Source organism: Streptopelia decaocto (assembly GCF_964273445.1).
Source record: "Streptopelia decaocto genome assembly, chromosome: 8".
Taxonomy (NCBI): domain Eukaryota; kingdom Metazoa; phylum Chordata; class Aves; order Columbiformes; family Columbidae; genus Streptopelia; species Streptopelia decaocto.
This window is the reverse complement of record NC_138662.1, coordinates 5,488,316-5,551,709: the sequence shown is the minus strand read 5'-3', so window position 1 is coordinate 5,551,709 and position 63,394 is coordinate 5,488,316. Positions and strand designations below refer to the sequence as shown.

The 63,394-nt window shown below is 49.8% G+C and overlaps 2 protein-coding genes and 1 long non-coding RNA gene across 3 annotated transcripts; 1 reads left to right on the top strand and 2 right to left on the bottom strand.

The window, feature by feature from the left end:
• The first annotated feature begins 4,422 nt into the window (after window positions 1-4,422).
• TNNC1 (troponin C1, slow skeletal and cardiac type) lies at window positions 4,423-10,818 on the top strand. The gene is made up of 6 exons (XM_082060360.1): window positions 4,423-4,550; window positions 8,334-8,364; window positions 8,607-8,753; window positions 9,664-9,778; window positions 9,887-10,023; window positions 10,641-10,818. The coding sequence occupies exons 1-6, from the start codon at window positions 4,527-4,529 to the stop codon at window positions 10,670-10,672; spliced, it is 486 nt and encodes a 161-aa protein (XP_081916486.1). The 5' UTR covers window positions 4,423-4,526; the 3' UTR covers window positions 10,673-10,818.
• Window positions 10,819-17,252: 6,434 nt separating this feature from the next.
• Window positions 17,253-19,975, bottom strand: RPL29 (ribosomal protein L29). The gene is made up of 4 exons (XM_082060014.1): window positions 19,868-19,975; window positions 19,544-19,588; window positions 18,742-18,806; window positions 17,253-17,452 (listed from the first exon to the last, which is right to left on the bottom strand). Exons 2-4 carry the CDS (start codon window positions 19,578-19,580, stop codon window positions 17,339-17,341), a joined length of 216 nt encoding a protein of 71 aa, XP_081916140.1. The 5' UTR covers window positions 19,581-19,588; window positions 19,868-19,975; the 3' UTR covers window positions 17,253-17,338.
• Window positions 19,976-37,101: 17,126 nt separating this feature from the next.
• Window positions 37,102-44,090, bottom strand: LOC309443492. The gene is made up of 4 exons (XR_014184800.1): window positions 43,832-44,090; window positions 41,647-41,845; window positions 37,725-37,944; window positions 37,102-37,131 (listed from the first exon to the last, which is right to left on the bottom strand). It is a non-coding gene; the product is annotated as an uncharacterized lncRNA (long non-coding RNA).
• Between the last annotated feature and the right edge of the window lie 19,304 nt (window positions 44,091-63,394).

Here is a 63,394-nt window from a genome sequence, read left to right as displayed (position 1 = left end):
CATACCTGCTTTATAACTTTGCGAGTTGTAAAGTTTTATGACTTGATAGGTTGTAAAGTTGTTTCTGCGCGTCAGTGCGGCGCTCTGCAGAGCTGTGCGATGCTGCACGGTGCATTGTAGTGCTGCGCTCTGCAGGCTGTGCAGTGCTGCATGGTGCAAGGTAGTGCGGCACTGCAGGGCTGTGCAATGCTGCACGGTGCAACACAACACTGTGCAATGCAGTGCAGTGCTCTGCAGGGCTGTGCAATGCCGTGCTGTTCAATGTAATGCAGTGCTCTGCAGGGCTGTGCAATGCTGCACGGTGCAGCACCACACTGCAACGTAGTGCAATGCTCTGCAGGCCTGTGTGATGCGGCAGTGTGCAATGCAATGCAGTGCAATGCTTTGCATGGCTGCACCATGCAACACGGTGCTCTGCCCTGCAGTACTGTGCAATGCAATGCAGTGTATGTGCGATGTGCTGTACACTAGTAGGCTGTGCAGTGCACTGCAATGCAGGCACCTCAAGGAGATTTGGGTTTGTCCAAGCTGCCTGAAAGTGTGGTATGTGCAACATGCACAGCACAGATCTGGCAACGCTGGAAGGTGCAATACAGGTGGATACTAGCACGGAATCTGAGATTGAACTGGCAAAGCCAGTCCCTGTCTGCAGAGGGCTGATCTTCCAAATAGCAGTGAAGCTGTGCTGCTGTGCTCATAAGCATCTGCATCTGGAAGCAGTGCTGGAAGCAGTCCAAAGCAGTGCCTCCCCCAGCTGCAAGCAGCTGTTGGTAGAAATCAGTGGCCACTGATCACAGCAGAAATGCCAAATGCTGTGGGTGCACATGTGGGTTTCAAAGTCATCAGGACAGAAAGTATTTCCTCAGGACAGAAAGTATTACCTGAGGAAATACTCCAGTCAGGGAGCTGGGGGGCAGGAGAAGTAACAGCTACAAGGGGCCATGCTGGTGTCTGGCAGATGCAACCAGGCCCTGAGCAGCAGATTAGCAAACAAACCTCTGCAAATGCAGCTGGATAAACCCATTTTGATTCGTTGTTTGTGCTTTTTTCTGGTTTTTTGTTTTTTTTTTTTTTTAATTGCAAAATGCTTTCCCTTGGTCAGGACTTACCCAAAGAATAATATTGTCTAAGGACAAAACACTTATAGTAAAGGCAGCCCAAGAGGGATTTGCTAGCACTGTCCCAGTACCGGCAAGAGCTGCTGCTGAGCTCAGCGTCTTGATGAGATAATAAGTGGTTTCAGAGAGCAACTTTAATTAAGCTTCCTCTGAATATCCTGTCTCCTTAATTAAATAACCATTTGCAGTGCTCCCGTGTCTGTTGGTTTTGATAGGTACCCTTCTCCTCTTCCTAAAGCAATTTCTACTTGCAGATACCGAGGAGGCACGTGGTGTGACAGCCCTGTCCTGGCTCCCAGAGGAGATGCATCGATGGGCATAATGCAGCTGGGGAAGAAGGTAAACGGGAGCTCATTCAGCTAAAACCCTCTGAGGAGGATTTACGTAGTAGTAAAGTTCCAGATGTTTTTCCCCGTGGATTGTCAGCATGCTTCTCTTGAAGGAATTTTGTTTTAACTGAGGAAATGGGGCTCCAGGTGACCATTTAGCCTGTGACCCGTGTTTGTTGGGGAAGCTGCAGCACTTAAAGGGCTTTGAGTTTGGTGGGTATGGCCCCGCTTTGGGCTGGGTGCCCTGTGCAGGGAAGGGGGACGCTGGAGCCTTTTGCTGGGGTTTGGAGCCACAACAGACTGCCCAAGGAGCACTGCAACCACCCCTGACCTCAAATGAAGTTGCAACTTAGTTGGGCTTCTGCTTTTTATTTCCTTATATTTGACCTGAAGGATGCCTCTGCTTGTTTTGTAGTGAGTTACAGATGCTTGGAAAGGAAAACCTGAACTGACGTTTTGGAGGAAAAAATGAAGTAAACCCTTCTGCCTGTCGTGGTACCTTGGACTGACTGACAAGCGCAATGGCATGTCGGGATGCAGCTGAAGCCTGAGCTAACATGCTGTACCTAACCGCAGTGACAGCCGGTGTGCTGCCTGGATTAAGGGCACTTGTGCTGGCAGCCCGCCTCAGGCTATAGATAGCGGTGCTCTGTCTCTGCTGTGGGTCTCACATGGGGAGGCAAGAGAAGCAGCAGAAACGGATGGTTTACCCAGGACAACCCCACACCTGCCACAGCAGCCTCCCCCTGCGCTTTGCACAGCAGAGGCTCTGGGTTTCTCTACAAAACTCAAGTCCCAATTCTTTTATAAGCAAAGTGCTCTAGAGAGCCAGGGGATGCTGGAAGCTTTGGCTCAGAGCAGCAAGTGGGCAGGCAGGGGTTGGCATGATGCCCCTCACCTGTGCCTGCCTCCCCCGGTGGGAACATCACCTCTCACTGCCCATGGATCCTACCCGTCCCCTCTAGGCACGACTGTGTCATGCAGGTCTCTGTTCAAGTTGGGCATTTGCAGAAGCACAGCTTTCCCGTGTTGGCGTGCATGGTGGCAGTGGCCCAGATTTTCCGTCTCTAAGCAGACAGAGACCCTTCTTCTGCATCCCGACCTGGATTCCATCCCAGCAGCTCCAGGAATGTGGCCGTGACCCTCTGAAGGCAATGTTAGAGCTCCTGCTCCCGCCGTGTGTCAGCCCTAGATATAATATATTCTGATTAATCCGAGGGGCTGTTTTCAGGGGGATGACTCAGAGCTGTCACCTCCTGCGACAGAGGGACAGGGCCAGGCACAATTCTTGCCCCCTGTTGCGGTGCCTGGCAGCGCCCGGGACCAGTGCCCACCTTCCTGCCGGCTCTGCTGGGAATCCCGCAGGGGAAAGCAGCCTGGACTGGGGTTCACCTTGGCGAAGCAATTCACTGGGAGTCCCTGTGGGGGTGTCCAGGAGGGTTTAAGTGGTGGTTTGGTCACCCATCCCAGCCTTCAACTTCACCTAAGGACAGGCTCCAATGCCCTTTAACAAAATAATTACTAGCCTTCACAGCCTTTTCTGGCTTTTCTCTGTTCAAGGTAACCAAAATATTAATATGTTCCCGTTCCGAAGCCTAACATACTTCAACACTTAATTCCTTAAATGTAACTGTTTTCGTTTTTATTACATCTGCCATGCTCATGCTGAGAAGAGGCAGAGCCCGGCCGAAGCCTGGGTAAATCAAAGCCAGCAGGCACCCACAGGGCCGCAGTTCCCAGCAGACTCTGTAGCAAGTTAATCTTTCAAGGTTGCAAAACCTGGGAGGACGCGGTGTGGGGACGTGGTGCTGCACTCACCTGAGCCCTCACTTCGTGCTGACACCACCATGGGTCTCTGGTGAACTCGCCTTCAGCGAGGCATCACATAGGAACAGCAGGTTTTTGCATGCAACGTGATTTCTCTTAAAGGTAGAAGGGTTTTTTAGAAGAGATGGGAAACTAACAGCTGCATTAATATTTTCCATTTTGCTAGCTAACACCGATATGAGTGAGCTGGAGATGAGACTTCACACCCTGAGATGCCGGACACATCCTTTGGACACAAGAGGGAGTCCTGAATCACCAAAAGGAGAGGTTTTTGCTTTGGTTGCTGTGGATTAAAACGCTTTTCCCTGCACTGAGAAAACACTGGTCATCACTTGCAGGCCTTTGGTGTGTTTTACTCTCCAGCGTGGTGGGCTAAATCCACGGTAAAACCACGAGCATAGATTTTCCCCATTTGCAGGGGGCACTCAGCTCACTGGTTGGGTGAAGTGTCCTGGTTTCCTAAAGGACTGGGAATTATCCCTGAAATCAAGCACAACTGACAGCCAGCCTCCCCCCGTGCCCCCCCCCCCCCCCATTTTGCAGCCTCAGCTAAATGTAGAAAATGGAGGCAAAGCTCCATCTGTCTCCACATTTCTCCCTGCTGCAGCATTGGGACCACACGTTCTGCCGGCCTCAGTGCCTGCACACATGCGGCATCAGCCCCTACGAGACCATCGGCTCTGGCCGCATGTCCCCTGGCAGCACATGCCCCCATGGATGCGGGGATAGGGAGCCCCCGACACCTCCTTGGGCCATTTGCTGCTGGACGGGGATATTTTGGGAGGCATGCCTTTCCCATATTACCCAGTTTAATTAGGCACAGTATAATCTTTCTAATGCAACTTCCGGGGGGGAACACGCGGCAGGTGGAGGGGACACGGTGGCACGTATCCAGTCAGGACAGCCAAATATTGCAATATATCCGCAAGGGTCTTGCCGAAATCCAGCTGAAAGGGCTCTCTTGTTCTGTTATCAAAGTCACGAGGAAAGCTCCAGCTGCCCCGGAGCAGGGCTGGGGCTGTCCCCGGACGTGCCAGCCTCAGGCTCGGCAGTGTCCCCGTCCCAAGGCACGCAGGCGAAGCATTCCTGTGGGGACAGGGATGGATGGGATGGGGACGGGCGTGCGGGGCTGTCGGTGGGCTGGTCACATCCCTGGGGGCGGGCAGCCCCCTATATCAGCCGGACTGGCGGGGGCAGCGCTGGCAGAGCGTGGCTGTGACGTCCCCAGGCTCCTTGTCCACTCTCTCCAGCCATGGATGACATCTACAAGGCAGCGGTAAGTGCCTCCCTTGGGGGCTGTGCTTTTGTGGGGGGAATTAAATGGTTTCCAGGGATTTTATAGTAAATTTCCCACAGCTGTGAGTTAATTCAATGGAGAAACACAAATAAGAAATAATTATAGAGTGATATGTTTTAGTCAACATCATCATCCAGGACAGAGACCTTTCCCACTGATGGCTTTGAGGGTTTTCTCATAAGTGTGAAACCCTCAACTGTGCTGCTAAATTATTTACAATTACCCCTCTGGCTCCCCGTGGTGAGGCAGGGAGATGGCCTGTAGGTGAAGTTATAAATCTCAACAAAATGTTGAAAGTATGAGAGTTGGCTGTCAGTTTTAGCGCAGACAAAGCGGAGCAGCATTTCCCATGAAATGAAGACTATTTGTACAGGTTAAACATCACCCTCTTCTTTCTGGTGCTTTGTAATTCTGCCAATGCTATGTTTCCCCCTTCCTCAGCTGCAGAGACTTTTAGAATAACCCTTGGCTTTTGTAAGTTATTTCCAAATATCCTCCTCTGCTTTGCGGCTCCTGGTGTCTGCTCTGCAGAAATCCAGAATGTGAGGTATGCTCTTGGGGAACGCAGAGCATCCTACTGGCTATTTTAACTTACACAGCTGCATGCTGTGCTCACTGTGTAAACCCAAACTAATTCGTCTGTAATGAGGACATTGCATTGTTTTGTTACTTAGACGGACAGTGATATGCAGATGCAATAAGGATGAAAATAGATTCTGGATTGCGTGGATTGCTACTGTGTCCCTTCAATAACTGGAGTTAAGAGCTTTTTGGTGATTTAAAAAAACAACATAGTTGATCAGATTTTATTTTAACCAAGAGCATAGAAAATACATCATACAAGTCCTATTTTATAAAGGGGAGAAAGACATTGCTTGATGCATAATTGAGGAAAACAACTAAATGCTTGCACCTCTCCTGTCCTTTGGTCTGCCCTGAACCTTGTGAAATGGAAACCCCGAGTGATCCCAACAGTGTGAAAAGGCTCAGGAAAGGCTGTACAATTTGAGTCCCCCAACCAACACCCCAAAAAGGGAGAAAAATGTGACCTGTAAAGTCAAAGGAAGTCCAGGCCTCTCTAATTAAGCTTTTTAACTAAATATGTTCTCTGCGACTCAAGGCACAGGTCCTCTCCACATTGTTTATGGACCTCATGCCTATAATTAGGGAGGAAGGCTGAAGTGTTTTGCAGCCGGCAATACCAAAAGGGTCTGTCCATCAGCTGGGGCAGCGCGGGCAGAGAGCCCCAAAAATAAAGTGTTCCCCACCCGCAGGCTCCAGCCTCTCTCTAAATCTCTGCCTCAGAAATGGGCAAAATCCACAGGGGAAGCTCATCCCCACCTGAAGCCTGTGGGCTTTAGCAGAGTTGGACCGCAGAGGAATTTAGCTCAGAAAAAGGAACTGTAGTGATAGAGAACAACTGAAAAATTCCTACCTCAGATACTGAAAACTTACCCCAAACAGGGATGGATGGGATGCCCTTGACCAGGAAAATGGGCCAGGAAAAGACCTTATGGATTTCAGTAAGGATTTTGCTGCTGGTTTGAAGCTGGGGCACGCTGGTAAATGTAGAGCTCAAGTTCTGGGCATTAACTGCCAGCACCTCTACAAGGCAAAATAAGTCCAAGCGGGGCACAGATGAGATAAACAGCTTTTTATGGATCTGTTCCCCAAGACTTTAACTGTAATAAAACATTTACCTGGAAAAAAAAAAGAACTTCAGCTTCCCTGTTTGACTTCAAATGGAAACATGGGATAAAGAGGAGAGCCGAAAAAAGCAGAATACAGCTGATTTGGCATTACCACGGCTGCCATGGTGCTGAGAGCTCAGTGCTCGCCTTCCCACAGCACAACTGGAGAAACCCGTCCCCGCAATGATGTGGAGGGAAAAAAGGAATAAAGCTGCAAACAGCACCCATGTCCAGAGGACACTATAAACAGCCCAAGACATCTCTGTGATAGAAGTGTCACTCTATAGTTACAATGCATTTAATTTACATAGAGCATAGATCTACAGCTATCATTTCAGTAGTCAAGGAAGCTTCAAAAGTGAAGCCTTTTTGCTGCGTGCTGATGGCATATATTAGTGTTGTATTTATGCCAAATTCCCTATGGGCAGCCAGAGAAACCAATGGATTTTCATCTTGCCCACTCATGCCTAGATAAGGGTGTACAAAGACAAGGCTATTTTGGGAACATTTTGGGGCTCTGTTAAGGGGCACTAAGAACAGTGCCAGGGACAAGTGTCCAGATAAAGGGCTGCAAGGATAAATACCAAAGCCTGGGAACAATCGGGGAGCTCATCGTTATCTCCAGCACCTCTCTCACCCGGACTTATAAATAGAGAATGCACCAAGAGGGTCAGGTTACCCAAGTGGCCGTGGACATCGGCCGAGGGAGCCCTCGCTCCGTCCAAACAATAGCACAAAGGGCTGGCAGCTGCCTGCAGCGCCAGGGCCACCGTGGGCTTGGCTTTCCTCCTGCAAAGGCAATCCTGCCGCCGTCCTTTGAGCCCTCTGGCTCCAAAGTCTTCACCTCCTGATGCGTGGGGGTGGGATGAGGCTCTCTGCCCACTTACTTGAGGCTCTGTCCTGCTAAAAAAAAGCATTTTCCCTGCCTCTTGCTGCAAGCAGGAGGGATTTCCAGCTGTTTTTTTGCAAAACCACTCCTCTTTGGGGCAAAAGCATCTGCCTTCCCTCAAAGACAGGGTGCCACAAGTGCTGGGTTGAGGGGTTCTGCCCTGACCAAAACCCAGCAGAGATGGGCATAGAGGGCTGCTCACATGGGGCATGGAGAAGGTAGTAAGGGGACATGAGTGGGGTCAGGCACACTCTGCACAGGCAGAGGTAAGTCCTGGCCTGGGTCACGTCAGTGTTTTAGCAGGTGCTGCTGAAAGGACAGTTGGACATGGCGGTAGGGTCAGCAATTTCAGATAAGCGGTACCTGCAGGCAGGAATGAAGCCAAGGAGAGAAACACCCTTAAAGAGGCATGACACAGAGCTGATTGATTCCTCTTTGCTCTGCTCATTGATTATTTTAATTTCTTGATGCTAACTAATAAGCTCCCACTGATCACCTGCCAGGAAAGATGGATGGTAGGGTTTGGGAACAACCTGCCAGCCTGTTTTGGCTAACGCCTAATGGCTCTGTGGGCCATTTCTTTGGGGAGATACCCAAAACAGGCTAAAGGGAATAGCAGCTTCCTGCAGAGACAGAAACCTTTGTAAGGAACACTGACTTGGCTGGAAGTAAACCAGTGCCTAATGGATAGTGCAGAGAGTTTCCTAAATGTAGGGCTGAAAAACAATTACTGGGGATGGTCTTGTCCACCTCTCCCTCCCCAGGGACCTCTCCAGCATGTCCCACATCCAACCTGGCCTCAGTCCTCAGCTGCACAGCCATCCCTCTGTGAAGCCTGACAGCAAATAGAAATGATCCCTAAATGGTTGATAGAGGCAAAAGGTTTTCCCAGTGGGTCTCCCCTGCTTGTGCAAAGGCTACAGATGCTGCCAGCCCAGAGCAATAATGTTTGTTTCAAAGGAGTTGGGAAACACTTTTTTTTTTTTTTAAGAGGAAGAATCTCTTAGACTGCAAGAAGTTGTGATATGAAAACCCCACTGGCTGTATATCCCATAGTCACAAGAGTGATTCTTGTGAGGCTTGGTTGCCCTTTGCAAAGGCCGTTGAACAAATAATCTTACCTTTTAACCATTAGCAATGCTGAGTAAGAAAAATGAGTTGGTTTTTCTGTTTTCCTTACAGGTTGAGCAGCTGACAGAAGAGCAAAAAAATGGTAGGTCCATCTTCAGCCTGACACTTCAGCCTAAAGACGAGCTCCCCAGCCGGTAGCCCAGCCTGCCTCTGCAGCTACACCCCAGAAAATGCTTTGGCCAGTCGGTGCCCAGCCTGAGCAGTTCTGGGGTGTATGCACCGGGGAGGCTGTGCCTGGGATAAAGCCTCTGCCCCAGGGCTGCCCACCCGTGGGCTCAAGATGTGGGGCAAGACCCCCACATCGCCTCTTCCCTCTCTCCCCAGAGTTCAAGGCTGCCTTTGACATCTTCGTGCTGGGGGCAGAGGATGGCTGCATCAGCACCAAGGAGCTGGGGAAGGTGATGCGGATGCTGGGGCAGAACCCCACCCCAGAGGAGCTGCAGGAGATGATAGACGAGGTGGATGAGGATGGTGAGAGATGTGGATTTATTCTACTCTCCCAAGGACTGTCCCCATGTCCAAAGGTGTGGGGGGCACAGTGCGGGTTGGGAGCACTCAGTGTTGTACCCTGCAGGCAGGATATGTGCTGGGGACAACCACAGCCTGTGGGGAGCAACCTGCAGTGCTGCAATTTTGAAGGACACCAGACACCAAACTTCAGCACACTTTCTTCAGGAAACATCCAGGCAAAGAGAAACCATAAAAAATATTATTCCTATAATGACCAGGTTGCTCGAGCTGATTTTGAGGGATTACAGACACTCTGAAATTGCGTGCATCCCTTTAAAAGCAGAAAATACAGGCTGAATGTGGCAACTGCCATTTCAGAAATGCCACAGTTACAGGTTTCTATCAGCAGTAAAGCCTGTCACTGCTCAAAGTGTACACATACGTATTAAGTCAATCTTGGTTAAATCAGTGTACCAGTGATCACACACAACAAAATGCACTGTGTGCCAGTTAGGCAAAAACACCATGCCAAGCAATCACAAAACAAAAAGAGAAAGTTAAAAATTAGGCAAAAAACCCCCACAAAACTGTACTGCTGGTGCACACGTACACTGCATCAATACCTGCCTTCCAGAGCTTTTATTATGCACAGGTGTCTCTATAGCAGGAATTTCCATTTGTCAGTGCTCTTTCCAGTAGGACTTTTGGTTCCTTTTGCCTTGGTAAAATGATCACAAAAGCTAAAAATTCCATGATTAATTCAGTCCATGGCCTCAGTCACTTAATGGCAGTGTCCTGAAAGCTGTCTCTTGGTGTAGGGCTGCTCTCCTCAGTTTAGCTCCTTGGTTACTAAAGGTCAGTGTGATCTCTCGCTGGGTGTTGCCCATCCACCCACCCTAGCACCGGCTGATGGTGTTTGTTCTGCCTGCAGGCAGCGGCACTGTAGACTTTGATGAGTTCCTCGTTATGATGGTCCGGTGTATGAAAGATGACAGCAAAGGAAAAACAGAAGAGGAACTCTCAGATCTTTTCAGGATGTTTGATAAGTAAGAGCCATGACTGCAGCATGGTGGGGTAGTGGGAGAGGTGCACCTGCCCTGGCTCCCCCTCCCCAGCATGTCAGTCCATTGCTGAGCTCTTCTGTCCCCACACAGAAACGCTGATGGCTACATTGACCTCGAGGAGCTAAAGATCATGCTGCAAGCGACAGGAGAAACCATCACTGAGGACGACATAGAAGAACTGATGAGAGATGGGGATAAAAACAATGATGGCAGGATTGACTATGATGGTAGGGGTCTTGTGTGCAGTTTGCTCATGAGCCCTTGAGCATCCCCCAGGCAGCTCCTGCGATCTCGGTTGCCTTCAGGGATGGGCATGAGTTTGTGCAGGCAGTGCTGGGCAATGCACCTGACTGCAGCCCCTATTTGCACAGGGATGGGAGTTCCTTAGGCTTGTGAAATGCCAGCAAGAGCCTGGGGCTCCCTTAACTCTTCCCATGCTCCGAAAGCCAGCCTGCACTGAGGAGCCCTGCCCATCCCCTCCTGCCCCCTAAACACAAGCACCAGGGCTGAAGGGCTGTATCTTCAAATGAGATGCTGCTGAAATGAGCCCCAGACCATTTCCAAGCTGAGCCGATGGCTGTGTTGCTGCTGACGTGCTCACCTCCGGCATTTTGGTGGCAGCTGAGGGGTGATGCTGGGCTTCGGTGACATTTCCAGTGGGAGTCACGAGGAGTGCTTGCCACGGCCAGAGGAGTGGTAGCCATTCCCCCTCAGCCTCTCGCACATTGGGGGGGATGGAAGAGGAGATGGGGCTGGGGAAAGCTGCCAAGAGCACACTTGGCAGCTGAGAGGGCACTCTGGTCCCACCTCACACTGCTTGTCTCCGATGTCTTCCCCTTGGCAGAGTTCCTGGAGTTTATGAAGGGAGTTGAATAAATCTGAGGCCAGATCGACAGCTCTAATCTCCTAACCCCTCCAGCTCTCCTTCTCATCTCCTTGGCTAAGCCCCCCGGCTACCGGCATGAAGACTGAGCGCTGAAAAGGGTGGCCATCAGGAAAATAAAATGCATTATTACCAAGTGCCTCGGATGGTCATTCCTTGAAGGTTTAGGGAGAGCTTCACCCTGGTTGTGTGCTCATGACTAATGGGAGCCATGTCAAGCACCCTTGAATCACATCTGGGAAGATGACTCCACAGCTGGACCTTAAAGCCTCCAAAGAGGTATTTTGCCACCAGCCTAGGGGCAACCCCTGGCCAACAGGGCCATGGGTGCTTGGTGGGGAGCTGCAACGTTGCACCTCTTTGCCCCCACCATGGTGAGGGCAGCAGGAGCTGGTGCTGGACTCAGGAGCTGGCAGCGGTGCCTGCTGGTTTAACTGGAGCATCAGCAGCATTTTAGTGACAAAATGAGAATTAACTATCACTTATGCCATCACCCACCAAAATCCCTGGGCAAGGGACACCTAATCTACACCCTGTTCCTGTCCCAGTTGTCCTGAAGGGACACCGCTCCCTCCTCCCCGCCACCCTTATGGCCTCCCTGTGACACATGCAAAAAGAAATATCTCTATTTTCTTTGGAAATGTGAATAAAAGCCATTCCTATGCTGGACTGGATACCGCTTTCCCACCTCACCCGGCCCGGGCGGAGGCAGGCACTGGCAGCTGTGTGGCACCTCATGGTCCTCCAGCAGCCCTGGGTGGGAGCTTCACTGCAATAACTGAAACACCCAGTTTCCTCTCAGAAATCCCATCCATTGGGGCCACAGGGGCTCTGAGCAAGGCACGACCCTACTTTGGGCCCTTTGGGCCCCAGGCACAGGGCGACAGCAGGGCCAAGGAGGACAAGCCATGGTGTCTCTGAGGGCCCTGGGTGCCATCTTCTCCTGTCCCAAGGAAGCGTGGCATTCCTATGGCATTAGCAGCTCCCCTTGCACATAGCTGCCTCCTCCCATTGAATTACAGCCCCAGCACAGCTCACACATTGCAGTCATGTTGCTAAAATCAAACGTTTACCCAAGCAAAACAAACATTGGCAGGGCAAGGCAAAAGACGGAGCTGGTGCGAGCCCCAGCGATGCTGCCCTCAGCCCTGGGCAAATGTGCCGCCAAGTCCATGCCCTCGGGCCTGCTGCACCATCCCTCTGCCTTTTCTCCCCAAACCAACTTTTTTTTTGTTTTGCCTCAGGAAAATAACACCCTGAGCAGCTGTATTTTATGTGACACACGCTCTCATTTATAGCAATAATGAAATACTGTAATTCAGGGCTTGAGGTGAAAACAGCCATCAGTTGTTTGGAAGGACCCAGCTGTGTCTTTCCTCTGGACAACCAGCACCAAATGTTTTGCCCAACCAGGGCTTATAACATCAGAGAAAATTATAAAAAGAATGCGCCAGCTCAAGCAGCTGATTTTCCTTAAAACCCAGGGTATTTTGGGAACACCCCTAAAGCAAACATCTGCAAGTCCTGCTGAGAGGGGTCTCCCTGAGGGTTCCAAGCCCTTGATGTCATAACTCCTGCTGATTCAGCAGAACTACAGGCACACCAGAAGCCAACAAACACAGAAATGTGTTGGGTCAGACAACCCCATGACAGGAAATGTTCCTGAGTGTTCCTGTCTTTGTTTCCAATGAATCCATAGCCTAGAGATAAAAAAATAATCATTTTCCACCTCCCCAGTGTAGCAGCAGAAGTCATTTCCCACTGAGATCTGCTTCTGAGGACACAGTTTAAATGTTTTACCCCAGGCCTGGACACCTTCACAGAGGCGCAAATACCTGGGCTTTGAACATGAGCCAGGGTGACGACAGCTCTCCCCATGGCCATGGCCATCCAACCCACGGGCAACACACACACTCACATCACATCTCAGCAGGCATCACCACCAGTCCCATCACCTTCCTCTGTCCTGACCAGATCCCAACACCCAACAAGAACATCTCCAAGACATTCACCACTGCTTACTCATAGGCCTTGGCTCCCTAAAGACTGAACAAGTGAAAAAAAAAAATAAATCAGGAACTTTCCAAGCTTAACCCCCTTCCTTCAGCCACCTTGGTAGCCTGGGGACAGGCCTGGACCCTTGCTGTGATCCCAGGGAAAAGGACGGCTGCAAAGAGCCACCTGGCCACGTGTGCCAGCTCTCCCCGCTTGGCTCAAAGGCACAGGCAGCAGCACCACTTGGCCTTGCTGCCTACCCGCTCTTTTCTGAAAGCAAAACAGGGAAAGTGGTGGTTGGAAAGGAAGAGGACCGAGGCCTTGTAGCAGCTGAAATTTGGCCCTAGAAGAGCTGACACACTGGGGCCTATTTGGGCTTTTAAAATCCTTCGACCAGAGGTGGCAGCAGGTCAGCACATTCTGAGTGAAGTCAGAAAAACTGCTGCAAGACCTGTTTGTGTTAACACACCAACTCTCCTCCAGGAGGAAGGCAGCAAATGCCAGGGGGTGGGGTGCTGCGGGTGCATTTCACTGTTGGCTAAAACACAGCAACAACTGCATTAGGAATCTAACATGACAGGTCAGCCAGTGGGTTAGATGGCCGAAAAACTAGTAACTAGTAAAGGATCAGCCTGGCTGAAGCCTCCACAGAGGGGATGTGCCTGAAGATGTGCAGATAATGAATGAAAACCACCCAGAGGAGTCTCGGTACCTACGCAACTCCAAACAGACCTGCAGTTTTCCCTGCACATGTAGTGAAGCTTTGGTGCCAGAAGCCTTTAAGGAACGTGACATATATCCACAAGTACTACTTAAATAAAGCAAAGATCTTTTGAATCATGCATCCATTTTCTTTTTCCCAATCAGGTGATAACCCATTTACTACCAGTCCTCAGATCTGTGTGCTCATAGCCCCCAACAGGAGCTGTGCTGGCAGGTGACAGCAGCCTGTGCCACCGGACACAGCCACAGCTCTCAGGCCATTCGCTCTGCACACTTTAAATGGATTTAAAGTGGTTTTAATTCCTACCCAGGTTTGCAGCTTTTCCAACACATTCAAGGCCTCTCTTCAGCCCTTAGTAAAACGTTGCTGTGTGAACCAACTGCAGGAAGATGCGAGGACATTTTGTACTCATCCCCTTAACAAAACCTCCACAGCTCACCCAGTTACACATCTGCCACCAGGGCAGCAGCAACATAACGCGAGCTAAGGCACATCACATAAACATTTCACCCTGTTGTGTGGCCACACCTGCAACAGCCTTGAAACTTGGGCAAAGCAGAACTCATGTTCCATTCACTGCTTTTTGCCTGAACACACTACGGAAAGATGGTGACGGGGGAAGGAGCAACACACAGCCAGCCCTACTTTCAGTTTTCACTGTGAACACCAACATCCCCAGTGAATACTCTGCCCCATCCGAACTTTTTGCAGTGCTTCAGTTTCTCCTCAGTTCCTTGCTCTTGGCTTTCAGCATGACAGCTCACCTTTGCCAGATGAGCTGATTCAGTATTTGGTTACATGCCCTTTGCTTCCCTTTTTTTTTTTTTAATCGAAGAAGGGAAAAAGGGAGCCAAGCTAAAACCTGATACCGAGTCCTCTTAACTGCAAAGAGGATAAATCATCTGCAGCAAGCACAACGTATGGCAGCAGCAAGCACAAAATGTATAACGTGATGTACAGCAGTAGTAGAGACACACCCTCAAGCTCATCAGCTTCCTACAGGATACCAAGGACTTAATCATCAGAGTTTTGAAGTTTTTAAATGTCAAAGATGACAGAGCTCAACACGATGGGAATAGTTTCAAGCGGGCCCCAGCTGCCAGTTCCGTCTCCCGGGCTCTGAATACGTAATCCTCCTGAAAAAGATCTTCAGCCTCACTTGACCAACAGAAATCAAGACAGAGAACTGAGATGATTTCACAAGACAAGCAAAAGAGGATGAAGACACACCAGAAGGCCATGTCAGCACAGACTCCCCTCCACAGCTTCTCCATCTGGGCTGGGGCAACCTCTACCACAAGGAGGGAAGTTGTTGACTGAGCTGTCACAGGGTTAGAAAACACAACAGATGATCAACCAATGTCCAGGCAGTGTCCTGTGGGACCACCATGTGTGCAGGGAGCAGACAACAACAAACCTGACACCGAGCTGCTGTGGAAGCTCACAAAATTCCTGTCTCTTGCTACACAATGATGCCTGGATTAAGGTTACGTTCCTCCGTGCTGCATTTTGTCACGCAGCCGCTATTTTGGTCGGAAAGTCAGCAAGCCCATATTTGGGAAGCCGTCCCACTGAAGGGCAGCGTGAAGGGCAGCGAGATGAAGAGGCTGCTCTGCAGGCAGGCCTGGGGGAACTGCCTGGAGCCACAGGGAGCCCAAATCCTGCTCTGTTTCCCCTTAACACCCCAACATCCTTTTCTCAGCCTGACCCTTGCCTCTCTTCCCTCAAACTGCAGCCTGCGGGTGAGCTGCTCTCACAGCACAAGCACTCTGGGGAAGGCGTCAAGAGGGTTTCAAGATGAAATCCCTTCCTAGATAAGAAAGCCTTAGGGCTAGAGCTTTCATATGCAGAACTTAAACCAGTCTGGATATCTGCAAACACACAGGTGAAGGTACAGCAAGACAAACACAAAGTCCTCTGTTCAGAAGCTTTTTCTTTCACTCTTCTTGTTACAATGCACATCTGCAGCAGACTGACCTTCACCTACACAGCTGGACCAGCCAGTCTCCTCCAACACCAGCAGCAACCCCAGGGGACACCTCCCCATGTGAGGTGTCTCTGCCAGCCCTGACAAGGGTTGCAATGGGCTGCCCAGCAGCTCTGGGCCAGGGGTAGAGGCTGCCAGAGGTGTATCACCTGAACCACGCTGTCCTATCTTGCCTTTATAGACAAACTCACTCAAGCAAGGACAGCACGAGCCGCACAGCTCAAGACCTCCAATACCAACACACACGCAGATACCACTGAGGCTGCTGGGATTTAAGCATTGTGGACTTATCTCTGGATGACCTACTACGTGGCAAAAAAACCTCTCTGGGGAAGATTAACATCACTAGGAACCTCTCGCTTCTTGGCCTCCTGCCTGTCCTGAGGGCAGGAGTGACCAGACAACCTTTTTGTCTTGACTATTTAGCAGACTCCAGCAGGTGGTATCAACCCTGTGACTGCACATCCCTCCAGCACAGCACCCCTCCCAGCCAGCACGCTGCTCCTGCACAGCATTAAAGTTCTTTTGGCTGACAACTGTCAGTATCCACAATTGGCCAAGAGATACACACAGCAGGAGTCAGACAGTTGGGGGTTGCTGACTTCCCTCAGACTTCAAGAGCCCTTGACACCTGATTTTTGAGTTAGCAAAGAGGGGAAACTGGGAAAAGACTTGTGAATTCAAGAATTTAAAATATTTAACTCATTTCAAAATAACATGGCATTTTGGATGTTGGCTAAGCTATTAAAGCAATTACATTAACTAAATGTTTTCGTTGACTATTATTTTTAAAATCCAGGACATGATCTGCTGCCATACTGCAAAGTCAGAAGATACTTGCAAACTTCCAGGCCTTCTGTAGATTCATGAATTTACACCACCGGGTGGACAAGTACTGGAATTGCAATTTCAGGAACAGTTTGTTGTATTTCAACAGGTGGCTCATTTCACTAATTACAAAAAAGAATCAGCTCCTGAACCAGCTTTGCTGGCTGGTGGGACCTGGAGAGTGAGGTCCCCTCCTGATCTACAGGACAACGGTAACAAAACCCTGTCAACAGAACTCTCAGGCTTTTGAATGTTACTCCCCTGATCTCACCAGTCAGGACATTCCATCAGGTAAGTACTTCTTGCTACTAGAATGAAATATCTCCACTAAGATACAGTAGCTATGAAAAATATAGATATTTTATATTATCCTATAACCTTGCATATTCCCATGGTAGCTCCAGTAGCACTTCAGCACTTTCAAGCATTTCAGAATACAACACACACCACTTCTAACACCAATTGCTCTGATCTCAAACACCACAGCTAGCACTCCAAATCATCCCATTTTTCAGGATTTCTGTAGCTGTAACTACCATATCCAGACAGTACACCAGCAGACATGTAACAGCCCTTGGAAATCACACCTTGCTGTAACAACATGAGGGACGATCATAAACACAGTGGTGAGAACTCTGAACATCCACTCCAGTATCACAAATAATTTTACCTGTACCGAATACTGTCACCTAAGAGTCCAGGCAGCACTTGCTTCAGTTGGTATGAAAAGAAACAAGTTGTTTCTTGTTTAAATTGTAGAACTTCACTCAATAATCATTTCACAACTTGAAAACAGGCTTGGAACTACTGAATGCTCATGGCCTGTACCAACCATCACGGCAGAACAGCACTGAGGAAGGAGCAGCTGTACTTTGTGCACATGGAAGCTGACAACACCACCATAAAACCTCCATCTGGCTTCATTTGCCAGGGAACATAAACACACTGGTCACTATACACAGGCCTGATGCACAACTGGCATCTAAAATACAACTCAAACAAGACTTCTGGAGGGCTCTCTTCAAATTCGGGAGGTGAAGACTTTTGTTACATCAAATTTTATTTTTAAAAAAATGCTGTAACACACATGCCAATAGGAAAACTGATTCTTTGTCTTAAACCACGTCAGTCCTTTTTCTGCTGAGCAGCCTGCTTGGCGTTGTTGGCCTGCATCTTCTTCAGCCCCTTTTTGTTGTGTTTCTTCGCAAATCTCATGTTCCTCAGAAACTTGGGATCAACCTACAAAAATCAGGAAAAAAAAAATAAGCCGTGCTGTACAAAGGACATATGTAAAAACCATGCACTTCTCCAGATTGCTCCAATTATTCCTAAATACTGGCTGTGATTAATTCAGATTTTTTTTCCCGATTTTGTACATCAGCAGAATTATTTTAGCTATATAGCTAAATTATTTTAGCCATCCTTTAAGCTAGTAATTTCACTTAATTTCCATAAACAAACAAACAAACCCAAACCCACAGCAATAAATATACAGAAAGGACAGGTTGAGTAAAGCTGTAAACAAGACAAATTTCATTTCCATGTCACAATACATTCTAGATCTTAAGCACCACAAACCAACCCTGGCAGGTGAGCACATACTCCTGTAATCCTGGGGCAAAGACCAACACCATTTCCTCAAGCCTCTCCTTTTTACCTTAAAGGAAAAGAATGCCCGCACAGAAAAGAGCATCTCCCAGTTTTTGTCAGCTAATGGCTGGCTAATGTATCCTGTCATGGCTATGACCAGTTCTCAGAGTTATCAGCTACTGTCTCACTGAGAAATATTGGCCATTTTCCTGTAAACAGCATTTTAACTGTCACAAGTATCAGGATTTTGCCATCTCAACTCATAGGCACTCGGTGCCAGAAGACAGACTTGGAGACTGCTGGGCTCTCTGCAGGAGGGGGCAGGACTGAACCCTCACCGAGTTATGCAGAAGCTTTTGTCATATCCAAAAAGATGATAATCACATCTACAGAGCAAAGAAAATCACAACCCTCCCCAAAGCCAAAATGCTCTGTTTTCACTTTCAGGTGTGGAAAAAGATCCTGTTATATCACTCATCTACTCTCAGTAAAAGCAAAACGCTGTCATTTTCACATCTATTACCCAGAAATGCCAATTCCTCTCATCTTCTGAGTGAAATTCTCTGGATTAGTACGATATGGTAAAGTATTATTGAAGGGCAGAGAGATTCAAACCAGACTAGAGCTATCCAACTGCGTGTGTTTTGTTTCACCGGAAGGAGCAGTTACTAACACCAACCTGAGCAGGACAGAGACAAAACTGGTCGATAACTAAAAAGCAGTTTTATAGACATATGAGGGTAGATTTCATGTGGGTTAGAAATATCACAGCTGCATGTAAGAAAAGCAAAAGAAACAGAAACCCACAGTGGTTCTGACCATATGAAACACAAGCCTCGGTCTGCAAAAGACGTCAGCCAAAATAATACAAATACTGGATTTTTTTCAGTTAAACCTCCATGGTTTAACAGCCTAGGAATATTAACAGAAATACTCACCCCTTTGAGAGACTCGTATCTATGGGATCTGGGTTTCTTGATGCCATTTCTGTGCCACTTGCGGGCTATGTGGAAGACCAGAAAACAATTTAAATTACCATTTCTGCTATTCTTACACAGCTGCCTTAGTGTTCCTTTAAGTCCAGCAGACTCTACCAAAATGATGTGGAACAGAAAGTTCCTATACAAACTAAATGCAAATTAAGGACTCACCTCTATTCTCATCTCTGTGTCCACTTTGCTCTCAGCACTGTATGAGTTTCTAATCTAAGGATTTCAGGCTCCTCATTAACCCATAATATACCAATGGCAACAGCGCTAGCACAATAAAAGGCCTCAGTCCTTAAGAAATTCAATCGCTTTTGTTCAGTGTTAAAGGGCACCATCGTTCACTGTGCAACACCAAGCAGAACCTACTTGTGAGCTCTGTTGACTTACAGCATTGATGACAAAAGCCCCTAACAGAACCATTTTACCACTGTGGCCGTGTTTGGATGGCAAAGTACCACGGGCTGAATGCCATTCAGGAACGTGCTTAATTCAAACATACAAAACTTGCTTCTTTTAGTTACATATTATTTCTACATCGAGCCCACTGAAGCCCCCACCCTTGCAGAGCCCTCTTTTTGTGGGGCACACCGGCCCACCCAGCACACCACCCTCCCCTTCCCTCCACACCTTAGCTCGCTGCAAAAAATAAAATAACGAAGCCGGAGCAGCTCCGAACAGCTGGAGAGAGCCGCTCTGCGGGTGCAGCCCCGGCCCCCCGGGCGAACCCCCTCCCCGCCCCGGCCCCGCTTACACTGGTTGTGCGTGGTGTGGTTCTTGGACTTGGCCATGGCTGCACCTGCGGGACAAGGACACACCGCTCAGCGGGGCGGGAAGGCGAGGCGAGGCCCGGCCCCACTCCCACAAACGGGCTCTCCCGCCATGACCGGCCGCGGTACCGACCCCGACCCCCCCCCCCCGCCTCCCGCCAGCCCGCAGGGCCAAGCTCGGCCTTGCCCCCTCCCAGCGCGGTGGTGCCGGCTCGGGCGGGACGCGGGGAACCGGCCGCCGCCACTCCCGGAGCGCGGATGGAACCGGATTCCGCAGATGGAGCCGCACTGCGCGGAGAAACACTCACCGCCGCCACCGGGCCGGAAGAGAAAGGCGGGCCGCAGGGGCTGCTGGGAAATGGCGCCGCGGACCGGAACCCCGCGCCGCTCCGGTGCGCAACAGGAGCTGCAGCGGGGAAGGTTCCGCCGGCAGCCGCCCTTCCCCGCCCCTGCACTGGCCGCGGCAGCTGCGGCCCCCGCTCCCGCCCTGGCCCTGCGCGTCGGGAGGAACCCACAGCAACAGTGCCCCGCAACACCCGAGCCCCAGCAACGTGGCGACCCCAGTCCCTCAGAGACACGGTCCCTCAACAACACGGTCCGTCCCAAAACACGGCCCCACCACCATCGCCCCTCCCGGGCCGTGCGGCGCAGGCGGGTGGCGCGGGGAGCCGGCACCGCCCCCGCGGCTGGTGGCACCGCGCATGGCGGGGGGGCGGGGCCTCGGCCCGCCGGGCTCGCGCAGGGCTGTCCGCGCGTCCCGCCGTGCTGCCGGGCTCGGGCAATGTCTGCGCGTCCCGCCGTGCTGCCGGGCTCGGGCAGGTCGGTCCGCGCGTCCCGCCGTGCTGCCGGGCTCGGGCAATGTCTGCGCGTCCCGCCGTGCTGCCGGGCTCGGGCAATGTCTGCACGTCCCGCCGTGCTGCCGGGCTCGGGCAATGCGATCGCAGGGAGGTTATTTTCTTCTCAGCGGATTCATTAAACGCTGTTCATCTGTATTTGCGTGGCAGACAGGCTGTTGCAGAAAGGCCACAAACGGCTCTGTTTCCAACCTCTGACCTTTGGCAGCTCTGGCAGTAAAACCCCTGAAGAGAAGCTGCTAATTTAATGTATACTATGATTAAGTTATAAAAGACATAGCCATCATTAACCGATTGACGTTATAAATGCTTTCTGACCACCTGCAAAACGAGGGGATATTTTTCAGTTTTTAGATCCTTCTGCATGACAAGGGAGACAGAAGACGAAGTGATACATTGTTCAAAAGCAGCGTGCTTGGCTTATGTTTGACTAGTAATTAATAGATGTAAGTAAGGAACTAATCAAGTATATCTAATTTCATCAATTATTTCTTAGTATAGATATATTGTATGTTAAGAATTTCCAAAAATTGTAATCGATATGCAATAATTGTGTGAATATAAGCAATGCAAGGGCATCCGGTCTTGGGAGCACTTATGGAGGATGATCCCCAGCACTGATGAAATAAAGAATGCCGCTTAACAGTATAATTCACTCTGCTGTTTATTTCTTTGTTTCACCCCAGTGACCCCCAAAATCCCGCTGCCTCCCAGGCTCAGCATGGCTGTGGCTGGACGCGGCTCGGTACGGGGACCGGCTGTGCCGGTGCCTGGCCACGCTGGCCTGAGAGAGTCACATCTCACTCCTGCAAAATACACAGCCAAGGCTTAGATAACACCAATATCTGAAAGACACTAAAAAGATGACTAGGATGGACAAACGAAGCTCTGCAAAAGCACCAACCAAACCGCAGCACTGAGGCCGTTTTCCTTCGACGGCGGCAGGACTGGGCACGGGCAGCCAGGCGGGAAGGGAGTTGATGCAGTTTCTAGCGGCCGAGGGTTGGAATTAAGTCTCAGGGCAGCTCCTGCTGCCCCAAACACAGGAAGATTTGTGACCCAGCCATCATGGAGTCCCAGCGCTGGTTGTGTGGCTGCCAGCGCTGATGCCGCAGGGACACATCTGTGTTTACGGACTGAGGCATCTCCCACGGGGGAGTGCAAAAGGAGAACAAGGAACCAAGGTCTGAGCTCGCCCAAGCCTGCTGGGTTGTATCCACGTACGAACTGCAGCGTTCTGGTCCAGTGTTGCTGTGCTTCGAAATGCAAACCTTTGAAAATGAGCAAAAAAGGCCCAGGCTTTTCTGCATTGTGGTAGAATGGAAAAATACTGCCATCTTTTTACGGTACTGCCGTTATTTTAAGATGAGAGGCATGAGCGAACTGTCTAAAATAACCCGTATTGGATAAAATAGCCCAGAGACCAAAGGCCCTGGACCAGTACATGGAGGAAGAGGGCACCAGACTTTTTTTTTGGTGACTGATTGCTTGCAGAGCAATTAACTATTCTGCCTCAAGTCTGGATACCTGCGAACAAGCACTTCCTATTATAAAACAGGAAAAATGAGGAAAAAATTAGATTAGCCTTGATAGACAGATAATGCTGATAAAACTGAAATGAAAATAGGCAGACAGGAAAAAGAAATCCAGTGCAATTATTTGTCTTAATTTCCAGCAAGACCTAAGTTGTGAAATGTATTTGGTTTAACTGTCCCCCCGCCCCCATTCTGGACAGCTGTTATTAGCAAGGACTGTAAAAATAGATCAAAATATCAATATTCTTTTACAGGCATTTTGCAGCTGGAATACGAGGTTCTCTGCAAAATCCTCCTTGATACGTAAACTTCTGACTTTTTAAGCTCTGTTTTTTTAAAATTCTTTCCCCTACAGTGAACTAGGGTCTGAAAATATTCGGACATCACTGTGGCCAGCACATCAGAGCCAACGGCAGAGAGAAAGCCTGACTTGCCTGATAACCCAAAGAGCTGAGCTCAGTGGAAGATAAAACTGAATCCCAGAGGCATGTTTGCTTCCACTGTATTGCAGAAGGCAGAGAGAAATACGCTGCTAGGTCCCCTTATCTTGGCCATTAGATTATGAAAACTTTTGATCTTTTTCACTTATTCCTGAGCCTTCCTTCGTAGGAAGAAACGGAAGGGTTTATTTTATGGTTTCAGCTATCTTTTTCAAGTTCTTTCAGTGTCTCCCTGCAGTTATTGCTGTCAACTGGAGTCTTTCAGAGCTGCTGCTGGGGCTGCATGGGACAAGCAGTCAGACAGGTGGGGATTAGAGAAGCTCTGAATAATGCCCAGGTGATATACAAGACATGTGAGCCAAATTATTAAAAAAAAAAAAAGTGAAAGTTTATTCAGTTTACGGGCCTGAGTGTAATCTGTTCAGGGTAGTTTTGTAAACCACTGCAAACCAGTGGAGGCTATCAGGTAAAACGGGTGATCCAAGGCAGGATCAAGGCTGGTGTACACCACTGGGTGATTAAGGACCCTTGAATTTTGTTGTGCTCTGATGAGCTGTGTTGTCTCTAATTTTGGTGTTACTGAGAACGACTGGCCAGTTCAAAACCTTCAATCATACTTTTAGTGATTACAGACTTAATTAGTGCATGTTAGCCCAAGTGTCATCTGTTGAAGGAGCTCGCTTCATTAAGCAGGATGGTAATTACTCCAGCTGTAAAACAATTATGAAAAAATCATAGGTTAATCTAAAAATCTCACAGTGCCTTTGACAACTGTGTTATCTCGATGTCTTTGCATCACGCCCATTTATGCCAATTGATCTCTGTTAGGTTCGTCATGGCTTTCATGCTGACACCACATTTCAGCAGGTGCCTCTAATCTCGCCTCCTCCCGCCCTGTGAGCCGACATTTGGACTTGGGGTAATGAATTAACATAACTCCCCCCGTTAGTAATGCCTCTGGTGCACAGTGTCCTCCACACCGGACAAAAACAGTGATAACAATTTCAGGTGCTGATTAGAAGGGGCCCAGCTGACTTTCCTTGACATGGACTACAGAGGGTGCGGGGTGTCCCTAAAATCTGCTCCCTTGAGGAGAGGTGTCTGTTAGTGGAGAGCGTGCAGTGATGCTCTCGGCTGTCCCAGCTGGCTCACGAGGAAGGTGCCCACCCCAGGGCAGCTCAGGCGCTTACCACCCATCACCCTTCCCTCCTCGCTCTGTGCAGGCACCATTGAAGCCACATGGTGTTGCAGGGTCGCGCCTGCATCGGGGAGAACCTTTTGCAGGGTACAGGCACCTTCCTGCCCTCCTCTCCTCCAGCAAGCAGGGGCAGGGCTGAGCCACCTGGCAGGTCCCCAAGATGTCTCGCATTGGTGGGACGCGGTGGCTTTTGGGCAGCTTTAGGGCTGTTTCCAGCTTGTGGGCAAACAGGGCTTGGCTCTGCTGTAAGCCCGAGCTGGCCATGCTGCAGGGTAGTGAGGATGATGGACAGACCCCAGGACAAATGGCAAATACGCCACCTGAGGAGCCACCTGGAGAAGCAGGGACACCAGGACATGGAGGCACTAGAGGGAGCCTGAGCATAACAGATCCTGCTCTGGGCTCAAAGCGGGAGCACTGGTCCCAGTCAGGTAGAGAGGAAATCTCCAGGGAATAACAGCACCAACACTCAGCAATTTCCCCCTTGACCTGGCATCCTACCTGTTTTCTTTGTCCTGACATTTGTCACAATTTTCTTAAAGACATTAAGAAAAACTGTTTTGCTATAGAAAATGCTGGCCTGCTAGTGGTGAGACAGCTGGCTCTGAGCATTTGCAATAGGAAGTACTTAAAACCAGTGGCAACCAGTGTCAATTGTCACCACAGGGTTCCGGAGAGCAGGGGTTCCTGCAGGGCAAAGGGGAGCAGAAGTGCTGATCCGCAGCCACGTGTGTCCGCACAGGATGGGGAACTGGCGTGGCACAGCCCTGCAAGTGTCCTGCGCTGGTGGCAGGGACACAGGAACAGCAGCTGCAGCCTCTGCGTGCCACTGGGGTGCTCCAGTCAGCACCAGTTAGGAGAGCTGAGGCACTGGAAGAGGATGGTGAGCTTCAATCTTTTATTTCCCCCAGGAATATTTTCATTGCATTGGTTTTGGACAGGAACAGGGTCACTGGTCCCTGTCTAGTGTGTCTGATCCCCCCCCTGCCACCACTGTCCACCAGGGATGGGCACAAAAACAAGAGTGGAGTCTGGGTGAGCTGCAAATGGGCATCAGCACTATGATAGCGCACAGACTGGGGTACAAACACTTTGCAGTGGTGTTTAGCCACAATGGAGAAATGGACATGCTTGTTCCAAGTACATCCGCAAAGCATATCTGCTTTTACAACGTCTGCACTGGGCCAAAAGTTGCTTTCAACAGGTAATTAAGCTTAGACCAGCAGAAATCAGAGGAGCAACCAGAAGAAGGGGGTGAGCAGGGACCACAAACAAAAGCTCCATCACTGCTGACTACAGTCTTCTGTCCTCCCAGAGACCATCCCTCAGCTCAGCCCTCTGCGCATCCTCCATGAGCATGTTCCTGTAAGCAGCTTCCCACCGTGAAGACAGAAGGAAACATCAGGCAGGAGCCTCCAGTGCAGCCCTGACCTTCTCTCCAGGCCTGCCACCTCCTCCCACTCTCCCCAGAGCTGGCACTACTAACAACTGCCTTCCTTTTGTTATTTTTCCACCTCCACTTCTTCCTCCGGAGAGGAGGCCATGCTGGTGGCCCACATACTGGTGACTCATGGGCTGGGACCCGCAAGGAGCCAGCAAAGCCTGGCCAAACTTAGTAACATCTCATTTTCCATTGCCTACACCCTGGATGCTTATCCTGGCTGGGTGCATCACTGGAAAGCTCTTCTCCAGCTACCTGCAGGGTCGGGGAGGACCAGCTTGACTGCATTTCCTTTAAATTTTGGCAATGCAGGAGCTGGGCTGAGATGGAGCAGCCCTTGATGCAAATAAATTCCTTCTTCGTGAGTGTTTATCCAGCTTGCTGATAGCTGAAAACCATGAGATGTTCTGGACATCAAAGAGGGGTTTTCAGGCTGGCAAAACATGTAAATAAAGATCTATCGAGAGGACTGCACAGTAGTTGTTTTTTCTGGTGGCATTTGAATGATTCGAGGGAAGCGTAGGTCTTTAAAAGCTGATTCCCCTCTGTGTCCATCAGCCTGGTCCATCTGACTGGATGTCCCCAAATCAACAAATGACAACTGCAATCACAAACCCGAGCCCGGGGCAGCTGCTAGGAGGGCAGGGATGGTCTGTAAAGGTGGAGGTGCTGCTGTGGATGGGTGCTGGGAATGGAAAACATCTGGATGATGAGTAGGGCTACCCTGAGGCTGCACTGAGCTGTCAGCAGACACGATGGCAGAGCACAGACACAGCTCCTGGGCAGCCACAAGCCCATCAAGCAGGACCCTGTGGCTCTGCGCAGGGCTGCATGTGGGGATTACACCAGGAAGGGAGCAGCCGTGTGCCCGCAGCCCACACTTACTGCTTTAATGGGATTTTCCAGAATGCTTTTTGCCCTGGTAGGGAAAAGGAAGCTCACCTGCTGCTTCCCAAGGCCGGGGTGAACATGTGTGGCCAAGGTGACACCTGCTCAACCCGCGCTTCCCAAGAGCCCGGCTGTTCGGAAGGAGCGAGCAGATCCGCGGGCACAGCGTGCGCGGAGCAGCTGATCGCTGCGGGGAGGAGGCACACGGAGGCGGCTGGGAGAAACAGAGAGGGCTGACCTAAATAGATGCTGAGCTAATTTATTCATTTCTCGACTTTATTATTTAACACTGCTTTGAAACAGCTCAGGACTTCTCGTTCCTCGCAGCTCTGCCGCTGACGTTGGGATGCGGTTATTTTTGACCTGATTTTTGCATCCGTCGTGCTGAAAAGCGCAGCGCAGCCTTGCTCAGCATCCCGCTCTCCCATCAGATGGGCCAGGCACGCTATGGGAGAGCTCCGACATAGCCGCTTTCTAGCCAGGAGCACAGGAAGGACTTATTTCAGATTCTGCTTCACCTCCTGCCTGGGAAGGCATTCAGATTTTGGCCTGCTTTATGCGTTGTTAATAGGGAGATTTATCCCCAATTTAGCTGCCTGGTGGGAGGATTGGTGAGTCGGTACAGCACGAGGCAGCCTTCAGCCTCCGCCGGCGTCTCCCCCCGGGCAGGCTGCCAAACACAGCCCCAGGCTCTGCAGCAGAGGGGCTTTCAAGGATAAACCTGGAGCCTGTCTCGCGTCCAGCCAGCCTCCTCTCTCCTCAAATCCCAGCAATCCCCTGCAACACCGTCTGGGAGGAATTTATTACGAGAAGGACACAGAGCTCCAGCTGTTCCGAGAGCTGTTCGGGCTGCACGTGTCCTCGGCGAGCCCATGACACGTTTTAGTGCTGCTGAGGTTTAAAAGACGCAAGCTGGGGAAAAAACCCTGATGCCTGTGCAGGCTGTGTGAACCCCTGCACCATTTCTGCACAGGCGCGAGGGGGTACGGACAGAGCTGCTCCTCCATGAAGTGGCTCTTGTTGGGATTCAAATGATACGGCACCCAAATTGCACCATGCAGGGCCCTTTTATTTTGTCTTTCATTAGGGTTTGTCACTTGATGCATAAATTTAGGCCACTGTTGTGTCCAGTTACTCAGCATCTCTGTTATGATTTTTTTTTTTCAAATGGATTGTTCATTAACCTGCTTGAGTCCTTAAAAGATTTCTAAGCAATAAAACCAGTCCTGATGCTATTTAGCTTGGCAGCAGAGGCATTTCAGCTCACACCGCCTTCACACTGCTGGAGAGTTTTGTGACATTGCTGGGGGTGGGGTGGTGCAAATTATCAGAAATGAAGCAGTTAACGAGGCTGCAAGTTAAAGTCTGAACCAGCAGGCACCAAAGTGAGGCAGCTGGGTGTGGGGCTATGAAGGTGGCTGCTGCTCCCTTCTCCTGCCTTTGCTGGCTAAACTGGGGCAGTCGGATCCTCAGCAGGGTCCTATCCCGCCAATTCACAGGGTGCGTAGCCTGTAGCCTGGTCTATGTCAGGCTTTGATCTGAAGGTGTTTTTTTTTTTTTTTGTTTGGTTGTTGCTTTTCAATATAAAGTGATATAACGTTTAGATATGTTGGCCTGAGAGCCTTACAAGGCTAAAAAGAAAGTGAACGCATAAAGGACGGAGGCATCCAAAGTAATTTGAAGTTTCTTTTCCCCTCCCCGTATGCTGGACCAGAGTTTGGTGCATGATGCCCTGATCTTCCTAATGCGGAGAGAAGAGCACTACATCATGCCAGATCCCCCAGGGGCTGGGGTCTTGATGCCTGTGCCTTAATCACACGGGGCTGACTAGGAAGGAGTTAAGGCTGATTGTGTGTCACCCTGGGATTTACGATCCATCACTTGGGCACAACTTCTGCCCTTCTCTGCTGTGGCAGGGGGTTGTGACAGAGAAGAGAGTCCATTAATGAACCAGCCGCTGTTTTTGGAGTGGGCACGGGCTGGCTTTCAGGCTGGAGACAAGGGATCTGGTTTGGCTGCCGGCTCGCCTTTATCTGCACAGAGAGGATTATTGGGGAGCCATGTTGACAATCTCTGCAGCTAAAAAGGAAAATGAACTTCCACACAAAGATGGTTTGTTTGTGCAAAGTGGAGAGGGAATAAAGGAAGCTGCCAAAAAAGCTGACATTAAACCCGCTGCTTACCTGCAGCTCATCTGACACCATGACTGAAACCTTTCATTTGCAGCAACGTAATCCAAGATGTTCTTTCCGCAAAGCAGAAAAGTAGGTTATTGCTCAAGTGGAGCTGGGGTGGGGGAAGGAGATAAGCAGGGCCTGATCCTGCCAGGTGCTGTGTGCCCTGCACTCCATCCAAGCGGGGCTGAAATGCTGGCTGGCAGCCTGATTTGGGGATTTTGGAAAGAGCTTGCATACAAACCCTCTCTGAATCTTTAGGCGAGGGCTGCCCATGCTGCCAGAGGCAGGGCAGCAGGCTACACGCTGCTTCGCCAGCTGTCATCACACTGCCCAGGACAGCACAGAGACCCCTCCACCCCTGGCTGCTGCCTCTGACCCTGCTGGGAGTAGAAATGTAGGGAAAGAGTAAAAAGAAGCCTCTCCTTTGGTACTTCCCTAGTTCCAGCAGCAAGGGCATTTCCTAACCTGCTCACTCAAGTGTAATATTTTTCTAAGGAACAGCTAATTCTGTCAATAAATTATAGCAGCATCACATGCATGTCACAATTTCAGCAGGGAAGGATGTGGCCTGCCTCTCTTTTACAGCTCCATCAGCAAAGCCTCAGGAACAGAAGGAGCTGGGGCAGAGTTGGGCAGGTGGCCAGACCCCTGCCAAGGAAAATGCGTGGGACCTGGTCCAGTATGGGCATCTGTATCTGCTGCTCCCAGCACTTCATCTTATGCCTGACAAGGTATGGATATGGGCGTTGGAGCCATTTGCCTGCAGGGGATGGAAGAAGAGCAGTGTAATGCGTGAAAACCAGCCTAACAGGAGGCTACAGTTATGTTTCTAAGCATTTGGTTAAAAATCTCCCTTCCCTGACTATGTAGTGCACAGAAATCAATAGGACGGCAGATCAGTTCTAATTTCTGCAAGCTGGTGGTGCTCCCGCGCCGCCCCCACGCTTCCCTTTGGTCAGATCACCTGCCCCGGCCACTGGTGCCTCTTGGCTTTCCCGGGATGCAAAGACAGCTGCATGCTTTGCTCAGCAACAGTGAATCCTCCCCTCTGCAGCACCACACAGATCTTCCCCTATTTCTCTTCCTGCCTTTATATGTGCAGAAATTCACCCGGCTGTGTCTGCTGCTTGATTTTTAGGGTGCAGCACCTGCTGCTTGATTTTAGCCATGGTTTTGTACCAGGATCTTTTCAGAAGGTCATGCTAATTAAAAAATCATACCCCCATCAAAATCACTAATGGAAATACCTCTTGGTGTGCTCCACGTGTGCTCCTGGGGCTCACTGTGATCAGCCCATCTCTCTTGGAAGGTGGCTTCTTATCCTGGCTGGCAGCAACAGGAACTTCCACACACGCCGTCCTCTGATACTGAGGACATAAATTATTGAGCAGCCCAGCAGCACTGCCCTTTCACAGTGTCAGTGCTGAGAAATGACTGACGCTCTCCCTTTGCACGTCATTCAAATAAAAACCTAATTGCACCACAGCTGGATGGGAAAGGGCTGGGACTGGCAAACAGGTTTGTTGTGGAGTTCACAGTTCCCACTAAGAAAAACTGCATTTGAACAATACTTTGTATATATTTTCTGGCTGTGTCTCTCTGAGCCCCAGCACAGATGACCATGCACACTGCGCCTGGGACATTTTGCTGGTGTAAATAGCACTTGCACCCAACCTGTTCTGAAAATGGTGCTTAAGGCCACCGAATTCAGCCTTATAGCAGCTACCCTGCAGGGAAATGGGTTTTCTTAGGGAGATGAGATAATATGGGCTGTGGCAGCACTTCCATTAGACCCACTGTCATCCCACCCCCTGATGTGCAGGTGTGGGGCATCTGTGCAGATGCAAATTCATTATACTGAGCACCAGCAATAACTGGGCTGATCCCTGAGTGGATGCACCAGGACAGGGACTGCCAAACGAAGCAGAAGTGCAGCCCTCTCCTCTTGTATCAGTCTCGTCTTAAGGAGTCATTTGTATTAAGGATGGCCTGATTTATGATTTGGCTGAGATTAAAATACATTTCCTTCCAGAGTGATTTTATCCAGACTTTTTAAACCACCTCATAAACTCAAATCCTTAGGAACTCTCTGGCAGGTAGATACCTTTAAATCTCCATTAGACCCTTGGCACTCAGCAAACCTGACACATCCAGAGGTGGTAGGGAGGACAAAGTGCCCAGCTAAGACCTGGGAGCTGGTGATCTTCAAGCTTTATCCACTAAAACTTGAAACCTGAAGCCTCTTTCAACTGTTTTAGTGTAAGAAATAAAGCCATGGTGGCATGGAGTCAGGAAAAGGATGCAGGAGAGACCACAGGAGTTCTTACTCTCTCCGGGCATCTGAAACACTTCTCCTTTCACCACTACCCTGCATGATCATGCTGCCACCCTTTCGGCAGCTGAGGGATGCTTAAAAATCACAGCTAAAGCTTTTTTTGTCTGCTTCAGCCACCTGAAACAACCTTCTGTTCAGATGGAAGCACCGAAGTGTTTCTTAAAACATCTCTTCCTCCCTCCTTCCATTAAATATTTAAGAGAGGAACGCCAGGGGAAACCACGCACGGTTACTGAGGCAGGCTGGCACAGCGCTGGGAACCATGGAGAGCTTGATTTAAATAGCAAAGAGATGGCAGGTGCTCACAAAGCACCTTTCGGTTTTAGGTTCCCATTGCCCCCATCACTGGGGTGCTCCCCACCGCATCCCCAGCATCGCATCCACCGGCTTGGTGGCTGAACAAGCAACACGGATACAACCGAGCACTGCAGATCCCTGCAGGGAGATGCTTGGTGGGGGAAGGCAGGCTGGGGTGCACACATGCTTGCTGAGACCAGTCCTGCTTTACAGATCTGGTGAACTAAATTATATTGAGCTGGAAACCAAGTGCTTGTCAGGACTGATGGGATTGTGGCAGTGTCTGGGCACCAGCCACAGTGGGACAGGAGCAGAGTGTGTAGCCCCCCAGCAACCAGGGGTCATGTCATCCCCACCTGGCACTTTGTTTCCCCACCATCACCTTCCCTACTCTGCCTGATTTTGGAGGGATGAAGGGTGGCAGAGGGAGGGCATTGGTGAGACTCGGTGCTTTGCAGTTGCTGTAGCAACTGTGGTGTCTCTAGCAGCAAGAGCACACATTTCCTGCAGCTACACCGAGTGTGAGCTGGTTACTGGAGGGCAGATTACCTTTTTTCCCCTGCCAGAAGAAAGCCGTCCTGTGCCTCCACAGCAACCAGAGCCCAGGAGGTGCTGCTGAGCCCGCAGCAGAGGTGCAGGGGAGCCCGCTGCCGAGCCCGAGGGACGCTGCTGCACCTTCCTGCTCCTGGGCAATCTTCTGCATGAGTCAAACCTCAGCACCTCCTCCAGACCCTCCACTGCTCCCCCCTCAGCCCCCTGGCAAGCACAACCTGCCTTTCCCTACCCAGTCTGGAGTGATGGGGTTGCTGCAGCCATCCAGGCTCCTCCCTGGGGCAGCTCAGGCCTCAGTTAGCTTCCACACGAATTAGAGCATCTACTTTGATGGGGAGGGATCAGGCTCAATCAAAACATTCTCAGTAGTGGAGGATCACCACAAGCTTTGCTAAGTTACTTTCCTGATAATGACTTTTCAACAAGAGAGCCTTTTTCACAGGATGGATTAACTAGGTGGCTGTTTCCAGTCATCTTGTAAGACTTTGCCTCCTAAATCTTGTTACTTCCCCATCTTTGTGCATCACAAGCCCTGACCTGCTCTCCCTTCCTTTTGAGAAACCAGAGAGATGGAGCTCCTTCAGCCAGCTCTTGAAATGCTTTGGTGCCTCCTCTCCGAGCCTCAGAGACTTGGCCACGGCACTGGGGTTTGACCTTGAGGCACATTGCTCCAACGTGCCACCCTTGTGCCAGGACTGGCCTTCGGCTACATGCAATGGCAGGAGCCCACATCTATGCGGAGCCGATCAGCCTGGTTTGGGGTCCACCCTGTGTATGTGACTTGTCTCTCTTTTCCTCCAGTAACGCGCCTTTACGTTCAGTTCACATAAAGCACATCCCGCTGGCCTTTGCCCAACAGGTCACATCAGCCAGCAGATAAATGGAGAACAAAGCAAACAAACCTTAGTGCGAATGCTTCAGTGTTGCTTACCACCCATGGCTCTGGGTTGCATTTGTTTTGGTTTTGTTTGCAAAACTAAGCCCCAAGCCTGGCATAAATGCAGAGACCTGGCCTGTTTCTCCAGCTCTGATCCAGCCTTTTCACCACCTGCCTTTGGGACGGCTCCTTTCTTCCTTCCTTCCTTGCTTTTTTTCCTTTCTCAGATGGTCATCTTCACCACAGGAAAAGAGATGGGTGATGCTTAGGCAGGGGCTGTTGTCACCCAAACCAGAGTTTTTTTCACCCAAATAATCACTTGATGTGCCATTTCTTAGCTGGTGTTTTCGGGGCTGCAGCTTGAGCTTTACGTTCCCTGGGAAGTTTTCTTGAAGAACAGGTTGGCTGGTTGCGGAATGTCTCGCTGCTATTTTCAGCCTGGGACGTTTTCCCTTTTTTTCTTCAAAGTACAACAAAAAACCTGTCAACAAGTCACAAAAGAGTGATCTCAGTCTAAAATATGAGCCCTGGCACGGGAGGGCATTTGACTCAGAAGCCACTTCCCATCTTTGGAGAGGTGAAGTATGTTCCACTTCGTCATCCCAAAGGTCTTTAAACCCTTATAAAAACAGAGTTTATTTATCTGCAGTCAGAACAGCCTATCTATTATGTTGAAGGCTGAATTCAGAAAGTTTCTTCAGAAATTTATTGGTTTCATTCCTACCAGTCTGAACAGAAGTTTTCCACAGAGTCTGTCAAACTACAAATGTCTCAATTCCAATTTCCTTCAGTCTTTAGCAAGACATCACATTAATTGTGTTAAGAAAGCACTTTTATTAGTTACTGAGAAAGCAGGAGTCTGGCAGCTCTTCTTGACCACTAGCTGTTCACTTTTGTGAAGTCTCCTTGCACAGCGGTTTGATCCAATGCAGTGGTTTTCTCCACCAGCAAACTCAGCAGCGCCTGGAGCCAAAGGGACCAGCTCCAGGAGATGATTATTTGCTTCAGGTCTCAAGAATTCCTACTGCTGCCCAGGCAAAGCCTTTCTGCCTCTCTCGAGGCTTTTCACATCCCCACCATCAGAAAAAACAGAGCAGTGGAGGCCCATGGTCAGCCTGAGGCCAGGGAGACCCATGAGAGCAGTCATAAACACATCCAGAACAGCGTCATTTCTTCTACACCTGTAATGCTTTCAAGTGGACTTCAGGAAAGGCTCATAGGAGTTTCATTTTTGTCTGATTTTGCCTAGGGCTCTGTTTCAGCCAACAGCTCAACCTAGTGATAACGTGGCATCTACTTTGCAAGGAAATGGTGGTCGTGAAAAAAGCCAGCAATTCCCAGTCCTTCCCCGATCTGATCTCCATGGGATGCTCTGGGATTGATCCTGCCAACACTTGGTCACACTGGAGCTGCGTGGGCAGCCAGAAACCCAAACTTCCCACCAGCTTCCTCATATCGGCCCTCTCAGCTTCCTTTGGTCAATGCCAGTGCACAGGGAGCAGGACGCCCGTGCCTCGGGGCATCAGCCACCTGCAGCACACACTCAGTTCCCTGTGATACACGCACCACGGCCAGATACAACTAGGTCACCAGCATTTAATGGGAAAACTCAGCTCTACTCCACTTTTGCTATTAACTGCCCCATTCTATAGAAGGTGACAGACATGACATGGCATTAAATGACACAAATTGAAGTTGGCTTTTCTCTCCAGGCATCTTTTTCAGCACCCCCAAAGCCATGGCAAGCCGAGTTCCTGCTCACGCTTCAGCTCCACAAGTACCTTAAGGAGTGGCAGCACACACATGTGCAGTCCTCACGTGGAAGGAGCCTGCGCTCTGATAATCAAGATGTTAATGCTGAAAGACTGAGCAGGTTTCCCTTAGCTGTCACAGCTTGGCTGTGAGGAGCTTATGAAAAGAAAATAAATAAATTAGAACTTACTTGAAATAGCCAACAGATCAAAACCTGCAGATTTCTGGAAGCAGCCATGCTGGGAAGAACCATGTGTTAATGGTCTGGTTATAAGACCTATCTTATGGTTGTGTTTTGCTGTAAATTAACATTAAAATATTAATGTAAAATAACATGAAGCATTAACTTTGCAAGTATCAAATATTGGCAGGGCTGGCAGGATTACACCCATCCATCTCCAGAACCACCTGCATGAGCACACTCACACCGTCATCTTCCAGCCAGGCACATACAGACACCCCCTGCGCAAGGATGGTCAGGACAGGCACAAGTGAGAGCCCAAGATACATTGGGAGCAAAGATGTTCCTGCAGAAATGGTCTGTTGGCTGCTCAGGTATCTGTGGAGGGATCCATCGGTCAACAGAAACCTGGAGTGATGATCTTTCAGGTTGGAGGAAAAGCTGTGCCACCCAAAAAGCCCAGTTCAGCTCTAGTCACAGTCCCCTTCGATCTACCCTCAGTTTAACACAAACTCACCTGGGGAAAACAAATTCTCTCAGGCTTGAGGATGGGTATCTGATACCCAAATCTTACAGCTAAAAATATTTTTAATTGTAAAAATGCCTTCTTGACTTCCCTTGCTGTCAGAGTGCTTGAGGGGATTCTCTTGCCACCAGAGTGCAAAGGATCAAGCCCACGGAGCAACAAATATTGGGGAAAGCCTTCGTTCAGCACAGGCCCCTCACCTCTGCCCTTGATTTTAGGACTCCACTCTAAATTTTAGACCAGAAACATGCAATTAAGGGCTGAGCGAGGTCTGGTCATGGCTTCTGCACAGGACGTGCCTCCTGCACAGAAGAGCAAACACCAGTGCAGACGTGTATGGTGGAGGGACCTCATTGCTCATAATTTAGGCCAATTTTGCTTTCAAGTGCTGGCCTAATCATGATTGCTGGAGGCCAGATGATGCAATTAGTTGGGTTCCAGGACCTGATGCTCTCACATGTACTTGGTTTTACATCTGTATTATTCACCAGCCTCATGAGAGGCAGCCCTGACTTCTTCTGGATGGATGGAGAGGAGAATCAGGCATTTCTATTATTTATCCCTTGTACCAGCCACATCCAGCCTGACAAATAGCCCTGTCACATGCCCTTTGCACGGCTGGGGAGAGCCTCAATTAGATGGCGGTGGCCACGTACGGGCCACCAGCCCCAATGTTTACAGGAAGCACCAGCACAGAGCATGGAATTAAAAAGACCACAAGGAAGTGAGGGATTATTTACTGGAGATTAAAGGACATGGAAAAACCACAGAACAAATCAGTGGGACCTAAGCAATGGTAGCTGCTATTTCAGTCTTCCAGCTGCTGGCATTCACACCGGTCATGCTGCAAAAGGAGAATTTAGGAGGAATTCAGAAGAACAGATGGTGGCCCTGCTTTTGGACCAGTGTGGGGGACTATGGTGGGTCCGTGGATTCCCTGATGGAGGGCATGGGAACAGAAATTAGCCTTGAAGATATGAAGGACTACCCGTGAGAAAGATGGGCGTAAAGGAGTATCCGGAGATGTTAAGGACGTACCCGTGAGAGAGAAGGGAGTAGAAGAGTAAATTGACGATAGCAAAAATAGCCAATGACATGTTACTGCTGTAACTTGTAACCAATAGTGAAGATACACATGAATTGGTAAAACTGTATAAAAATGCACTTGTGGCAATAAATGGCATCTACTACTTTCATCCTGGAAGAACTTGGTCTATGTCGTTTGTCCGTCTCAACCACGACAGACCAGTAAAAGACACCAAAGAACAGACCCTAATAAACCTGCTGGAAGGATGGGAGGGATGTCTGCTCCACTCCTTCCCTTCCTCAACCAGTCCTGTGAGTCTTCCTTCTCCCCTGCTGTGATTCCTGCTTTTGGCCTGTATCCCCAGCCCAAGCAGCTCTGGCCAGGCCTGCCTGCCAGCAAAACCACAGAGATATGCCCATGGGTTAGCCCAGATTAATCAAGATAAAGCACCTGCTCAAACCTGGGAGGAAGTGGGGTGAGGGTTGAGGTCTGACATCTCAAGACCTTCAAGACAGCAATGGGAGCTGGTGTTTCGTGGAATCTCCAAGGAAAAGGGGAAAGCTACCAGGTGAAGGTTAATCGTGGTACTCCAATCCAGTCTAGCCAAATTCCTCTCAAGACCACTTCTTCTCCAGGCTTTGGCCTTTAGTTTAAGCACCCACAACCTCCTTTTCTCTTAGAAAGTTGAAACCAATCAGTACTGTGTCTGGGGGAACATGAGGCAGGCAAACTTGTGGCCAAGCAGACACCTTACAAGCGCTAGCCCGTGTTTTAAGTGCCTCAATCCAAGCACCCGTGAGGTCACCTAATTTTTGGTGAGGTCTGCTTTTCAGCTAAGACTGGCCAACAAGATTTCAGTGGTTGCTCATGAGCTCTGAAATTTGGGTTGTAACTGTATCGGGTCTCATGTCAGTGAGTCCCCACCTCTACCTGCAGCCACAGATATGCAACTGCCGCTCCGGTGGCACTGCAGGATGGTCATGTACTCAACCTCACTTTTTCCCCAAAGTTCTGTAAGATTTTCCAAATGCTTGAATGCACTTTCTCTAGCATCCCCTGTCCATCCCCATAGTTGATGAAGGTCGAGCTCCCCCTCCCAAAACAGCATTTCCAGCAGTCCTATGCCCCTTGGTGCTGGCTGCAGGGTGGCAACTCAGCCCTGACCTCATGGGAAGGTGGCCATGGTCTGAAACCCCAGCCCTGCTCCTTGCGCAGTCCGTGGTGAGCACGATCCTGGGGGAATTACAGAGCTCTGTAAAGGCAGTGGGAGGGAAGGAGGCTCCTCTTGGTGAGGAGCCCACAAGAGGCTCCACTGACATTCCTTCCTTCTCCCTTGCCCTGCATGCACGTAGCTGAGCGAACACAAAGCGGCACGTCGCGTTCGTGTTTGACCCAGAGCTGTGCTTGGCTGCTGGTGCCGTACCACAGGCTCCGTCCGGAAAGCAAACAGTAGCTCAGTGGGTTTTTCTTTTTTCTTTTCATTTTGTTCTCCCTACAACAAATAGAGAGAAAGGATGAATGAGCTTATTTTACAGCCTCAGAGGAATACCCAACCATTGTTAGTTTGACACATGCTGCAAAAAGTGATGGCTAAGAAAAGAAAAGCTTATTCTTTCCTGAATGGGTTGGCTGAAAAAAAACAAACGCCACCCCACCCCAAAACCCCTTCCATGGGCCAGCAGCAGCATTTCCATCAGCTGCGTGGCTGATCCACAACCCAGTGACTTCCAGGCAGGACCTGACCTGCTGCACGTAACAAAAGGCAGGTGAAGATCTGGGTTTACATCATTTTTGAGGAGTCTGAAGCCCATGTTTCCTTCTCTCAATTCTCTGCGGCTAGAAAATGTTGTCACAAGGTCTCAAAGTCCTGAGTCCCAGGTGAGGCTCAGGCACCTGCAATGAGTATGTCAGAGGTGATGAGACACCAAGGGTGACCACCTCTGCTTTGGAGAGCCAGCATTGCCAATATATAGGTTCAACAACACTTTCTCCCCTTGGAGAGAAGGACTAAGAGCCAGGGCATGCAGAGAAAATAGCCATGCCACAGCTGCTCAATTAATTAACTCAATTAATTTTAACCAGGACCTCTTGGGTGATTTCACTGCGGCCATCTCTTGCTGGGCGCCATCACCTGCTGCAGCCTTGTCTGAAGCAGTAACTTGGTTCTGGAGCTGTATTTCTCTCCACTCATCATATAACTTGCTTCTCCCATGAATTCACATAATTTTTCCTGGTGGTAAAGTGGTAAAATCAACCTCAGGAGCTCAGTGTCCGCAAATGGGGATTCAGAGTTTGGAGTCTGTGGCTGTCTTGTGCAGTTCAGTGACACACAAAGGGCAAGAAAAAAAGAATTCCATTAATGGAACAAGTCCTTTATAATTCACCCAAACAAACTTCCCACCTAAGACACTGCTTTTTAACAGATCGATTAAAAAAAAGGCAGGAAATGCTCGTGAATATGCTCCTTCCCTGTCGCAGCTGCAATTCCGCTTTCAAACACATCTGACTTTGGAGACTGCCTTGGATTTGTATGGCTGCACACTAATTTTCCTGCTTTATTCAGTGCTCAAAATGGCTGCAAAAAGGAGCTAAGACAGACGCCTGGAGATGCAGCCCTGGACGCTGAGCCACCACCTCCCTCCGTGCCCTGCCCGGCGTGTACAGGCTCCCGGGAACAGCGACCGACGGGCGGCTGAGATTGTGTCCGAGACCATTTCCTTCCCTTTGCTGCTGTGTGCATCAACAGGTGCCTTAATTTCAAGAATTAAGAGTCACTTTCTTTTAAAGTCTATAAAATCAGGAGATCAGCTTCCTTACTAATATCAGCAGAGAGCAAAACAGAGCCCAGGCAATTTTATCAGCTGTGGGAGGGTCTGTCGGAGAAGTGATGCACCACAGAGGGGATGAGATCTCATCTTATATTAAAGGCAGCCGCATACCCGTACGCTGCTGTGTAGTGCCCTTAATAGCAAAACCAGCAACTAGAATCTTCAAAGGGTTAATATCTGAACAAATTACAGTGAGGAACAAAAAGGGGATTTTGATTTAACTTGGATTTTCTTTTTTTTTAACCTATTGAGTGACCAAAGCTTTTAAGCTGTGCTCCAGAGCCCGGCAAGAGCCTCCTCCCCGTGCTGGTGCAGCTGCCAGCCGTGCTTCACCCTCCGGCTGCTGAGGAAGGGGGCGAGAGGAGAGGGCAGGTGCTGGGGGGATGTATCCTGACCCAGAATTTCGTGGATTCCCCCGCACCGCGTGGGGAGCGGCGGGAGCCTCATTATGTAGAGGTGCAGGCAGGGGACTGGCTCGGTGACAGCAAGTCTGCTCAGTCGCAGATCAAATGGCTTAATAGAAACTGGATCCAACTGGTCCAGCCTTGTGGGTTTTGATTTAAACTGCAGTTATAAGGTGTGATTAGAGGCGGGGGATGCTGCGCCAAGAGCTCAGACATGAAGCAAAAAACATATATTAAAAGAAAAAAACCCTTCCCCTAAACCTATATATAGATATATTTCCATCATTAACTCTTTGTCTGCCACTACCAGATACCCAAGGAAATCCTGGGCCATCCGAGGACACCTCGGTGCTGCTGCTTAAAGCTGATGGCTGTAAGAGGTCTGTCAACACCACAGAGGAATTTGGCCACTGAAACACCAACATTTATGGGCTTGATATTAATAATAACCACAGCAGAACTTCACAGGGACTGACTGAGTCTCTCCTGCCCCACAGCTGAGAGCAAAGGAGACGATGTCTTCCCCAAAGCCCCCATGCTGGCCAGTGACGGCTGCAGCAGGGGCTGTTCTCTGGCTGCTTTCTTTTTGGGTTACTCCTATACAGCAAAGAGGGAGACAGTGCTTTTCTGGAAATGGTTAAACGATGTCTCTTTTTCCCGTCTCCAACTAGTCACCCAAAACTCAATAGTTAATCTGGCAAATGGAGACCTTTGGAGATGTTAACACATTTCAAACCTTCAGCCATATGGATAAAATCGCAATTCAATAAAATTGCTCATTCTTTATCTTGAGGCAGCATCATCATGCAGTTAATTTCAAGCTTTCCAGTAAGCTGTAATATATCTTTTAACCTAAGAGCTCTTTTGCATGACACTGAAATAGGTCCCATTCTATATACATCTGCTGCCAAGACAAATGTATGGTTGAGCAGCAGTAAAGAGGATATAAAAGACTCCCACGTTACAAATGTAGGAGGCAGAGGATATTTTAGCATGGCAGTGGTTACACTTTTGGCAGCTTTGCTATAATAACCTTGTTTTCAGAGCCTTAAAATATTCCCTGTGCAGTGCAGACTGACATATTTGCTTTCAGTAGAGCTGTCTCAGGGGCCGGGGCTGGTGAACGGAGCTCGGGAACGTGGGAGAACACAAAGATGATAGAGTTAATACCACCCTACGTTTAAACAGGGTATTTCCCCACAAAATGCAAATATTTACAAATGCCATCAGGTCCTGGCAGGTCCATTGCCATGGATGCAGAGAGGCACTCAGGAGGCACCTGCACACAGCGTGCTGAACCCCAGGGCCGCTTCAGGAGCTGGGGGCAAGGGAAAGAAGATGAGCGGGCAGGCCAAAGGCCAAAAACATGAGGGAAAAGGGGTATCAGACACCAGCCTTGTGTTGGAAAAGTCCCTGGAGACATCCACTATCTTACCATCTGATGGAGATCTCAAGTCACCTGCCCCTGCTGGGTGCCCATCTGGACCTCAGACGTTCCTGCCTCGAAGCACACGCACCCCATCTGCAGCTGGCAGGTGGACGTGGGCTTCCATGTGTCTCCCAAGTCATCCTGAACTCTAATATTTATCCACCCAGGCACTGAGTTGCCTATGGAGATAATTAGCAGTGACGACTCCTACCTTAGTGCACTCTGGGATGGCAAGAGTAGTAGCGAAAGCTTTTATCCAGGCAATTTTTCGAGCGGAAAAGGAGAGCTTGTCTCATGCAGCTGATGGGAAAAGGAAGCAGCAGGGACAGCATCGTGACTTGAGAGTTGTTGCCTGGTCCTGTTTGCTCTCTGTCTCCCCATCAGGCAAGGCAGGGTTGTCCTCCAGGTCCTCAGATGCTGTCACCGTGATGCTGAGGGCAATGTGCTCTGCGAAAGACCAGCAAATCCCTTTGCTCTGGGAACTCAGCCTGACAAGGGAGGACACAAGGATGATTGCTTTGAAACTTCAGGATGGATTTCCAGACACTCTGAGCATCAGCTGAGCCAGAGGCAGAGCACAGAGCAGCAGCAGAGAGGTGGCTTCCTACCTTCTCCTGGTCCCTGTACCCCCAAACAACATTTCCCAGTGTCCAGCCTGTGATAGGAAAGGGATGAAATCGTAGAGTCCAGTCAGATCAGTTTGAACCATCAATTTCTTGCAGAGTGGATATCTGGGAGTTCAGACGGGCCAGGTTTGAATAGCAAAGCAAACATGAGACCGAGCTCTGTGCAAGAAAATTTTGGGAAACGGGCAAATGTTGACCTAGCCCAGGGTATGGGCTCAGTATCGAACCCAAAAGGAGCTCCGGGAAGTGCAGTCAGCAGGATCAGTCTGTGTCAGGTGCAGTCCAGACACCTAGAGATTTCTGTGGGTATGGAGGGTCAAGTTTAATAAGGGGGTAAATAACCAAACAATGCTGTTTTACAATGTTTTATGTGTACATACAATCCCAGAAATTCAACCCTGCTAGTTACCATTTCTGAGCCAGCAGGAAAAAAGACTTCGTATCATCAAGCCTCCTTAGAAAAGCTCATTGCTACTTGTGCTGAACTTGGATGGGGTCTTAGCATAGAGGATTTTGTGAGCATGTGATAGCATTATAGTTTCATGCTAATCTGTCCTCATTGTGTGCTATTAAAAATAAATAAAAATCAAGGCTTCCTAATCCACAGGCTGCTAACTGTGGGAAAAAAGTGTTTGTCACAGCCTTAGCAAGCGCTTTAAATGCGTCACGCTTCTGTATTTATTTATTAGCGAGTGAATGTATGACCACATTGTTACTAACCTGAGTATCTGGACTGCAAAACCCAGGCAGCTCCTCTTGCAGGACAAATCCTTCAGGTCTTCAGCAGAAACCCCGCACCAAGCAAGTCACAGGGCTGGGCGAAGGGTGACCCGACCCCTCTTGTGCATGGACAATTGGCGGGGTTTGGCAGTGCCTCACCAATAAAAGTTACTGCCTCTGACAGGTTTGTTTTGGATTCCTAGGGAATAAAAGAGAAAGAAAGAAGTTATTTTGAAAGTAGATCAGGTATCAAAGAATAAAAACAAGCAGGTGCTTTTGCTACCTGCAGGCTGAGCCCTCTACCAAGAAGCCAGGTGTATACTCTTGCCTGGGGTGAAACTCCCCCCGATTCAAAGAGGCAGCATGACAGAACTGGGGCTCTGATCTCCGCAGATGCGCGAGGCCCAGGAGAAGGTCTCGATTTCAAACTTCAGGAAGCATTTTCATCTTACGTCCCCTCTCCAACCAGCAAGGCCTGGCAGTTCCTAAGGGGAAATCCCATGTGGACTGAGGAATGCTTTCCTCCTCTTGTCTTTGCAGCACAAGACAAGGAACCAAACTACCTTCTAGATGTGAGCTCTGGACAAGACAGTGAGTGTCTGCCATGGGGACTGCAAATCCTCCTGCAGGGACGCTCCTGTCCTCTACACACACAGCAACAGGGTCCCGCGCCTGCATTGGCCAACATTTTGTCAACTGGTCAATAAAGATGATGCAGTTCTAGAAATAAACCCAATCCCAGCCTCTGCTCCAGTAAACAAACTTCCTTTAGAAGATGCCTGGGTTCAGCCTCCCCGATGCTTCTGTCCCAGCGTCTGGCGGAGCAGCAGCCACCCACTCCTCATTAGCTTGATGGGTACCTCAGCAGCACAAATCACCTCAAGTTACCTTGGCCACCGAGTGCAGCAGATCCTTCTACAATGAAACAGCACAGCAGGAATTATCCCAGTCCATAATTGCTCTGAGCAGACAATAAACCAGCTCATGCTGGTGGAAGTAGCCACTCGGAGGTAATAACCCAGCGAGTAACAATAATGGCAGCAGATACTTGATAAAAAGCAGGGAACAAAAGAGAAAGCTTTCTCCATTATACAAAGAACGGATGTTTTCTGTTTGCTTCCTTCGGTTCAGAAATGCATTTAGCTATTTGGAGAGCGATGGAGCACGGCTCACCCGCACGCACAGCAAAAGCGGGTTTCAGGCTGGGGGAGGAAAGGATCGTTTCCATTAGTAAGATCACGGGCAGGAAAATTAGTTTTCTCCTTTTAATCTTTCTTGGATTTCTACCCAGCCACTATCCAGACATTTTATTTTCTTCAAGAGAAATGTCTGCATATTGGTGGGGAAAAAACCCAAATCTGCTTTGGGTTGGTTAAAAAAGTGCATTGAAACACAGACATGCTTGTTCCCCTCACCTACACCCTGCAAGTGCCCCAAGCCAGGCAATGGGGGGCTGAGCCATGCTTGTCTGAGGCAAATCCCAAAAGTCAGGGGCTTCCATATGGCCCTTGCTCCTGCACGTGTCTTGTGACCCCGAGCTGCCCAAACTGCTGACACCGGGGGGTCTGGCCCCTTGCCACGTAACCGCTGGCCTGCAGCTCCGCAGCACCACAAAGCACTCCTCAAGCACCATGAAAGGCACCGGCATGGTGGAGGCAGGTGGATGGCAACACAGCCCTGAGGATGTTTATTATTGCGGCTCTGGCTCAGCAGCAAGTGCCTGGCACAGTCGCTTCAGCAATACCCCCCTTTCACACTGGGCTCCCTCCTGCGCCCCCAGCAATGCCACCTGCCACCTCCCACCAGAGCCCCAGGGCACCGGCGCTGTGATGGGCTCCTGCAAAGAGGATGGGAGCTGCAGGAGACAGAAATCACAGCAGAGAGAAATCAAGATGTGAAAGATGGAACAGCAAAACCCAGGGGCATTTGTGTGGGGTTTAAAGACCAAAGTGCCAGCTGGGCACAACACGACCCTGCTCCAGCCGTGCCGAGCTTTGCCCTGCAAAATAAATGAGGCTGAAGACAGCCATCTGCAGTGAAGAGCGTACCAGGGAAGGCTCTGCAGGACTGCAGAGGCTGAGCACTGCTCGTTAAAGTGCTGCGGAAATGTGAATGAAGCAGATGAATGGATGGAGAAATGAATGAAGGAAGGAAGGGGAAGTGAATGAATATTGCATGGACTCACTGCCTTTCATCTTGGGATGGCAGAGCTGTGCAGCGCAGCTGATGGGCAGGAACCGTGTCGGTACTCCCCAGAGAAACCCCTGGTCAAAACAAATCAGATTATTTCCTGTTGATAGAGCCCTTCAGGGGGAGGCGAACAGGGAGATGTGGCATATGGATTCATATCACTTGAAGCATGAGGCTTTCCCCATACAAAATCCTGCAACTCCCCCTTAATCAATGAGACAGATCATTACTTATTGAGTTGCCCTCATTCTTGCTATTCCAGACACCACATGATTTCCATGGCAACGACATCCCAGCCGTCTCAGGCCTTTTCCTAACCTCTGTCATCTGCTGTCAAGCTACACCAGTGCATAACCAGGAGAGACAAGCACCAGGGCCACGAAGGTGCCTTTTGGCACTGGAGGGGTTAAACGTCCATTACTCCCCAATGTGGCCCAACTCTGTGAGCCCCAGGAACCCCTGGCAGCCAAGTGTGGCACAAGGCTTGCAGGCAGCTGTAGGGATTTTCAAGAAGCACACAGAAATGAAAAATAATTTTCTGGAGGTTTTATCATGCTGTTCCAGAGCGCAATCAGCTGAACCCACTGGCCAGCCTGACTGCGACTGGATTCAGGGTGGTTTAAATGGGATGATGGGAGGAAGCAGAGAGATGCTGCTTCTCCCTTTGTAATGCAGAGCAGGGTCAGGAGTGATCCCAGATGTTTTGGGGAGGAAAGGGAATACAGCTTCACTTCTAGTTTTGAGGATAAAACATGCTCTCTTATTGTTTTCTACCTTCTGAAGGAAAAACTAGCCTGGGATGTGATGCTGCTTCTCAAACACTGCAGGTACAACCTGATGTGACTGCCACAAGCAGCACACACAGACTCAGAGGAGCATCCAGCCCTGCTCGAACATGGTGCCACGAATCACTCCTCAATGCCAGTTTGATCCTGTTTGGTTGTGTGGACTTGGGGTGTCGTCATCCCTGCAACATCATCGAGCTGCTCCTCTAGCAGTGCCTGCTCAGGGCTGTAACACCGCTGAGCCTGGCTCCGAGAGCCATTTTGCAAAGGTTTAGTAGGATATTTAGGGTGGGATGCAAAGTTCATGGACTATCTGTGGGCTTGGAGTACATTTTTGAAGTGGCCTCAAGAGCATAAAGCCTGCCATGCATGGGGATCTGGGCACACAGACGTGGTGTGCTGAACGAAGTGGTGCTGCTAGGCTCGCTCACACAGAAACTGCCTCTGCTGCCGGCAGGAGCTGGACGCAAATCGTTTGGTTTTTCTTCTTTCACTTATCTCACTCCCTCCATTAAGCAGCTGCCCCTCTGAAAGGCCAGGGAGGATTTCGGGTAGCTGAGCGCTGCTGCAGGAGCCGGAGCCTGGCCAGGCAGAGCATCTCCCACCCGGCCGCTGGGAAGGGGCTGCGGCGCAGCACACGGGGACAGATGGGCATCACACCTCACCCAAGCCAGCACATAAAGCACCTTTGTCTGACCCTCCTTCAATCGTATCACCCTTTCAATTCAAACACAGGTTTCACCCCGACACAATAGGGTTTTTTCCTGCTAGAAGTCTGCAGCCATGACCCCACAACAACCTGCATTTTTATAAGCTACGTCAAATTTTGTGGTAACCCCACAGAGTTATCGTCCTATAACAAAACCAACTGCTGTACTACATTAAGCACGCTGCTCATCTAGCCCAAATATTAACCAGCATCAAACGTAGGGCACCAGACCCAGTTCCCTCTCCTCCTGCAGGGAGTTTGGCCACTGGGTTTGGCAGTTGCAGGACTGGACCCGGACAAGAGGATGCATTTGCAGACTGGGCCAGCAGTTTCCTTGAGTGAGGCTGGCTGCTCACAAACTCTGTGCAGGAGTCTTTACAATTGCTTGAATAAAGACCATTTATTTAGCTTTCCTTCACCCCAGGAAAAAAGAGATGCTCTATCCTGCTGTAACTTGAGCTAATTTGCTTTACCTGAGTATTAATGCTCCAGACCTGGGGGCGAGAGACACTCGGTTGAATTTTGGATCAGTTCCTTGGTCCCATGCTGTGAAGCAACTGGCTGGGTTTGGAGGGAGCATCTGCACTCACGCCACTGTGACTTCCCCGAGTAGTTCAAGACAAATTGCTCCATGGAGGATGCCAGTCAGGGCAGCCACAGCTGGGATGTCTTTGGTGGTCATGGGTCTGAGAAGGGACAAAGCTTTAGAAGGGGTAGGGAGGGTTACACCATCAGCTACCTTGCAGGAACCACTCAGGTTGGTGCAGAGCTTTGCACAGAACTCAAATACATTCAGACAACTTCATCAAAAATGGGTTTAAAATAAATAACTTGGTAAACCCTGGATTGAACAAGCTATCAATGTTCCCTTTATAATTAAAATATGAGAAAGAGCAGTAACCCCTGGGGTTTATAAGGGATATAGGGGTATAGCCCCAGCAGGGAGCCAGAGGTATAGCCCAGGTCAGGGGTTAACCCCTTGGCCAGCTCTGTGAAGAGATGGGTGACCTGGCACCACCCAGCCCAAAGAGCTTTCCAGGAAAGGGCTGGCTGCTCCAAGGCCTGGGGGGTGCTCTGGGGATGCTCTGGGGCTGCACAGGCAGGATGGGAGCTGAGCGGCTCCTTTTTGGCTGAACAGCCCAGAGCAGCTCAGGCAGAGCCAGCCCAGGCTGGAGCCCTGCTCCCTCCACCCACACAGACACTGTTTGGGAGAGAGGAAAGGCAGGAAAAAAAAAATAGAAGACAAATTGAGACTTACCTTGGTGTTTTTGCCTGCCACCCCCACCGCTCCCCTTCAGCCTAATCATTCTCTTCCTCTTCAATCAAGGCCAATTTGCAAGAGGAGCAGTTCCCAGTGCCTGAGTGCAAAAGCCTTTAATTACTGTCATCTGGGAGGCTGTGCCAGGCTCCCCTCCAGTGCCTTTTCATACTTTTCAGAAGACAGTCCTCCAGGACCTGACGCCCCCAACATGACATTTGTCAGGCTTTATTTTAAACAAGCACTTGCTGCCTGTTAGGAGGCTCAGGAGAAAATTCCTCGTGGTCCATCTGCGCTGCTGCTGCATTGACACAGCGATCACAGCCAGGCATCGAGCTGATTTCGGCAGCCTCGCCTAGGCACCAGCCTGACAGCGGTCTCCTGCCTGCAGCAGCTCACCACACACAAACCTGGAGAACCGCATTGCTCTGTCTCTTTGCTCTCTCGCCTCCTGTTTCTCAACTGGGCCCACACTGCGTATTAAATCAGAGATGGAGACAAGAGTATATACAGGGTCAGTGAGGGACAAGACAAATTCAGAGAGACCAAGCTGCCTGATGACAAATTAAGTGTCCCCAAAGCATCCTCTCCCACACAAGTCCCCAGGCTTGCATCCCTGGGAGGACATGCCCCATGGGGATGCACGTTCCGTACGTACTGTGTGGGTTTTGGTATCAGCCAGGGGTTTGTATTTTATCCTGGATGGGAAAACATGAACACAGAACCCACATAAACCAATCTGGCACACCCAGCAGGGATGGGAAATGATTTTGCTGCTGCCCACCCTGCCACACTGCAGGCAGGACACAGGGCTGATGGCCTACTGGGGCAAGCCAGTGTGAGTTGCCTTAAACACAGCCTAAGCTGCAACTGGGAGTCTGCCAACCCAGCGGTCTTGCAGCTTGGGCTCAACATACACTGAGATAGAGGAGAAAGGATGCTGGAAGGTTCCCAGATGTCCTAGACCAGCACCCATGGGATGTGCTCTATGAATAACACCTACTAGAGTAATCTTTCTAATATTTTGTCTTTGGAGCATCACCTGCGGCAGAAAAAAGCTTGCAGAGGAGGATTTCTGGGGAGCCTCTGCCAGTGGGTGGCACTGCAAAACCAGCAGTATGGAAGAGGCAGCAGAGCAATGAGCTGGGGGTGGAAGAGCAGCGCAGCCACGGCACACACATGTGCTGCACATTGCTGGCTGGACAGCCTGCGGGATTGGATACAGGCAGCGGGCATCCCGGGGATGCTGCAGCCCGGCTGGTGGGAGGAGGAAAGCTGCTGGTGGGGAAGCTATGAGGCATCAGCGAGGGGTTCAAGGTGCTGTGGTGGTGGAGGCCAGCAGCAGCGTGTCTTCTGCGGGCACTGTGGGGTGTGAATGAGTCCACATCCACATGGGACAATTCATGGTTAGCCTTCTCAGAGGTACGAGCACCTCATCGTCTTCCTTTGCCATCCAACTGTAACTTTATCTCTGCAGCTAAGAATCACGTAATACATCCCCCCAAATTATGAGGTCTCACTTCTGGCAATTAGGTGGGCTCCTGCCCCACACCGTGTAACCCCGGAGAAGGAGAACGTGGGTGTGGTGGGTGTAAGAGCTTTTAGCCATCTTGCCTGTAGGCATAATACCACTGGAAGCCCCAGAGCCACCAAAGATACGCCGCAGCCAGCACAACCTCGGGACTGAGAGCCTGGAGGGAAAGCGTGCTGCACCACACGCATGACACCCCCTGGCGAAGTGGGAATTAAGGATCTTGAGGTATCTGGGTAAACATGGTAAGTGGTAAAGCAGGCTCTAATTCAGCGGCTGGCCTGGTCTGAGAGTCCATGTTCAGGTCTAGAGTCTTGCTCCAGCCCCTGCCTCCTTAGGAAGAGGCGCTGTTTCCCTGCACAACATCTACACAGACATCTCTCCTAATGGGTATCTTTGGCAGAGAAAGCTGATAGCATGCAGGATCAAAGGCTTCATCCTGTGGATCGTGGACTAGCAGAAGAAACAGGAGTGCAACCTCAAAAAGCATTTGCTCCCGTATCAGAGAGTTTAAAGATAAGCTTCCTCCAGCATCTTCCTTCTGCAGGGAACATGCAGACCGGCATGGTGGGGGTTGCTGCACAATCCTGTCTCCTGCCTGCCCACCTTCATGCTTACAGAAATACCTCCGTACAATCCGCTCCAGACTGGGGAAAAGCTTCGATCCGGCCCTTTGCTGCAAACGGATCTGATCTGCTCCTAGCGCTGAGCGCTCTGTAATTACAGTACATCCCACTTAATCGGGATGTGCTTAATTGGGAAATCCACTTACTGGGATGTCACCTAGGGAACCGATTTAAGCTTGATAACACTTAAGAGCAATGTCTGCTGCTTTATAGGGAAGGTAATTCTCCTACAGGGAGATACCTTCAGGTGGCTGAATCATGCTCCTTCTTCCCCCAGCACCCAATGCTCCTGGCTGCTTGCTCCTGCAGCAGATTTCAGCCTTCCCCTTCAGTAGGTTACAGCCAGGCCCCGTCTGTCCTCTGCACCAGCTGAACTGGCTGCCACCACCAGGTGGGCAGCTCCTGGCTGCCCTTGGCTGGCCCCGCACACCCGGCACGTCCCACCCCCTTCCCTGTTTGAAGATGGTTTTTCTCCCACAGCTGGGACCTTTTCTCAAGAGGACAACATGCTCAGGTTTGGTCAAGCTGCTCTTTGCAGCAGAAGAGGGGCCAAGGTGACCCAGCCATCACCTGAACCAGGGCAGAGCAAGATCTTTGGAGACAACCAGCATCCCTTACCATTAACCCCAATGCTTGTCTTCCTCCCTCTTCCCTCCAACAGTCAAACACATCAAATGCCCAAGTAAAGAGAGGAAGGGGGCACAGGAACAGCCCTTAAAGTCTGCACGTTGACTCAAGCACATGGAAAGGCCACGCTTATAGCCTCATTTCCTATGGGAAGAGGGTTTATGCGACCACAGTGAGTATTTGCATGCACCCACACACATCTTATAGATACTGACAATAGCTGCTGAACCTCCTGAGCAACTTACTCAATCAAACCAGGCAGAGAAGCAGCTTTTCCAAAGATAACAAATTCCCATGTTTTGTACTAATAAGAGCCAGAATGAGAGGAAAACCCCTATGAACACCCAGCCCCTCGCTAGCTCTCAGGGACTTGGGACAGCATTTCTGCAACCCCAAGCCCCCATGAACCACATTTCCTTGGCTAAAGGCACACTAACTGCTCCAGTACCATTACTCCCCAACATTCTGGCATCGCCTTGCTTATATCTGTCCTTTTCAGACTACTTTTTTCCCCCAACTGCACGAAAGCACGCTGCTACTCTTCTAAAGGGGAGCCTTTGGATGGAGGTTGCTTTTGCTACCGAAACATCTGTACCATATAGCAACAACACAACTTTTCAAGATGCTGTGCTGGTGGTTCTGCTCTCATCAACCACAAGGAGCTGGGGGGAGTCAAGCCAAACTCCTCGCAGGCATAATAGTGATTGCCTTTCAGACACTGGAAAATGCAATGGCTTGGCACCAAATGAGGGATTTTTATGGCTGCACATGTTTTGTGCTTCTCTGAACAAGCCAACTTCCAGATTAGCTACACTGGCTTTTTAAAGTGCTATAAAATATGCAAACGCACTTGTATTGTATAGTGATTTCTGTAAAAACAGGAGTCAAGTGCTGAAATGCCTCCTGATTTATCCTTTATCCTCTTAACCTATGCTATGAGAAGGGGTAAATGCAATCCTCTACTCCCTTTTTGGCTGACCAGTCTTACAGCCCAGAGATAGGTGGGAGACAAAGTACCAGGTACCACAGCACTTGTGCCTTTCAGCCACTCTGATAATTGCAGAAGAGAAAACACCCTCAGTTCCCAAGTATCCCAACCAACATCAAACACAGCAAATGCCTTCCCAAGGTGCAACACAAGTTGAGTGGCGAATGCAGACCATAATGGGAGCACCCAGCTGGGCAAAAGCCGGGCAGCAGCTTCCACAAAGGTGCTGGACCTAATGCTGCAAGGAGTGTCCAAAAGAGCAGATCGCAACCATGAACTGCATTAGCAGGACCAGGCCTTTGCCTTCCTGCCAGCACAGTCACCTCCTCATCCTCTCCTCTTGTTCGTGCCCCTCTTTTCCTTCATGCTGTTGTCACATAGTCAGAAACCCACGAGGCCGTGTCATGGGACTGCTCCTCCCATCACCAGCTTGTATTGGCTTAAATATACATGCTCAACCATTACCAAGCATCACATCCTCAACATAGATGTCCCAAAGGCTGGGCTTACTTTTCTTTAAAAACAAGCCATGCAGAGGCTTGGCAAAGGAAAACATCCCAGCAACCAAGGCTCCTGTTTCCTAAGGCTGGGTGGGAGAAATAAAGTATTAATTCAAACCCAATTTTAGCTTGAGGAGAACAGCATCATTTATTGGACACAAACAGGTTCTTGCCCTCCCCTGATACAGAGCCAAGCTGTCCTCTCGCCATCCCAGTGCCAAGGCAGCGCTGCCACCAGCGACCAGTGCTGCAGCCCTTGTCTGGCACCCAGCTCACTGCGGTCAGGTTCAGACGAGCACCTCTGGAACAGAGGACGAGTATTCATGAGCTAGTTGTTTTTAAGCGCGTGCCTTAGTGCCATGCGTGTTCAAACCCATCCGTCCCCGCAGAGCAACTGCAGCTCTCTGCCGCCAGTACAAACAAACAAACCCAACCGGACTGCCTCTCACATCCATTTTTACACATACGAAAGGCTGTGCAACAAGCCAGAGGGTCAGCAGACCTCAGACCTTTAAATTAACCTTGTATGTCTTTATAGAAAAGCAACACTTACCGTTAGCATGGCTTATGGAACACAGATTTTGTGTGCTTTGTTAGTGCAAATTAAACATAATTATTTAACAACTGCCAATAGCACTCTTTGCAACCAGCAAAATGCATGGCTGCATCCTGAAAGCCATTTAGCATGACCAAGGTTAAAATGCAGCCTATTTTTAAGATTTTCAGTGCATTTGCTGTCAGATACGGAATGCTAAGTCTAGTGGTGGCAAGTGTGAGCTGGCTGGATGGCAACCTTCATACCATCATCAGAATTATGGAGGTTTATTTGAAAGCACCTCAGTTACATGCCTGTCATCACATTAATAACAGAAATATGATGGGAGGGGATGCAGTGTGGAAAGGGAAGAGTTTCCTCAAACATCACAAACCCCGTAGAGATGCTCTATTTCCAAGCAGATCTGCCCAAGCCATCAGGAGAGCATCTCGTCTCAAAGGGACAGTGAATCCAACCCAGCCCCAGCCCTGCCCGGTGCCCTCCAGCCTGTGCTGGCTTTGGGCCTGCTCTGAGGACTGATGGACTCCTGCACCCCAGCCTGCACAGGGACACCCTGGGGTGACAATTCAGGTGATCAAAATCACACCAGCCTCCTGCTGAGCAGCTCTACCTGTCACAGACACACCAGCAAAAACAAGCACCACACATGAACACGTCTTCTGCAAACCATTTTACAAGACGTGGCATAAAAACCACAAAGCGAAGGTAGGATCAAGCCTTAAGTGTTAATGGTTCCTTCATTTATATCAGCAGCTTCTGTTACATGGTCCCTGCTCCATCCTTGGGGTGTCAGAATCCTCTTCCCCATCACTTCGTTTTGGGGGTGACACTAAGCCAGCACACAACTGAGAAGCCGGATGAGCAGCTCTGGCTCTCCTGCTGAAGTCCTGGAATCTGAGCATCTGTCTCTTTGTTCTTCAAAAGACTGGGGATACAAATCTATGTTTTCCAGCTAATTACAAAGAGCTGGAATAGCAAAACTTAGAAATATCTGTTAATTGCAAATATTTGTGGACATGAATACAAACTGGATTGATGCACCAAGTATAAATACAGGCAAGGGCAGGGAGAGAGCTCGAGGCACTCTAGCATCTCATGGCTAATTAAAGCTGGGAGGAATTTGTCTCAGCAAGTTGTGAGCCATTTACTTCTCTGGTGTGACTAAGCCACCATGTGATATCTAATTTACCAGGGGGGGTGATGTGTTGCCAGCTAACCATGTTCCTGCAGCAGAGGTGGGCTAATTGAATATAGTTTGATGCTTCAGGGCAACCCCGCTTGCCAGCTTAGCTGCACCTTCCCAATCCCCATTGGCCTCACAAACAGCCAGACAACCCAGTGGGAATTTTAATTGCGAAGGAGTATTCAAAAAATCCTAACAAAATCCAAAGGCCTGACCAGAATGACGGGTTCTTGTGGTTTTCTGCAGGGCTGTTTTTCCAGCGATGCAAATTTGGTTCTCTTGCAAACACTCACAGGACTTTGAAGCTCCCAGCTTCCTTCGAGCACTGTCCTTAACCATGGTAGGAAAGTTGCAGCACCACCTTGTCTCGTACTAGTGATGCAAATATCAAGATTAATTTCTCCATAAATAGCTGATTACTGATGATTCTTTCCTTTGTCTCTGGCTTCAGATGAAGAGAAGGAAGCACATCTCGTGGCAAAAAGACATTTCTCAAGGGGCACAACTGAGTTACAACAGATGTCGTATTTTGGGAACTGGCCTCTGTACCCCGCCGCTCTCCTTGGGGAAGGGTGGAGGAACTGAAGTCCCAGTTTCCATTTAATTTCCCCATTGTTTCCCTGGGCAGAAAATGCTTTTTTCCCTGCTTTTCCAGCCCAACTTGACTCACAAGCTGGGCTCATCCCAGTTGTCAGCTGGCCCTGTTTCTGCAGCTATGCCAGTTTTGTGTCATTTGTCAAAGCCTCAGCTTGGCACAAGGGGCTCTGCCCTGGATGACGGTAAGAAACCAGCCACCTTTCAAGGGGTTTTGGGGGGTCTCTGTACACCGGCAGCCTCCAAAGGTTCCTTTCTGAGCACCCAGGAATACCCACCTGCCCCCGTTCCCCCGGGACAGCCTGCACAGTGGGGAGGTGACCTCGCTGGCTGGGCTGATGCTGTCACTGCTATATTTCGCACAGGTTCGGTGGTACCCATCCGCTGCCAGCATTACAGCCAGCCAGCCACTGTCTCCGCAGCAGAGAGGTTCCCAGAGGACAGGCCAAAACTGTTCATCTGAAGACAGAGATCATTTTTAGAGGGAAATCCTGTTTGCTTTTCAAAATGAGGTAGGTTTTTACCAGCACACTTCCCCAGCCAAATGCACTTGTGGTACCAAATGCATCACTAAAAGAAAAAGGCTTGCTATGTCAAAACAGAGCTGTGGTTTTCAAAGCTAACAGGGAGAAAGCGCACTGTAAACACCTGGAGGAAGCACAGCCATGGCTTGTTAATAGACACTTGCTGTCGGACTTAACTGTATGACAAGGCTTTCCCTGTCCTCCCCATGTCCTTGCATGCCCTGTTCCCCTACTGAGCACTGGGCTCTTTAACCACACTGCGCACCCATCAGACCTGCCAGCTTATGGATGGGGCACAGAAGATGGGATAATGCAGCTTGTATTAGTGCTTTAACTGCCAGAGTGTCCACCATCCATCCTCAGCTGGTGCAGAGAAGCTCCTGTCCCTGTCACTGGTTCTGATAAAGCATCCTGCCAGGGATTTTGAAGAGGACAGGTTAGGGCCTGAGAAAGGCAATCAAGGATGCCAAGTAGGGTCATTGCCCAAAATCCTGAATTGCAGGGGTTTTACATTGCCTGAACTGCAAATAGGAGTTAATTTTGTTATCTTTGCACCCTGGCTCAACCACTTATTCTCCAAAAGGCTGCACAAAGTACTTGCTCTCTGATGTCCCTCCTGTGCTGCTGCATAGTGCTGCTGTCGAGACAGCTCCTGAGTTTTCCATCAAAAGCAGCTCCCTGATATTTAAGGCTATTATGAACTGGACCAGATTTATGCATTCCTGCATAGCAAAGCCTTGCTCAACACAGAGTGCCTATATCTTTTGACTTCTTTCCCTGTGAAAGCCATAACAGAAGATTAACAACCTATTAAGTGAAGGAACAGTAACCAATCTGTACGCTATCATACTACCGGCATCTTGGCACGGTTGCAACAAGTTGTGTTTCTTTTTTTTTCAGATATAGGTTTTTCTATTAAACAGATGGGCTGGTTTTGAGAGGGGTTGGCTATTTGCCTAGGGAGGGAGGGAAGGAAAACAGCCCTGAAACAGCCCTCCTGCCCCAGGTGATGCTGGTGAGAGTTGGCCCATGTGCAATTAAGAGAGATCCTCAGAGTATCTTCAAATTAATGAGTTATTTCAGCATTTCTTCTCCCAGCTTGTAGATTGCTCAGGGCCTTAAGATGCACAGACTTGTGTTACTAAACAGCTGTTTTTGTTGACATTTTTATTTTTAGGAAATGTTACTGAAACATTCACCATTACTGCTTAAAAGTAATGGAAAAAGAGGTGAGCTCCAAAATCTGGGTGAAGGGGACCTCAAAGCAGGCAGCCAAGCTGGGCTGGGATGTGGTCTGGCTTCCCTACAGTGTTTACAGCCTGTGCCTGGAGCAGGGACATGAATGAATCACGGCAGTGTCCCCAGCTGGCAGGCTACCCCTCTGCTGGCCATGCCGGCCTCTCTCTGAGGGGTTAAAAGCGACTGTGTGCCAAAGACAGGCTGGGATCAGCAGCTCAGCCTAAACAGAACCGTGCTCAAAGAGACTTCTGAGCACCTGGGGATGCTGCCCTTGCCCAGGGTGCCAGCCCGAAGGACAGACAGTGATGGAGAGTCTGTCCTCTTCGGTTCACAGGGATGGGGAGGACAGGAGGCAAGCTGCCTTTCTCAAAATTTGCTTTTTGGCTTCACGAATGATCCCTCCCCTCTTCCTTCATCATTAAATGCCTGTAAAGGCTTTGTTTGCTTGCTTGGAGTGCTTGGAGCTGCATTCTCCCTTGCAGGGCCAGCTCTGGGCCCATCCCTAGAAATGAGGGTTTAAATTAAAGGTAAAATCTGTGGCCTTGGCATCCTTTTTACTGCTCCTAAATGCTCATGGCACAGCCCAGCAGCAGCCAATACCTGGGTCTGTGCATTTCTTCCTTTGCCTCCCCTGGATGTCAGGTGGGCTGCAGAGAGCAATATCCTGAAAGAGAGAGGAGCTACCCCAGAGTGAACAAAGCCACTGCACAATACGTTCCTCTGACATCTGCTGGCTGGTGGGGAGGTGCTGCAGGGATGCGAGTTGGCTGTAGCATCACTGACCCTTTCCATGCTTTCCAGCGTGGGGCTGGGCCGGCTCCATCACACCCAGCACACTCTGGTGCTGCCCAAAGTGCTGCTCGGTACGTTCCTCACTCGATTTTGGTGACACGGCTACGATAACCCATGGGACCTGGAACAAATCACCTCCAGAAAGCCACAGATCTCGACCCAGCATCCATTAACGTGCCCAGCAGTAAATGAAACCCTCTTGAGCAGCAGTGTCAGGGTCACAGAAGCTCAGTTAACTTCTTCCTGCTTTCTGTCTACCCGGGCTGAAGGGGACACATCAGAAGCAGCGCTGGCAATGTCACCTGTTGGGTGGTGACTGCAGCACTGTCCCACAGGCTTTGCCCTCACCCTGGGGGGCCCCACCAGGGCTGCCCCCCTGCCTGCTCTGCACAGGAGTAACCACTCGTGTCTGAGCTGCCTAAAGCACAGCTTTTTGAGAGGCTTTTGCATTTTAGAAGCTTTGGCAAATTTTAAGTAACCCCAGTTTCGCTCTTTGCAGCAATCAGCTGAATATTTCTGCAGTATCTGTCAGAAAACCAAGTGCGTCACCAAGACACAGCTGAGTTAAAAAAACCCAGAAATCATATTTTAGGTCAAAGTCATCATATTCCCTCACTGATCTTCATGTGGCTGCTATTAGCATTAGCCTAGATACCATATTACCTCACACACCCACAGGTGTACACACATGGGCACACGTGCTAGTTGATTTTTCCAGGGCTTTGCTGATATCAAAATCCTCTCCAAACTCATTTCCTGAGTTGCAAGAAGCACCAGCTCCAACCTGCGAGAGGCCGTTGCAGGCTTGTCCCCTCCAGCCCAGGCTGGACGCCGATGCCGGAGCAGCAGGGCCACAATGGCCTCGTTGTGCAGAACACGGTGCGCTGGGCGCAACCCAGAGCACTTCACTGCAAAGACCCAAGACAGGCTTAATAGGACTCTTGCACTGTTCGCCTGCTAAGAGCCTTAACTTCTTACTGCATTATGCTGGGGTTTAGGCAAAGCAGGGTTCCCAGCAGGGTGCTAGATAGATTTCCTTTCCCATGAAAAGAGAGACTTATGCCTTCACGTTTGTTCCTTGTCCACAAATCTCATTTCTCCCAGGTAGAGAAAAGAGGATTTTGATGGATTATAATTAAGGAGGTTTTGTTCTGAGCAAGGAGGTGAACAGGAAGGTTAATGTAGGATGTGGCTGCATTGCCAAAGGAAGAGATACTCTAATGGCAAAAGCCTCGTGAGAGGAGAGCTGTTGGGCTCTTCTCCCCTGCCTAGCAGATGGGTATTTACAGGCGCACATTGGTTGAACTTATTTTGCCTGGAGGTGGACACTGGACTTCAGCAGGTCGCCCTCTTACTGTGCAGTGATGCTCAGCAGTGGTGAGTGACTACGGAAGGAAGGGATTTGCACTACTGGTGTTAGAAAGCCCCACTGCATCCAGGCATCAGGAAAAAGCTGCTGACAGGACCACAGAGCTCACATATATAATAAGTGTTAGTAACTGCCAATATATAATATAACCTTTCCCAGGCCTCCAGCACCATTTACTTCAGGGCCCCAAAGCACTGTACAAACAGTAATTAAAACTTCCCAGCCCCCAGCTTTGCCAGCAGTGCTGAATTCATTTTGCAGTGTGGGAAAACAAGTGTTGCATGATTAAGAGAGACAACGCAATTTCAACAGCAGACATTACTGGTGAAACATAAATTGCAGTATGAACCTTGGTCCTCCACTTCCAACAGGAAGATTTTCAAGACAAGAATGAATGGTTGGTCTCTTCCCCATCGTGTACACTACGCTTGTCCATTCCCACAATGTGCAACAGAAGCCTAATGTACCAGGTACATCTATTTGGTCCCACTGGCTACAAATCAACTTGCTTTGCAGAACTAAAGTCTGCAGGGGAGTGGAGAGCACTGGAATAAAGCAGGAGATGCCTGCAACAAGTGCCTTGTCCACGTCCTCCTCCTGGAGCATCTCTCTGCCTTTACCCAGCACCACCAACTTCAGAGCTCCTTGTGCCACCCTGCTGACCACACGGCTGATTTCCTTCCCCAGAAACATGTTACCAGAAAAATCCTTCAAGAATATAAGGGACACTGGAACATATTAGGGCTTGGCTTACCTTAAAGCTTGCCTGCACACCAGAAACACTGACCCTTTGCTCTCTGGTTTACTTAACACAGTAATGAGAGAACAAAACCAAAACGGTCTGTCCCTCTCCTGGTTCCTGCCTGCTCCATGCTCTCCAGGAGCCCTTGGAGAAAAAGCACGCAGCATTGGATGTGGACACAGCCCTTGGGTTCAGTATGAGCTGCTCAACAACATGTGCTTCTTCAGGTGCCAGTGGACCGAAAGTAAAGAGCCTGTGGTGGGTTGCACCTGAAGACAGGGTTTTGCTGGAGCCCTTGGATAACATCTCTCCCTTCCCATGATTAACATGCTGGTTGTCAGTGCAGACCTGCGCAGTGCCCAGTCCATTCCCCTCTATCCCACCACTGCTTTGCAGGGTGGCCAGCCAGAGCCCCCCGCCTCTGAACAGCTTGACGAATGCTTCAGGGCCCTCTGGGAAGAAAAAGCTATTTAAACGCACTATTACATTTCTGCCTTAGGGAACTGGGTATACCTGTGCTCTGCTGAGCCCGGATCCCCGGCCTCCAGCGGGGCTCCCCTGGGGTGGATACTGGGCTGCCTGGAAACCCCAGAGAGGCTACAGGGCTTGGCGAGACATCGTGCAGCAGAGGGGAAGGCTCCAGACAACCAGAAATTCCAGCCTCCCCTCTGCTGCCGGGCTGTTTCCAGATGCCTGCCAGCAGCACCTGCGCTCGCTCGCTCCAGGGAGCGATCTCGCAACCTCCCAGCAGCTGGGGAAGCGCTCATGGAGCCGGCAGCACTGCAGAGAGGGTTATTTAGTTATTTGTGATGGATTTTCCATACCTGTCAATATTCTGAGCCCTGAGTCGAGAGAGCAGGACAGAGACTCTGCTGGGAGATGGGCTGGCTCGAAGGGCTTTGGTGCAGCCTGTGGTTTTGCAGTTTAGCTCTGGGGAGGGCTTGGGACTCAGTCTGTTTCTCTCGTCATCCCTGCCGTTCGATCCCAAGGGCAACAGGGATCCAGTTTGGGCTTGCCGCACTTCACATTTGAAGGAACGGTCTTCTGTGAAGGAAAAGAGAGACCTGGAAATGCTTTCTTTGGGCTAAATTAGTTGTTGGAAATCCATGTACCCGTGAAGAAAGCAGCCCCTGGGATTCAACGCGGACAACCTAATTCCTTCCAAAGATCTAGGAAGAACTGGGAGAGAAGTGGCAGTAAGGCAGCAGGGAGCGTTCCCTGCAGACGATGTGATTTCAGATGAGTGTCTCCATGGCAGGGGTTTCCTGCTCGCCCAGCAGGCCGTGGGGAGGCCAGGCAGGGGTAGCAGAGAGGGGACCACCCCGCACCAGCAGCTTCACAATCCCTGCTCTATCATCCTTCTAGCTCTGGAAATGTCTGCTTTTCGCTCCAAGCCAAAACAGTACCAAGCTACAAATACCAAAAACCTCCAGGCCAAAGCCATATTCTTTATTTATTTGTGCTTTGGTCTGAAAGGTGATGTCCCAGCTCAAGATGCATGATCAGGGCAAATACGGTAAGAGAGCCATCTGCGATGCTCCTAGAGAGCCCCTGTTGCTGGCCACAGCTGTGCCAGCACAGCCCCACCACCGACTTCAGCTCATGTACAGCAGCAGAGCTGCTGGGCAGAAACTGGGCTGAGCTGGAGCTGGCAGAGCATGAGGTTTCTGCCTTGACGGCACCCCGTTTCTGACCTGCAAAGGCACTAGAATTGCCACAGGGGAACAGGAATATCACTCCAATAAAGCTGGTTTCAAGAGAAATGGTTTCCCAGATGGCAGCAGAAGATGGAGGAGAGCCCACCCTCACCCAGAAACATGTGGCTGAAGGCCACTTCTGCCAGGAGAGAAGGTAGCACCAGGATGAATGAGAGCATTTGTCTGAACTAACAGGCCATGGAGACATTGGAAAGAAAGTTTCCCTTGAAGCAAAGTGGACAAATCTCTGCCTTCACTTACCATCCATCTGTGGTAGCTCTTTCCTCCTCTTGGCACATGGTTCTCATCCCTCAGCTGACATCCCATGGTGGAAAACACTAATCACATCCTCCTCCTAAGATGAGACAACAGAAAAGAGGCTTGGCAAGGGACAAAAGACCTCATGGTAGCCCCTGCAAAGCCAACCTTGTAGCCCAGGGTCCCCCCCAACACAAATCCCCGTGGTTCTTGTTTGCTGAGCTGGGACAAAGTGGGTACTGGGGTTTTAGCAGATGTTAGTTAGAAAATAACCGTGAGAAAGGAATAAACCAATTAATTGCTGACCCACTGACAGCCAACACCTCTCTCCCACCTCCCCCCACACAATAAAAACCTGTCTCTGCGGCTCAAGCAGATTTAGGGTGGCTGCAAAGAGCCTAGAGGAGAAAAAAACCCCTTTCCCACTCCAGCTAATAATATTTCCAGATAATCTGTTTGAGGCAGCACCCTCTGCGAACCAGGAAAGCCTTTAAGAGCCGTTAACACCTTTATTCAGACTTCCTCATCCTCCCCCAGACAGGCTGTGATTAATTATCCAATCCGCCCCGATCCCCCTGGGAAACGGCACTCGGTCTGGGCGTTTGTCTGAGGCTTTGCAGGGTCCCTCTGCACTCCTGCTCTTGCTGTTGGCTCCAGATAAGCTCGAATGGCAGGAATGGTGGATGTGGGAGGGAGGTTAATGCATGGCCGCGGCAATGTTCGTGGCTTTTTCTTTTGTTGGTGCCCACAGGCAGCAGTGGCTGGACTGTTCATCTCCAAGAAGTACAGCTTGTTTAGTTCCCACTTGGACTTTTGCAGCCCTCCTTACAGCTTTGCCACTCTCTGACTCAGCTTGCTCTGAGGATACTTTCTGTCCTACCAGTTCCCAGTCCTACCAAAGGCACTGGAAATGGAGAAGGCTGGAGGGAAGGGGAATTACTGTCTCTTGAGCCACTGCAGTAGCTGGGACACTGTGCCCAAGAGTTGTCCCTGGGTAGGCTATTACAGACTAACGCAGCTTATAGAACTCATGTTGTACACGCACTGTCCCACCTGTGCTACCTTTATCCGTCAAACCTTGGGCTTTGTCACATCACAGGGTAACTCTCCCATCCCTAAGGCTGCACACAGCTCCTCCTGGCCATGCAACGGGAGGGCATGAGCTGCTCCAAGGTCACAGCTTCACTGATGAATTTACCAAACCCAAGAGTGGCAAATTCCCTTTGTACCAAATGCCAATCTCCATTGCATTACAGATGACACTAAATTCACATTTGTTCACAGGCAGCCCTCCTAACTGACTGCTCCTGATGCATTTCATACCTGGCAATGCCCTTGCATCTCCAAGAGCCTGTGAGCAGCCACATGTGCCTGCATGTCAGCTGTCTCCATTGAGGGCTGTGCTGAAGAGCTGTATTCTGACAAGCTCCAGTGTGGAACAGGGCCACGTCCTGGCTCTCCCATGGTGTGGGCACAGGCCCTTCTCCTTCTGCACGTTACTCCTCCTGCAGCCATCCCACTGGCAAAGTGCGGTGCAGATTCAGCAACACCCAGCTCAGCTATTTCAGCAGCGACAGCAGTTTTTACATGGGTCTGGCCACTGTTTGGATAGGAAATGTGAGGAAAAACCAGGTGCTGCAGGAAGTGGTTTGAGCGATTTAGTAGGTGGCATCTTCCCTCCAAGTCAGCAGCACACTGAAACTCCTTGGCAGGGAGATCGGGGCTCTGTGTCCCTGCAGGTGTTGCTGTTTTAATGACATTCAGGCTTACTGCTTGTGGTCACCGAAGATCCCGCTTCTTACAAGGGCAGAGGTGTTAGCTCCAGTGTCCTGAGCAGGCTCCAATCTTCAGCAATTATGCTCTGCTGAGCCAAGAGCTGCAGGAATTTCCACTGGACACATTATTCTTCACTCTCTTCCCTCTATGACTACTGAGCAGTTTTCCCAGGTGCCAGAAAACAGCATGACAAGGGCATGTCAAATAAAATGATAAACGTCACATCACCATACTTCCCATTGCCTTGAAAGACCTTTCCTTGTTTTTCCCCATGCTCTCTCTCCAAGGTCCAACAATGCTAGTGTCTACTTGGTCTTGCTTGTGTAATTTCTCTGCTCAACTGCTAGTTTTGGTCTCCTCCAACCCACTGTGTGTTGTGCAGGTTACAACCACCCCCAGCTTTGGCTGAAATAGTGCATCACACCAGACCCAGACCACCAGCACTGTCTGCCCAACTCTCCATCACCAGCTAGGAAGGTACCAAGCGCACATTGGTCCTTGACAGGAGATCCCAGCTGCTACCAGAAAATAAATAATTGATTATAGGACTGACATTAATGAAATATTAGACTGGCTTTGGACAGATTAAAGCCATAGAAAGCATTTTAAATAACTCACCGTCCTGAAAATAAAGTATATTAGTGGGAAAGATGTTGAGGTCCTTTCACAGTGGTTTTACTTCTGTGTAACCAGAGATGATGCTGTAAGCTGACAGCAAAATGAGACTTCTGCTCAGTAGGGAATCCTGTCATTTCAAAATGCATTTGAAAAATCAATGTTTTTCCTCATCTCTCCCCCCCAAATAATTTGCAAACATTAAAATATTTTGTTTTGGTAGTATCTTGTACAAGAAAGCAAAATCCAAAACTAAACAAATACTGAAACAAACTGCAAAACCCAGAGACACACGCTGGCAAAACCTTCAGCCAAATCACTGCCTTCTCCAAAAATTCTTCTATTTTGGCAAACCCTTGTTTTTTCAGGGGCAGACTGATCCACCAGAGACTTCTGAACCCACAGCAAGGGAGGCTGAAGAGAGACACTGCGTGGGAGGCAATGGTTAAAATGTCGCCATTTTGTTTTTCACTTGAAAGTACTCCAAGGACCACAGGGAAGATGTTCAAGAGCAAGAATTGTGCTTTGGCTGCCTGGGAAAGTCACCATCAGTGCCTAGGCAGGGCATGGGGTTGCCCAGAAAACCCCTGCTTGTTCACAAATGCCATTGGAAGTAGGAATGTCACCTGGGCAAGTCTTTTAAATTTATCTCAGCAACTGAATGCACCTATGTTCACATAGCAGATAGATTTGTGTTGGTTAAGCTAAGCTTAGCCCGAGAGGTTGTTGAGGACTTGAACTGCTGGCAGTGCTGGGGACAGCAGGAAAGGGCTGTCACTGCCAGGCAAGGGACAGTGGGTATCTTTGTGATGGAGAGAAGCTCTTCATAGGGGAAAAATATTTCTTTGGGGCTGGTGGACAGGAGCGAATGAATGATGGACAAATGGACTGAGTTTCCTAGCTCTGACCCTACGCAACTCACACACAGGTACACTGTAGAGTGAGATTGCTGTCACTGGGCCAACACAGTGATGTCTTCTCTGGGATGGTAGAATCTCTCCAGCCTCCTTTGGAGGCCACATGGCCTTCCAGGTGTCCATGGACACCTGTGCAACAACAGCCTTGTGCAGAATTCATACTTGGTTCTTTTTTTGAAATCACTGCAGACATTCCAATGGGAAACTCCTCTGGGATGTGACAACACCTGTAGGACAACACCCCTGCCTGCTTCTGACAGGCCAGAAGGTCC

Bases quoted from the DNA above. Each gene is read 5' to 3' on its own strand.
- TNNC1 (XM_082060360.1), top strand. From the start codon at position 4,527: ATGGATGACATCTACAAGGCAGCG. The intron at 4,551-8,333 runs GTAAGTGCCTCC...TTTTCCTTACAG, and splicing joins ATGACATCTACAAGGCAGCG to GTTGAGCAGCTGACAGAAGA. The intron at 9,779-9,886 runs GTAAGAGCCATG...GTCCCCACACAG, and splicing joins CTTTTCAGGATGTTTGATAA to AAACGCTGATGGCTACATTG.
- RPL29 (XM_082060014.1), bottom strand. From the start codon at position 19,580: ATGGCCAAGTCCAAGAACCACACCACGCACAACCAGT. The intron at 18,807-19,543 runs GTAAGCGGGGCC...TCTTCCACATAG, and splicing joins CCACACCACGCACAACCAGT to CCCGCAAGTGGCACAGAAAT. The intron at 17,453-18,741 runs GTGAGTATTTCT...TGATTTTTGTAG, and splicing joins GATACGAGTCTCTCAAAGGG to GTTGATCCCAAGTTTCTGAG.